The sequence below is a fragment of the Durio zibethinus genome, chromosome 12, assembly GCF_047325235.1.
Source record: "Durio zibethinus cultivar Kanyao isolate XHJ-2024 chromosome 12, ASM4732523v1, whole genome shotgun sequence".
In the NCBI taxonomy this organism is placed as follows: Eukaryota; Viridiplantae; Streptophyta; class Magnoliopsida; order Malvales; family Malvaceae; genus Durio; species Durio zibethinus.
In genome coordinates this window covers 19706067-19777115 of record NC_143173.1, presented here as the reverse complement: position 1 = coordinate 19777115, position 71049 = coordinate 19706067, and the positions used below count along the sequence as shown (strand labels likewise).

At 31.0% G+C, this 71049-nt stretch overlaps 8 protein-coding genes and 2 pseudogenes across 14 annotated transcripts; 4 read left to right on the top strand and 6 right to left on the bottom strand.

Annotated features, from left to right (window-relative positions):
• Positions 1–2708: 2708 nt before the first annotated feature.
• Positions 2709–4131, bottom strand: LOC111296199 (LOB domain-containing protein 15-like). The gene is made up of 3 exons (XM_022890358.2): positions 3762–4131; positions 3332–3587; positions 2709–3200 (listed from the first exon to the last, which is right to left on the bottom strand). Exons 1-3 carry the CDS (start codon positions 3773–3775, stop codon positions 2808–2810), a joined length of 663 nt encoding a protein of 220 aa, XP_022746093.1. The 5' UTR covers positions 3776–4131; the 3' UTR covers positions 2709–2807.
• A 4923-nt stretch (positions 4132–9054) lies between these two features.
• On the bottom strand, positions 9055–11228 carry LOC149515862 (uncharacterized). Its single transcript, XM_089741803.1, has 2 exons — positions 9871–11228; positions 9055–9840 (listed from the first exon to the last, which is right to left on the bottom strand). The coding sequence occupies exons 1-2, from the start codon at positions 11184–11186 to the stop codon at positions 9180–9182; spliced, it is 1977 nt and encodes a 658-aa protein (XP_089597929.1). The 5' UTR covers positions 11187–11228; the 3' UTR covers positions 9055–9179.
• Positions 11229–25826: 14598 nt separating this feature from the next.
• Positions 25827–26855, bottom strand: LOC149515861 (uncharacterized). Its single transcript, XM_089741683.1, has one exon. The coding sequence runs from the start codon at positions 26687–26689 to the stop codon at positions 26042–26044; it is 648 nt and encodes a 215-aa protein (XP_089597809.1). The 5' UTR covers positions 26690–26855; the 3' UTR covers positions 25827–26041.
• A 5457-nt stretch (positions 26856–32312) lies between these two features.
• LOC111297230 (WEB family protein At2g40480-like) lies at positions 32313–35074 on the top strand (annotated as a pseudogene).
• Positions 33821–38387, bottom strand: LOC111297229 (uncharacterized). Of its 4 annotated transcripts, XR_016326072.1 has the most exons (3): positions 36987–38387; positions 35777–36253; positions 33821–34874 (listed from the first exon to the last, which is right to left on the bottom strand). XR_016326072.1 is itself a non-coding variant. In XM_022891880.2 (2 exons), exon 1 carries the CDS (start codon positions 38196–38198, stop codon positions 37014–37016), a length of 1185 nt encoding a protein of 394 aa, XP_022747615.1. In that variant the 5' UTR covers positions 38199–38387; the 3' UTR covers positions 33821–34874; positions 36987–37013. The 4 variants fall into 4 exon arrangements, 1 of the variants encoding a protein (XP_022747615.1); XR_016326070.1 differs by having other exon boundaries at positions 35777–38386; XR_016326071.1 differs by having other exon boundaries at positions 35797–38386.
• A 133-nt stretch (positions 38388–38520) lies between these two features.
• On the top strand, positions 38521–42759 carry LOC111297881 (uroporphyrinogen decarboxylase-like). The gene is made up of 6 exons (XM_022892469.2): positions 38521–38792; positions 39766–39887; positions 40578–40688; positions 40949–41137; positions 41675–41800; positions 42098–42759. Exons 1-6 carry the CDS (start codon positions 38690–38692, stop codon positions 42611–42613), a joined length of 1167 nt encoding a protein of 388 aa, XP_022748204.1. The 5' UTR covers positions 38521–38689; the 3' UTR covers positions 42614–42759.
• A 622-nt stretch (positions 42760–43381) lies between these two features.
• LOC111297729 (CBL-interacting protein kinase 18-like) lies at positions 43382–45013 on the top strand (annotated as a pseudogene).
• Positions 45014–47866: 2853 nt separating this feature from the next.
• LOC111295942 (uncharacterized) lies at positions 47867–54930 on the top strand. Of its 2 annotated transcripts, XM_022889810.2 has the most exons (9): positions 47875–48137; positions 48371–48507; positions 48604–48661; positions 50363–50497; positions 50567–51169; positions 51247–51390; positions 51459–51581; positions 52598–52639; positions 53136–54930. In XM_022889810.2, the coding sequence occupies exons 1-9, from the start codon at positions 48084–48086 to the stop codon at positions 53757–53759; spliced, it is 1920 nt and encodes a 639-aa protein (XP_022745545.1). In that variant the 5' UTR covers positions 47875–48083; the 3' UTR covers positions 53760–54930. The 2 variants fall into 2 exon arrangements, with proteins under 2 accessions (XP_022745546.1, XP_022745545.1); XM_022889811.2 differs by lacking the exon at positions 48371–48507 and having other exon boundaries at positions 47867–48137.
• Positions 54931–55294: 364 nt separating this feature from the next.
• LOC111295943 (P-loop containing nucleoside triphosphate hydrolases superfamily protein) lies at positions 55295–61166 on the bottom strand. The gene is made up of 10 exons (XM_022889813.2): positions 60880–61166; positions 60707–60779; positions 60158–60267; positions 59717–59860; positions 59065–59173; positions 58625–58971; positions 58477–58550; positions 57592–57896; positions 56850–57096; positions 55295–55781 (listed from the first exon to the last, which is right to left on the bottom strand). Exons 1-10 carry the CDS (start codon positions 61028–61030, stop codon positions 55533–55535), a joined length of 1809 nt encoding a protein of 602 aa, XP_022745548.1. The 5' UTR covers positions 61031–61166; the 3' UTR covers positions 55295–55532.
• A 543-nt stretch (positions 61167–61709) lies between these two features.
• Positions 61710–70585, bottom strand: LOC111296648 (two-component response regulator ARR17-like). 3 transcript variants are annotated; one of them, XM_089740995.1, is made up of 7 exons: positions 70157–70585; positions 70009–70082; positions 69847–69924; positions 69670–69740; positions 68975–69054; positions 65343–65415; positions 61710–64969 (listed from the first exon to the last, which is right to left on the bottom strand). In XM_089740995.1, the coding sequence occupies exons 1-7, from the start codon at positions 70305–70307 to the stop codon at positions 64927–64929; spliced, it is 570 nt and encodes a 189-aa protein (XP_089597121.1). In that variant the 5' UTR covers positions 70308–70585; the 3' UTR covers positions 61710–64926. The 3 variants fall into 3 exon arrangements, 1 of the variants encoding a protein (XP_089597121.1); XR_016326069.1 differs by lacking the exons at positions 68975–69054; positions 69670–69740; positions 69847–69924; positions 70009–70082; positions 70157–70585 and adding exons at positions 65051–65086; positions 65536–65722 and having other exon boundaries at positions 65343–65430; XR_016326068.1 differs by lacking the exons at positions 68975–69054; positions 69670–69740; positions 69847–69924; positions 70009–70082; positions 70157–70585 and adding an exon at positions 65536–65722 and having other exon boundaries at positions 61710–65081; positions 65343–65430.
• Positions 70586–71049: the final 464 nt, after the last annotated feature.

Here is a 71049-nt window from a genome sequence, read left to right as displayed (position 1 = left end):
CCCTCATTTAATTTGAGCAAGACCATCTCTCATAATGCTGGATTCCATAGTTTTTCATAGTTGAAATGTGTGTTTTAACTCCTCAAATAAATGTGTTTATATATTTGATATATTATCAATGTATATATTGTCAGTGAATTAAATGATATTAACTTATTAACGAAAAATTTTTAAATTAAATATTTATGTATTTATCTTAAGAGCTAGTAAAAATTTTATATTTGTTCATTATTTAGATGGTATTATTTAATTTATTAACAGTGTATAAAAATTTATATACTGATAAAATATCAAATATAAACTCTTATTTGACTCAATCATAACTGTATGTATTCACTATTTATTTAAAAAGTGGGTTCAAATCTTCATCTCTCAAAATTAGATATCTTTTTTATTATTTTCTATTAATGAAGGAAATTAAAAAAAAATTAGAAAATGATCGTATAGGGACAAGGTGAGATGCCATTATTTCAAGCAAACGTGACATGAGACCAAATTCCATCACATCTCTTTGGCATTCTAGAGACTCAAGACTTCCATAAAATATAATACCCCATACATACAAACAGATATTAATTTACATATAATATATTATTAATTTATACATCTACATATATACATTATATTATATACATATACGCACATCGTACAAGGTATATATATTTATTTGTACTATCTTTTGGTGGTAACTATGAGAATAAGTTCAAATATAGACTATAAATTCAAATAAAATAAAGGTATATTTATATATACGTGCATTTACACATATATATACATAGAAAGAGAAGTATAAGTGAAAAAAAACAGAAGATTAATAGTAAATGGTGATGAATGGATAAAGTTTCCCATAGCTTGCTTACTTAAACAATCCACGTTTCCTAAATCCCTATTCCCACAGGCTGAAATCCACACGCCAAGGAAACCAATGAGTTGAGGAAAAATAATCTTAGCTGGAACCATCAACAAAATACATATCATACATCATTACATTGTAGCTTTGATAGGTTGCAAGATTTGGTTATTTCAATTAATTTCTTGACTAGATTATCACTAGATCCTGCTTAATTGCACCAGTATTTTCTCTAATTTTGTCCAATTAATTAAAAACGTACAACTTTGACAAGTTCCAACCAATAATTGAACCAAATTCAAAATCAATAAATTAATGGGGTTAGGAGGTGAAGCATACTCTTCGAGATCGAACAAATTCATATTTAAAGTTTGCAATTAATTATCAGGTCATGCGTCCCTAGTAAGTTCTAATTTGTCAAAGAAATTAATGGAAAATCTTTGAAATTTTTGGGTGGGTATCTGCATCAAGAGCATATTACCTACAATCATTATAATACAATTAACCAATCATAATTTAAAATCGTGAAATTCATTCAAATTTTATATAGAACTTGCAATTATGAGTGATAGACTCTTACATAATTTTTTATTGTGATTAGATAATAATATGATTATAATAAAAATAATTGTAAGTGAAATGCTCTTTTATAGAGCATTTAAACTTGGATTCTATATAGTATATATTGCTAGCTAGTTTCAACATTAATAATATGAATAAATTATCTACGTTTAAATTTCCATATCATTTGAAATTGTCAAACTCATCTTCTAGCAAATAATATGTGAAAGTCCTTCTTAGACAAAATTAAGCGCAATCAACAGATTAAAGTACCTAACAAAAAAACTAGAGGGTTGGCTATATTTAATTATTCATCACAAGGAACCACTATGCCAAACCTACATATGAATAATACGAAAATAAAAAGAAAGAAGAAATGAAAGCAAACAGGGAAAAAATAGATTGAAAAATACCATCTGCCACAAGAAACTTTCTTCAACCAGGAAATGGGAAAATATATATATATATATATATATATATATACACATATATATATGAGAATAATACAGTACCAAGAAATAAATTACAGAAAATTTAGAATTTTTTTATTTATTTGTTTGTACCAATTATCATTACAAGCCAAAAAGTAAGAAGTGACGTAAAAGGAGTTATAAATGAGAAAACAGATTTTATTTGCATATGCTTCAACAATCAACACACAAAAAAAAAATCCTTAGAAATTTCTAACCTGCATGGGGATGATCACAACAATACCTTTTGTCTCCCCTCCCAACTTTATGTAACATTAGATCATTCAATGGCACAGAATAGCATGTGCTCACAGTCTGTCCTTCATGTGCATTGAGTTCACCACTTGTTTCTTTTCCCAACACACACAATAAAAAATTCAACTAGTATCTGCCATTTACTTTACTTCTAGGGTTCATATCTCATTTCACTAATATTTATTTTCTTCACGAAAGAAGGAAATTAAAACAGAAGCTTAAAAAAGCCTAAACATTACTCCTAACAAAAAAAAAAAAAGAGAAGCTTAATACATGAGAAGTTGGTGTTATGGATGTACTTCACATGATGCCACTATGGAAAAAAGCAATTAATTCTTGTGGCTATAGATCCATTCCCTGTATGGTGGTGGCCGTATTATTCATTAAGGAAAGCAATAAAGAGAAGTGGAAACCAAGAAATTTAATAAATGATAAGAAAACAATGTAGAAGAAAGAAACACATCAACCTAACCAAACCAACAATTATAGGTAAAGGCATATATGGACTTCAATTGTGGAGCAAGGCAAGCTAGACAGTAATTAATTGAGTGACTAAATAAAACAAAGCAAAGAAACAAAAATACTCATATCTTCCTCTTTTTATTCCATGTTGCTTCATAATATAGAAAAATAAATGGGATATTTTAATTTCAGTCTAGGTAATACTTTTATCAAAAGTAGGAAACGTTGTGATCATTTGAAATCGTGCTATAGTCTGCAGCACTGGTAGGTTGGGTATACATGGAAGAAGTGGAAGTATGAGGAAGAGGAAGAGGTGGTGGCGGAGGCGGTGGCTGTGTTGGGGTTGATGGTGGTGGTGCAGCAACTGAAACAATCCCGGAAGAGAGCAAGGCTACATGGGAAGAGGGTACAAGGTTAGCTTCCCTACACTTGTATTTAAGTATCTCAGCCCTTACTGCATTTAGTTCAGCTTGTAAAGATTGAACTTGTTGCTGCAAAGCTGAAATTGCACCCATGCACCCGTAAACAGGATCTCTTAGCCTCACATTAGCCTCATAAACAAGACTATTAGCCGCGTCAGCTCTTTGGCTCTCTGGTACCTCCTGAGTTACATACAGCGTGAAAGGCATCATTAGAACACCCATGATTGTATTATAAAGAAATAATAAAAAACTAACTGAAGTTGATGTTCAAGACATCTAATAATATTCATAGGAATTAGGGTTTTAATTACCATAAGCATCTTTGAGACATTGCTAGCACCAAAGACTTTGTGAACAGAAGCAAACTTTTGGGGTTCATGGGGGGAGAAATATGGAGAAAAAGGGCATTCCTGAGCGCACCTACGCCTCAAGAGTTTGCAGGCTGCACATGGTGTAATAGTATTTAGGGTTCCAGGAGGACCCAACATGTGTCTTCTTCCCATCTGATGATGAGATGAAACATCTGCTTCTCTCTTGATCTTCTTGCCTATCTCCTCAAATCTCTCCCTAAATATATAACACAAAGAAATAAAAAGGAATTAAAAAAAAAATCGGTAATTACTGTATATATATACCAATAAACTAATTTGATTGAATATATCTATATATATATATATATATACAAGGAAAATACGGTCTAATCTCTAACAATATTATAGAGCTAAGATTTCTACTTCTTACCTTTCTCTGGACATTCAGGCATGCTCCCAAGTATGGAGAACAATTTTCTCAGTCTGAGAGAAAGAGAGAGATGAAGGGAGGGAGGAAATGAAGCAAAAGAAAAAGAAAAAGAAAAAGAGAGAATTATGGGGGAAAGGAGTACTTAAAAGGCAAGATATGCAGGGGAAAGGTGTGGTCCACTGTTTATTATTAAAATGGACTAGACAAAAAGGATGCAATAATAATAATAATATTAAGTTGATAATAGAAACAAAGAAGCTAACAATTTTGTTGGTCTGATGAATAAAAATTTTGGAACTCCCTTGTTAAAGTTTCTGTACGCACGAGGATTCCTGGAATTGTAATTTGCTGACAAAAAAGGAATACCAGTACTTGAGAGAGAGCTTCAATGGAAGATAAGGAGAGGGAGAGAGAGAGAGAGAGAGAGAGAGAGAGAGAGAGAGAAATTGAAGAGATGATCTTTGTTATTCGTAGTATAAAAATGCCAGCTCTATCACTGCTTGCTCACGTGCGACTCCTTAAATGTGTTAGACTTTTGGAAAATCATACTATTCAACTTGGGTTTGCCACTTGTGGTCTTTGCCCTTCCTCAAGAGAGACCAAAACCTAATTACATTTATAAACTACAATTGAAAACCGTTTTTTTAATATCACCACCTAATTTTTTAATACCTGAATTTTGAACCTCACCTTGCCAAATATAAGTACAATTTCCATATATGCTTTCAAAATGAAGAATATAATTTATTATCTCAAGAGAAAATTCTTATCTTTTGCGTAGATTTTAATTTTATAAAAAAATCCCAACTTGATGATAAAATAAATTAAATATTATTTTTTAAAAATAATTATATGAATCCGAATTAAACTCTCAAATCATCTCTTAAACCCATAAGTTTTCATGTATAACGAAAAGACTTGATTATGTCACTCCTTTTTTTTTACAAAATTTAATTATTCATGATATATATATATATATATATAATTCATGTATGTTTTAGTTGACAATATTACAACTAAAACAAGCTATCAAAGGTTAGGTTATGAAGTCGAAGATATATATCGATGACGATATAGAAAATGAGCTTTTCATAAGCCCAAGCATGTTAGTTTCTTGTCAATATCAAGAAGCCATCTCCACTATGCAGGGATCTAGTTCCGAAAATGAAATTTTAATTATGATAAGAATTGCCGTGTACTACCCGCAATTTGTTGTTTCAAGATGGCCAAGTGACCTTATATTGCAGACCTGGTGACAATGAGTGCAGCCTCATTTTGAAATGTTGAATTAAAAGCTACCTAAAAGCATAAACACATGCACATATGAATAAATAATAATATAAATTTCCCTAAATAATTTAATCATGACAGCTTTTGTTGACTAGGAGTAAAGGTTAAGAAGAAGCTAGAAATTGGAATTTCAAGAATGTTAAAGGTGGTTATATACGAGATACGAGAGAATTATTTTCTTTTGTGCAGTTCAAAGCTCAAACCAAATAAACTTTTTACACACACACATATATATATATTTATATTTATATTTATTTATTTATATAATGTTTATAGCTAGGTTTAGAAAAACGCATTATCATGTTTAAAAAGATTAATAAATTGATATTTTGTTTTTTTTTTTTGGCAAAACAAGCTTTTTAATTGATGGAGAAATGATAGAGTACATGGATTAACAAAAAATAATTGATACTTAGGTGAAAGTTATTTTTGTTAATAACATTCAAAGGAGTGAAGACCTCATGACTCTCCCTATCTTTCTTATTATCTTCTTGTTATGGGGAATTACATGCAATGAAGCAAAATATGGGAAATTAGATGCAATGTAGCTAAAGTTATAATAGCTATATATATTTATTATAAAAAAGCCTTAATTTTGGGAAAAAAAAGGAAGAAATTCAAATGTTGAGATTTAAACTATAAATATATTAAATATCACATTTTAAAAATGATTTCATAAATCAATTATGCTAAATTTTGATTCTATATTAACTCGTCTTCATTATTTTAGTACGTAATTAAATTTAGATTCAATCAAAGTTCTTAGGGTCATTTATTGCCCAACAATGAGACAAAGAGAATCTCAAAATACAAAATGAAATTAATCACTTTTATCCAGCTTGCAAAAGCTTACTCTTCAAAAATTTACACTAAGCTATCACTGATATTCACAGAAAAAGATTGGCCAACCTCAAGATTATAAAACTTTTTGTAGATAGCGAAACATGGATTCATAAGGATTGATCACATGCTTATATATAGAAAGACAGCCCACCTACATTTTCACAAATAGAAAGCGTTACAATTCAAGAACTTTACTCGATCATTCTTTTTAACCTCAATATTTGTCTCATTCATTTTACTTTTGAATTTAATTTATTGTGACATCGTATTCCCTTTTAAATAAATTTTTGATCATATATATATAATAAAAAACCGTACGTAATAAACCAATTAATTTTAGATTGAAAATTTAATGAGTTGTAACTTTATTTGTCAAAGTGGGTGGTGAAAAAGAGAGGGGAAAATAGTATATTTTAAAGATCATTAGTATGGTTGGCAATCCACTCTGAATCCGTCGGATTATGATTCAATTGGTTTTTTTTTTTATTTGAAAATCTAGTTTCAAGTAGGGTCGGGTTGAACTTTTTTTTGTTTTTTTTAAAGTTGAGATCAAGTTTTAGGCAAACTCATCTTAACCCGACCTAATTTATATATATATATATACAATATTTTTATTATTTATTTAATTTTATATTTATATATTTATTTAATTTTTTATTATATTTTAAAAATAATATTTTATTAATTTTAGATTGAATTGGATCAATTATAATTTTATACATATACAAGTCAAATAGAAAAATAATGTTTTAATATCAAGTCGGATCAAATTCAAATATTTATTATATAAAACTAGATTGAATTAGGGACGAACAAAAACTAATTTCGATTTGATTCAACCTGTTGTCATCTCTAATCATGAAAAAATCATACAAGTGGTAAATTTGCTTAGATTTTAAGGAAAACGGAACCATCCATTAATCTTGTTTGACCCGTATTTTCAGGCTAACAAATCGCCCCTTTGTCCTTTCATCCCCAGCCTCTCTCTCTTTGTCCCCGTTCCAACTCAAGGCCCAGAATTCACCCACTTTCACTATTTTCTCATGCAGTCAAAGTTCCCTAAACCCTAAAAAACCAGTTCAAGGTCTTCAAAAAACCATGTCTTAAATATTACCTAACGATCATTTGTTTTTCAACTTATAGTATACCGAACAAACATTCATTTCAAATCTCAATATATATAAATATAGGTCAAAATGCATGCATGCATGCTATTGCTATATATCTGGAAAAATTAAAATGTACAGTAATTTGTTACCTAACTGTCATTAATTTGTCACTTACAAGAGCCTTATATACATATAGGATCATGTCGAAAATCCTTTCAATTTTTTTTGGCCTAATTGAACTAGTCAAATCAGGGTTAGTAAAAGCAGATGATGACTTTTACTAGCTAGAAACCTTATGATTGGGTTAGTTTCTTTCATTTTCGTTTTTCATTTGTGGATGTTGTCCATAACTATAGAGCAGGCCGGTTGAATCCAATTAATTCTGGCCATTAGATCAGCTCAGGTTTGCCTAGTTGGGAACAAGTTACAAGAGGCATAGGGGGCAATGGAGATTCTATGTTTGAGCTATACTTTTCTCTAGTAATTAAAAGAAAAGTGTTACGCTAATCATGCATGGATTTTTCTTGATAAGCCCTAACTACATTAACCATGTATTTAACAATATATATATATATATATATATATAATAATCTAGATGGAGATAATGAAGGCTTTTCAACTTAAAAATATAATAATGAAGTGAGCATGATTCCTTTGAGTTTTGTTTTTTTACCTGTGACCCTCCTTTACGCGCACAAGCATTGAGAATACCTGTAAATAACAGGAAATAAATTAAATTTTGAGTTTAGCTTCATGTGAAGAGAGAGAGAGAAATTCATTTGAGAGTAACTTGAAGAGAAAAAAATGACTTTATTTTATCACAAACTCAAAATGCCAAGAAAATTTTCAATAAAAGATTTTGACCGAACCTCAAAATCAGAAGTATAGATAGTGGTAAAATTGTACTAATTGAAAGATTAACGATAGATTTAAGACAACCACATAGGTAGAATTGATAAATTTGCAGTTTATCTATATTTGTTTAACCTTTTTATTAATTAAGGTAGATGATTTAAACGTTAAAAAGAAGAAAACAGAAGAAGGCTTAAAAATTCAACCCAATTTAATTGAAAATTGGGTTCGGACTTTAATGCTCCTTCTTTACCAATTAGGAGTGAGAAAAAAAATCAAAAACTGATTCAAAATTGTAAGGTTTAATTTGGTTAAAATCGTATTTTTATTTGGTTGTGATTGGTTTGGATCAGATTTCAGAATAAGAAGTGAAAAATTGAAAAAACTCGAATCAAATTGAATTATATTTTTATTACCTTTTATATATTTTAAATTTTTATAAAATAAAATAATTATTTTATATATAAATATATTTAAATATATTAAAATAAAAAATAAATTTCACAAACTAATAAACCGAACCAAACCGATAGAATTCGATTCCAATTGAATCGGTTTCAAGAAAAAAAAACTTGTTCGAATTAAGATCAAAATTTAAAAATTCATAACAAATATATATTATAAAAAAATTAAACCCAATTTGATCTAATTTAAAACATTATCACCTCTAATCCCAATTAAATTGTTACATTTTGATATTTTTTTGTCAAATTTTAAAATTTTGACCTTATATTATTTTATATTTATTACTACAAAATATGAAAAATATATTGTAAACATTTTGAATCAAATAATTTTTAAATATATGTTTTATAAATTTAATTGAATAAAATATTTAAAATAATAACGATCAAAGTTAAAAAATTTGAAAATAAAACAGTTTACTTGGGATAGAAAGAGTTCCAAAAATTTTACCGAACCAAGAAGCCTGATATTTAAAAGGGCCTAAGCCCAAATCTTTCACTTGATAACTTTTGCCCACAATCACTTTCCCAACTCTCTTGCCTTCACTTTCAAGTTTTAACAATACAAAGGTACCATTTTCTGATAAACCCAACCACTTAAACTGGGTATAATTGGAACATTATCGCCAACAAATTGAAAACAATGATGCAAAATTCCAGAATTCTTAATAGAAACAATACTAGACAAGCCCAATCATCATAAACAAACATTAGATTACAATATGAGGATAAATATTACAAACCCAATCAAAGCAACTCGATTTTAGTACTAAATAGAAATTCATATAACAACGGTTTATAACAACATTATACAATAAAAAATAATCACTCATTTCAACTGCACCCCTATTTATAAGAAATTAAGCTACTGATTCAAAAATATAATAACAATGATCCAAGTGGATGACATAGTTGCATGTAGAATCAGGACATTGAAGAGCTACATCTTTGCAGGGCCTTCCACGGATAGAGCATGTGTCAGCAATCGTTTCGACAAAAATGAGAGAACGATAGTGTGGGTGATACGTATAGGGGAAGGTGGTCCCAATCTTGATCTTAAAAAATGGATATCTTCCAAGAGCACAACTTGGATGAGTAGAATTATCACAAATTGCACAATGATAAAACCAATGATTTGGGTCCCTTTTTCCTTCACATATATCACAGTAGTATTGTTCTGGATCATCATTCTCGTCATGAAACTTAAGTTTTAAGATGTGTTCATCACACTTATGCCAAGTTACTTGTGGCAGTGTAATGCACGCAAAATCCAAAGCAAAAGTGCAATCTTTACATTTGAATGCACCATATCTACACCAACGACCACAAGCATTGCAATTCTCCCGGAATTTAAAGTAAAAAAATAGAGACTGTTTGTGTCCTTCGCACCTGGGGGTATGAAAGACTTTAGCACACCTTAGGCAGAAATTGGTGTCAGGCCTTTCCTCACTCTTGTAAACGAAGCCACTGCAGAGGCGCTTACATTGGTAACATTGGAAAATGTCCGGTGAACTGATGAGGTTGGTGAGAGATTGATGAAACTAAAGAAGCATTTTTCTTGGTAATTCAGCACAAGCTTTGTGGAGAAGGAATTCACACAGAGAACAATAGTAAAACGAAGTTGATATGGATAACATGCACCCATCACAGCGTTTGATATCATCTACCTTGATCTTTTTGCTTAATGTTAAGTCATGTTCATGATTGAAATGTTTCACCTTCATTACTTCTCCATCTTCGTTCCTTTCAAAAACACAAGTGATGGAAGAATTTGTAGCTAAATTTTCAATAAACTCCTCATCTTGATCATTTACTTGATCAATTTCTTCATACATCTGCATTGCGCAATTCACATGGGCAGCAAAATCGCAATCTTGCTTCAAACAATTGTAACTCCCATGCTCTGCTTTCACTTCACTAAAACAAACTCCACAATCATGTTTTTCATATTCCTTTCTTTGAAAGAAATACTTGTGAATCATATAATGATGATGGCGTGTGATTTTGATGATGCGTGGCAATGAAATGCATTTTGCATGGATTATAATGTGGCATGAAGAACAAATATAGGAAACATAATTTCCCTCCACACAGCATGCATCACACACAAATGAGCCTTCTCTTACTAATGTAGTGAATTGGTGCTCATGTTGACTTTTATCTTCAATAGAAGTGTACCTTGCTGTTGATCGAACACATTCAATATCAACATCAAACTCACAAGGAAGACAACGATAAAACAAACTCCAATGAGTATTTCGGCATATCTGACAAGTAAAGAAACCATCTTGAATATAAACAGGGTGCTTCTGATGGCAAAAGTGATAAATTTGAGTGGGAAACTGAGTACATTTCTTATGGAGGTAAAATCTACAATTAAGACAAAGATAAATGGAGTCTGCCAGTGGTTTTTGACACCAATAACAATTGGCTTTTTTGAGTTCATCATTGGGATTTTCAATAAACGTTAATGGATGTTCATGGTCAACATATTTGAGCTCACGAAAATTTTCATCAAAGTTATGCAATAGAAAAGCACATTTGATGTCAAGGGAAGCAAAGCAATAAGAGCAACAATAATAAAACATGTCACGACTTTCCTTGCATAAATAATAAGGTAGTCCATGTGCCTCAAGAGTAAGAGTAGAATGCTCACGATGAAAAGGGGAGTGAGTAATTTGTGTGGGTGCTTGGGCACATTTTTTATGAAGGTGAAACTGGCATTCTCCACAACTAAGACTTGGGCCAAACAATTGCTCCAAACATCCCGAGCAGAATGCTTCTTTACTTATAACACTCAGCTCTTCATTGAACACCAATGGATGTAGATGGCTAAAGTGTTGAATTCTTTCTCTCTCCTTCTCCATAAGTGAATAATGAATTTGAGATAGTAAAGAACAGATGTTGAAAAACACATAGAAAGAAAGATTTGTTGATCGATATTTATAACCAAAGAAAAACCTTCCTTTATTGGTTGAGCTTTCTTAATTCTTTAATTCCTTGTATTTATTAACAACCCAAACTTTGAAATACCGACAGTAATTAATGCCGTTGCTCTTATAAACATTTATACTAATAATCATTTTGGGTTTATATTTATGCACCGTCAGCATATAGATTTTATATACTGTCAATAAATTGAATAATGTCATTCTATTAATAAAATGAATCAAATGATATCACTTCATTAAAAAATAATTTTTTTTTAAATATTAATCTTTTGTATGTTTATTTTAAAGACTAATATTTATTTATTAATAAAGTGACATCATCTAATTCATTGGTAATATATAAAATTTATACATAAACAATGTATCAAATATAAACTTAATGATTTTTTGGTTAAATTAATCTAATGATGCACATCATTAATGAGTAAGTTTTTAAAAAATATTAATTTTTTATATGTTTATTTTAAGGGTTGATAGTTGTTTATTAACGAGGTATTATTTAATTTAATGATAGTATATAGAATCTATATATTAACAATGCATCAAATATAAATTCAATGATTTTTTGGCTAAATTATATATAAATATTTAGATATGTTAATTTTAAATATGATACGATAATATGATATAAAGTAATAAAAAATAAAAAATGATATGATTTAAAATTTTAGTAAAAGATATATATGAATTTGACAAAAAAAAATGTATTTTATGTTTGGTATGTAAATATAAATTGTAACACAACAATATTTATATTTTACACATATTAAACATAAAATAGATAAATACAAATACACTAATTATTAAACTTATCAATATTACCTTGAACATGACAAAAGAAAAAAAATGAAGGAATATATATATTTTGCTTTGTTCTTTTTATATGCATTTACATCCAAAACAAGCAAAGGATAAATGATTGATACTGTACTTTTTTTTCTTTTTTGTTAAGGAAACAATAAGTACCAAAAATTGACAAATCTTCCATGAATGCAATGCATAAACCCTAAAAAGATGAAGCACACTTTCCAAACAACTGTGCAATAATGTTTAAATTACTACACCAAAACAATAAATGATGCAAAGACCATTGTTAAAGCAACTCATCGAGAGAGCCTTTAACAAAAGATAAAATATATTTATATATTAATGATTACTTTTTGAAAATATATCAAATATTTGGCAAAAATGCTCTTGGAACTTATTTCACTGCATTACAAACAAAATATTCATTGGAACCTTAAGGGGTCTTGTAAAAATCTTTTATGCCCACCGCAATCTCCTTTCACTTTTACTTTTACAAAATCTCCTTCCCCTTTTACCCTTATTCCTTTCTTTGCTTTTTTTTTTTTTTTTCATTTTGTTACCTTTTTAAAGATTTGCAGGTAAAAAATTTTAAATTGTTTGTTCTTGTTATAACTCTCCCATTATTATTTTTGTTTATTTCCATTTTTTTACTTTGCTTTTCAATTTTTTTGATTTAAAGTTTTTCAAATTATTTATTCAATTAATGTAATAAATAAATTTATATGATTATATAATTAATTAATAAATAAATAAATAGCTAGTTAAAATATTTGAATAAATACATATATAAACAAATAATTATATAATAAAAAAATTACTTTTTATTTGAGGAAAAAATTCAAAACCAACTCTTTGAAGAGTGGTACGTACACCTATAATAAGAAAATGCTTAGGTCATTATAGGAAAATGACGTATTAGCGACAGTTTTGTAGTGGTCGTTCACTACAAACGCTGCTAGCTTCCATGTTTTTATAAAACTTCAAGCGTTTATTATCAAAATGCTACTAAATTTTTAAATAGCGGTATTGGTACTTATAAACGTCACCCAAGACTAGATATCAGTAACGTTTTTGGATAAAAAAGCCTTGAATAATTTTTATTAGAAATTTCAGTGAATAGTAAAGACGTATTTTTGACAGATAATGACTTCAATAATTACGTCATAAAAAATTGTATGAGCTTATTGAAGGCGTTTTTTACAAGAAATACCTTTAATAATTTGACAAAAAAATTTCACGGGCTTATAAAAATGTTTGGATCATTCGGATGTTTATCATCAGGTTGTAGGTTCGATCCCTCTCTTTAGCATTTTTTTGGTTTTTTGCACATATTATTTGTAATTGATTATTCTAGGCATTTTCTTGGCAAAAACGCCTTCACCAATTGCTTTAAAAAAATTTTCAGAGAATATTGAAGGCGTTTTTCTAAAAAAGACGCCCTTAATAATCCATAGGCATTTTTGGCCTATGGATTCTTAAAAGCATTTTGGGTCGAACTTGCCTTCTATAATCCAATAAGTAAGTTTTTGTTGTGATTATTAAAGGTGACTTTTATCAAAAAAACATTCAATAAATTAAAGACAAAAGTTGGAAGGGATGCTTGAAGGCGTTTTTTGCTCAAAACACCTTTAATATTTCTAATGATAAATTTTAATGGGCGGATTATTGAAGGCAGTTATTTTTAAAAAACGCCTTTAAAAATATTTTAATTGGTATTATTGAAGGCGATTTTGATAAAAAAAAATGCCTTCAATGTTTTCTATTATGGATTATTAAAGGTATTTTTTTACTAAAAATGCCTTCATTAATCCTATCAAAATAACATATTTGATATTATATATGTATAGTCATTTGTAGTTTATGCTCAGAAAAATGTTTGTTGTCAGTTATATATTTATGCCCAGAAAACATTTAGTTTATATATCTGATATTATGAATTACATTTTGAAATTTACATAATGAACATTGTTGTATTTCAATATATTGACCACATATCTGAAATTAAAACTGATAACGTTGTCATATTAATAAACTTTTTTTGAAATAATTGTACTTAGTAATTTTTTAAGTACACATAGTGTCTTTCACTATTTATTGAAAGACGCCTTTAATAATTTCAAAAATATTTTTACGAAAAATATTGAAGGCGTTTTTTTTGAATAAACGCCTGTTATAACCATTGTGAAATATTAAAGCCGTTTTATAATAAAAAAAATGTCTTTAATAATCTCATCGAGGTATATTGAAGGCATTTTACAGTAGAAGACGCCTTTAATAATGCCCAAAATTTTTAGAGGAAAAATATGGAAGGCATATGTTATTAACAAATGCCTTCCATATGAATTTCTAAGTTTAAGGGTATATTAAAAGCGCATTTTTGAATAAACACCTTCTATAACAATTGTGGTATGTTAAATGTGATTTACTATAAAAGACATCATTAATAATTAATAACAGGGATGTTTAAAGGTATTTTTCTTTAATATACACTTTCAATTACCGTTTTTCAGTAGAAGACTTAAAATAAAAACACTTGGAAATTATTCAATGCGTTAGTACGTAATGACATTTTTCTACAATAAATGCCTTCAATATTCATCATAAAATTTGAAAATTGGATCACATGATTATGTTTTGCACTGGAACACGCCTTAAGTAAATTACAAGCGTTTTCAAAAGAAGACGCCTTTAATATACCCAACGGTGAAGGTATTTCTTGTATAAAACTACCTTCACTGATATGAGGGTGTTATTGAAGGTGTATTATATAAAAATCACCTTCCATAAACACATAAAATATTGACAACATTTTTTGTGTCCTAAATGCCTTTAATAATCCTAAACAATTCCACTATGACGTTGGTGAAAGCACATATAATATATTCAAAAAATATTTATGATGAAATTATTGTAGGTGTTTTTCTTAGTAAACACCTTCCATAATCCTGTCCAATAAAAATCTTTCCAAATTTAGCTCATCCAATCACCAACTTCAAGCTTCATATTCATTATTATACTATTTTTTTCTAGACCAAGTACAATTTATTTTTCCTTTCCTTCAGCTTTTAGTATTCGAGCATTGTCTGTTAGAACCTTAATTCGACTATTCATTGCTTATTTACTTTAGCTTTTACTTCATTAGACTATTTTTTTAGCTTTTTCAATTGGCGATTTTCTTTTTCGTGTAAACAATTTTCTCTAAAACTCATCTTATTTCACCTTATGTCAACCCTAACTATAAATACTCTTGGGTATTGTCAACATTAGCAGTAGAGTTTTAACATTCAAGGGCTCTGGTATTTGATAAATTACTTCACAACAATGAGTTCTCGTTTTGTGTAAGTACTGGTCTTGTTATTATCTTTTGTTTAAAACATAATAAACTTAAGTATTGTACATGTTTGTTTTCATATAAATTATTTATATACATTTTGTATGATAATGTACCAAGTACTAAATGGATAAGAGTTGGATGTAAAAGTTAAGAGTACAGAGATGGAGTGAAATTTTTTTTTTCATTTTGCATTTGAGAATACAAACGAAGATAATATGATATTATGCCCATGTGTGAAGTTTGCTAATATCGAGTGGTAAATATGTCAAGTTATTTTTGAACATTTAATTTGTATTAATTTCTATCGAGATATGTTAATTGGTATTTTCATAGAGAGTCTGTACCGTCAAGATTTTTCACTAAAGTTCTTTCAACTTCAAAGGCTTTCCAACAGTAACATGATCCTTTTATAGCAGATGACATTGAAGGCATGTTGCGATATACTTTTAATATTTATAACCAATATTTTCATAATTTTTCTCTCCAAAATGAAAGATTTAATTAGTCCAATGTTGAAATAGATGAATTTAGTAAAGCTGGGATAGGTGTACGTGACCAACAACCTAGAAGAGAAGCATAAAAGTTTTATAGGTTGCTTGAAGAGATGAATGAAGAACTTTTTGAGGGATCGAAGCATTCAAGGTTGTCTTTCTGTGTTTATCTTTTTCACTTGAAATGCTTATGTGGATGAACGAAAAACTCACTGACTTTATTATTGCAGTTTATGAAAGAAATGTTTCATTTTATAAAAATCATTGAATCTTGTAAGGAATAAAAAAAGATGATCAAAGATTTAGATCTCGGATATGAAAAAATTTATAGTTATCTCAATGATTGCATGTTATATTGGGGGATAGAAAAAATCAAGAATCTTGTCATTTGTGTGATATTTCTCGTTGGGTAGACAAAAATCTCGATGAAAGGTTGAATGATGATGGTGATGATGTATGTGTCAAAAAGAAGCCTGTTAAGATTTTACGTTATTTTTCATTAATACAAAGACTTCAACGACTCTTCATGTCTTTCAAAACTACAGATTCAATGATGTGGCATCATGAGAAACAGACGAACAATGGATCATTGCGACATCCTGCAGATTCTTTGGTATGGAAATCATTTCATTCTAGGTTTTCAGACTTTGCATCTGATTCTCGAAATGTTATACTTGGACTAGCATCTGATGGATTCAACCCATTCAAAATGATGAGTACTTTTTATAGTACTTGGCCAGTTGCATTGATTCTTTACAATTTACCATCATGAATTGCTATGAAGCAATAGTTATTTATATTGTCTATGATAATTTTTGAAGAAAAAGGTTCGAGTAATGATATAGACATCTACTTACAATCTCTTATTAAAGAGTTAAAGCAATTATGAGAAAAAATTGAAACCTATGATGCATCAAAAGAAGAGAACTTCAATATACGTGCTACTTTATTATGGACTATCAATAATTTTTTTTATTTATGTGAATTTATCTAGTTGGAGTACAAAAGGTTGTTATGCTTGTCCATGTTCTGCTGCACAAACACGTTCGACATGATTATCTAATGGTAGAAAGTTTTATTGTATGGGACATCATTGATGGTTAGATGATAATCATCGATTTAGATTCTAAAAACATCTTTTTGATGAAACTGAAGAGTTAAGGAGATCGCTTTTACCCATTAGTGGGTCTAATATCTTATTAAAGTTAAAAGATATCAATTTCACTTATGAAAAAATGACTCCATTAAGGAAAAGAGTGAGGGACATCTTTGAAGTTGGTGATAGTCATACAAAAGTTAGTGGTCTTGATGTTCAAAGTGATGAAGACGATGATGAAACAAATGATCCCAATGAGTCTGAGTTGTGAAAAAAAAGAAGTATATTTTTTAAGTTGTCTTATTGAAAATATAATTTATTATGTCATAACATTGATTTGATGCACATAGAGAAGAATATTTGCAAAAATTTTATTGGGACAATTCTAAATATGAATAGAAAATTCAAAAATGACTTAAAGAGTTGGCTTGACCTAGTTGATATGAGGATTTGCCCAGACTTTCATTTGAAATTACTTCATAATAGCAAATATCGATTGCTTACTGCTTGTTTTGGGATATCTAAAGTTGAAAAATATGTGTTTTGCAAGGTTTTAAAAAATGTCAAAGTTTCGAATGGCTATGTGTCAAATATATCAAGATGTGTGAATATAAAAGAGTGAAATTTTTTTTCATTGAAGTCACATGATTATCACATTTTGATGCAAGACTTACTTTTAATTGCTTTACGTTCATCAATGTCAAAGCAAGTTACTTCTATGATAATTAAATTGAGTAACATATTTAAATATTTATGTAAAAAATGTATGAATGTGAAAGAGCTTGACAAATTTCAAGATCAAACCGTGATTATTTTATACCATTTAAAGAAGATCTTCCCTTCAACTTTTTCACTACTATGATGCATTTGGTTATCCACCTTCCATATGAGGCAAAAATCGATGGGTCGGTTTATTATCGATGGATGTATCCTATTGAAATGTATTATTTATTAATAGATTGATTACGTTTTTATTGATGATCAAGCCACTCAACTTAAAATAACATACGACTAATATTTTATGCTATAGGTTTTTTGAGAGGTTAAAGTCTTATTGTCGCAACAAATGATATTCGAAAGGTTCTATTGCTGAAAGATATTTAATGAAAGAGTGTATGACATTTTGTTCTCGTTATTTAAAAGATGTTGAAACGAGATTTAATAGACCCTCGAGAAATGTTGGTATGCAACATACAGACTCTGCCTACAATTATCTTTTTTCAAACATGAATGAAGTTAATATAAATTAGATGTATATTTAAATATGAATGAAGTTAATATAAATTTCAATTTCTGAATTTAAACTCTTTAATGAAAATAAAATTTATTAAAAGAATTTAGAAAAAAAAATATATTTTTACATAATGATGGCGTTTGCATTCGTCATGGGTCACTAAATGAATAATTTAGTGACGTTTATAGCATTAAACGTCACTATAAGTAGCGGCACTCTTACCAGCAAATGCCGTTTGTTAAGTGACATTTTTCTCATAAAAATGCCACTAAAGCAACAGTATTTTTCTCATAAAAATGCTACTGAATTAGCGACGACTAAAAGATACAAACGTCGCTAATATAGAGGCATTTTCATATTCAAATGCCTCTAAAGTAGCGGCGTTTTTAGTTACAAAAGCCACCAAAGCAATGATGTTTTTTTTTCATAAAAACGTCACTAATTTAGCGACGTTTCAAAGATATAAATGTCGCTAAAATGATGATATTTCATATATAAACGCCGCTAATATTAAAGTATTTTTTTGAAAACGCCGCTATTTACCATGATGCGTGAATAACCGACACTCTACATAACGTTTTTTGCAAACGCCGTAAATCTTTTTGTGGCGTTTATAAACGTCGTTAAACGTTAAAAAAAAAAACATCACTAAAAACCAAAACCCATGTAGTGGGTACAGTCAAATAAACAAATAGTAAGTAAACAAAGTGATTACATTTATAATAAATTAAATAAATGGATAAAAATTAAATAGTTAAGTATTATGTTGTTCATATTAAATATTTGTAAATATATTACTATGTTTAACTTTTTAAAAATTTATTATTTTGATTGGAAAATATTTTTATTAAATTTAATAAGTTTTGTAAATATCAAATATATTATAACTAAATTTAATCTAATGTTTTTAAAAATTATTTTTCATTTTTGAATATCGAATAATAAAATATATTCAAATTAAATTATATTTTAAACTCTTAATTTCTCATATTTGAAACAAAATAAATAAAATCATCCAACAAAATATTCAAATACTAAAGTATTAAATTAAAAACTTTAACAACTTATAAAATGAAATGATCAATTTTATATATATTTTTAGTTTTATATTTGAGTTTTATTATATTTTGATTAAAATTTTAATTAATCCAGTTTTTAAATCAAATTAATTGAAAACTTAAATTCTTTTAAAATAATTTCAACAATATATCAAAATTAATTCGATAACTAATTAATTAATCGAATTAAATCAATTTATTCGATTAATTGAATTAAAATCGGATTTTGAATACTTTAAAAGAAACCTATTGAGAGAGCTTTTAATAAAAGACGAAATCTATTTACATATTGATGATTATTTTTTCAAAATATATCAAATATTACCTTATGGATTTGGAATTAGAAGGTCAAGGAGAAATAGGTTAAGGTCCGAACCACATTTGGCTTTGGTGATTTGCAATTGAAGGTCTCAAATTGACTAGTTGGTTATTTGGCAAACGGCCTTTAGTGGGATTGGAATTTATTTCTCTGCATTGCGTTACCTTTTTAAAGATTTCTAATTATTTAGTGATTTAAGTAATAAAATAAATAAATTTGTATTGTTGATTTTTTTTTCATTTTTTTTTTCATATTTTTACTTTAATTTATTAAAATTGTTTATTCTTGCTAACTCTCCCATTATTCTTTTTATTTCCCTTTTAATTGTTACTTTACTTTTCAATTTTTTGATATAAATTTTTTCAAGTTATTTATTCATTTAATGTAATTAATAAATTTATATGATTACATAATAAATAATTGACTAGTTAAAATATTGGAATAAATACATATATAATGAAATAATTATATAATAAGAAAATTACTTATTTTATTTGAGAAAAATATGAGAGGATTCTTCTTGAAATTATAAAGTTTTAAAGAAATTGTAAAGAAAAAGGAAGGAAAACTGAAGGAAGAAAACATTTTGTTGGATTGCCATATCATTAGACATGTCATTTTACTGGCACATGGAGTAACATGGCATTGAGTGCTATCCGTCCACATGGCAAATGACATGGTAGACCTAACGAAACTGTCAGTTATGTGATCACATGTGATTAACTCCCTTAAAATCTTATTAATTTGATGAAATAAAATAAAATAATAAGTGCCAAATTAATCAAAATAATTTTTGTTATATAATTCGAAGATCAAAATAGTAGGTATGCCTATTATTAGGGTAAAAAAAATTCAAAAAAATCGATTTGAAATCGTAGTATTTAGTTCATATCGATTTTTTTTATTCAATTTGAGTTAAATATGAATATTAAATATATATATATATTAAGTTCGGATTGAAAAATGAGAAATAAAAAAAAAAGAATCGAATTATATATTTTTATTTGTTTTTTATACATATTTTAAATTTTTATAAAATAAAAATAATTATTTTATACTTAAACCTATTTAAATATATAAATAATATATTAAAATAATATATTAAAAAAACAATAAATTTAAATGTTAAAAACAAATAAACAGAACTAATCGGATAGAATTTGGATAAGATTGTATGGAAGTTTGGTTTAGAATTAGATTGAATTTTATAATTTTATAATTTTATGCTATAATTGAAAAAATTAAATCAAATCTAATCAAATCCAAACCATTATCAATTTTACTATTCATCATTGTAGCTTTCTTCATTCTTTTACTCATAGAAAAGTGGAAGAGATAAGGTAAGAAAAAGATTGTTTGAAACATAAAATCTTAAAAGTCATTAAATTATTATAGTTTTGTAGTAGCTGTGGCCTGTAAGATTTGGTTGTTTCTCTTTCTTATATATCCTAAGCAATCAAAATACCATCAATGATTTGAACATGGCATTCAGAAAGGACTGGTTTTAGTATTCTCAAAACCCAGTTATTGGATTGTCTTGTATGATTGTTTGTGACTTTTAAAAGGAAAGATGATGCAGTTAAAGTTAAAAGAATAACAAATAAAATTTTATATGTTAAATTTATATTAAAAAAAATTTGTTAATATTATTAGTGCTGACGTCTCGTAAATAAGTTTGAATCAAATGAATAAGCAAAATTTTTAAAAAGATTTAGATGAGATAATGTGAGTCATACCAAATGAAAAAAAAGTTATTTATTGGAGGAGACATGAATGGTCATATAGATAAAGATTGTAGTGACTTTAAAATGATGTATGGAGGATATGGTTTTGGAGACATAAATGATACTGATAATAATATTTTAAAATTTGCTATTGCATTCAACCTAACTATATTAAACGTGAGTTTTAAAGAAAAAAAAAATCACATTTGGTGATTTTAAAAATGGGTCAAACGCTAATCAAATTGACTTTTTTACGGGAGAAGAGAATAAAAGTAGCTATAAATATTACAAAATTATACCGAATCAGAGTGCAGCAACACAACATAAAGTCTTAGTTTTAGATATCTTTCACCTCTAGAGATCAAAGACGATATGTCAAAGTCATGAACTGGTGGAACTTAAAAGAGAACAAAATGTTAGCTTTTAGGGATAAGTCAGTAAAAAAATTTGATTAGAAACTTGATGAAAATATAAAAGTAATATGAAAAAAACTTTTTATCAAAATTTAAAGAGTTGCTAAAGAGATACTTGACGAATCTAGGAATCGTAAACCATTATGAAGTGAATTTTGGAGCTAGAACGAGGGTGGAAAAGCATCAAATATAATTTTATTTTTCATTATTTGTTAGTGACTTTTGAAGAAACAAAAATAGTAAAAATATAAAATAGAAAATATACAACCAAAAACATAGAGAAAAAATAAAAACCGATTTGTAATTTCCTCCATAGCCATGCATATTTTGGAGATATAAATTTACTTTTATTTTTACTTAAATTTTAATCAGCAAAAATTGTTAATTAATTACTTTAATTCACACCTATATATATAAAAGTTTATTTGAATGATCAAATAATAAATATTTAGAATTGTATCAAGAAAAATGTGCAATTTTTTTTTCTTTATCACCAAACAAAGAAAAAGAAAACATCAAATATTTTTTTCACACTCTTTTTTTTTCTTCCTCTTTCTCACCTGTCAAACATATATAATGCTAAAGACGATAACCGAGCATGAAGCAGTTACTAAAAAGAAAAAAAAAAGGAGAAAACTCCATTAAATGGACGTGAGCTGTATAGGTTCATGATGATCACGTTTCTTCACACATTTAATGCTTTTTTTTTACAATAGCATTTAAAGCGTAACAATGACACCATATGAGCTTGTTTCATATTTCTGTGGCTACTGGGTGCTGCATGAATTTAATTGGTTCCTATTTAATATACCTATGAATTTAACAAAGTTCATTAATTACAATTTTTTTTTAAATATTTCTCAGTTAACAAATAACTTTTTATGAGTTCAATTAATGGATGTTTATGGATATCAATTAAGGATAGTTAATTAAAATACACTTTGAAAAATTTTTATTACGTAATTAAAAGTATATTACGGAATAAAACAGATTTTCATCACGTGTAAATGAATATAAAAAAAATTTATTACATAATAAATTTGAAAAAAAATAACAAAAAAAAATTTAATTTTGATATTATGTTAAGCATCTAACTTAAAATTAATTGATAGTAAATAAAGTAATTCAATCTGAATATAAAATTATAAAAAATTAAATATTTATTAGATATAGGATAACAAGACTTTAACATATCAACTATTAACTATTTTCATAAATTCAAAAAAAAAATATACTAATTATAATGAGATACAAATTTATCATTTTATTTATGTGAATGATCCAAATTTATCATCGTTTTTCAGCTAATGTAATTTTATCATTTTACTTTTAATTTTGAAGTAATTAAAGAATATTCAATAAAAATTCTATTAGTTAAAAGCATATCAAGACCGTGCAAGTCAATGTTACTAGGATACAAAAAATTATAAATAAAAAATAACAATTTAAGCCCCAAACCATACAAAAGTATATATTAATATGATATACCCTCTCTAGCAAGAGCTGAAAGCTTGCTTGGGGAACCTTATAATTATGAGCCCACGAGGCTCACATTTATTGTTAGTCCTTTGATGATCAATTTTGCGGGCCGAATTTGGATCGCAAAACATTTAAGGAGATAGGCGTAGGTTTCACTAAGGGTGTAATAAAATCGAGTCGAATCGATACAGTAAAAAATTTGAGTTTGAGTTTAATTCTTAATTCGTGATTCGATACTCGATTTGAATTCGGTCGAGTTTTATTTTTTTAGCTCAAATTCGATTCGTGATCGAAATCTAATTACTTGAGTTCACTTGATTAAACTCGATTAACATATAAAAATAAGCTCGATTCATATACTCAACAAGAGTTCGATTATTTGTGCTCGAGTTCGAACTCGAATTCGAGGTATTTTATTAATTAAAATAATAAAAATATATTTAAATATAAAAGCTCGATTAAGCTTGTGAACTACTCGAATCGGGTATAAAAATATTCGAACTCGACTCAATCGATGAATCGAACTACTCGAACTCGAGCTTGACTCGATAATAATCAAAGCGAATTCGAGTTTTATTCGAATCGAACCCGAGTAATTTACGAATACTAATGTATCATTTATACTCCTAGACTTAATTGTGTTCTTTTTTTTTTTCTTTCCGAAACATAGTTTATAAATACGAGTAAAATTCACGGCTAAACCACGATGATCGAACTCATTGGGGGTAAGTTTTTTCTATCAATCTTTTCATAATTTTTGCATAAAATGAAGTGAAATTCATTCGTACTTATGTTCTAATTATTCAATAATTTTTAATATATGAATACAATATTAATTATGATCATAATTTTTTTTTGTGCTTCTAATTTTATTAAAAGATATATATATATATATATATATGTATTTTTATCAATAGTATTTTAGGAAAAAAATCATATTGAAATCAAATTCTAAATTTTTGGGAATCTATGGAAATAAATATTAATCCTTATAATGGCTTTAGAAATATCATTATGAGGTTGGGTAAGTTAATTACTTTTTTAAAAAATGCTAAAGGGTAGGGTTTGAGAATCCGATAAATCATCTGCCTATTCCACCATTAATAAATATTAATGTCTTATATTTATTACTTCTATGCATTTTTTACCTAATTACCCAATTATAAAACAAAATAACATTACTCTTACTTTATACATACATACATACATACATATATACATATATACATACATATACATATATATATATAATACAAGCTCCTTTGAGAACTCTTGAATTTTTTTAATTTTAAATATCTGTAAAAAAATAAAAGTTTAACTCTATTTTTGGATGGTGTTCATGCACCAATCACCTTAAATCAAATGTTCAGATACTCAAAACATACAAAATCAACTTGTTAATTTATTTGTATTAATTAGCCGAGCACAAGTTTAAGCTTAAACTCAAGAATTAATTTCATAAATAAACAACTTTGAGTTCAAACTTTTGAACTTCATAAAATTTAAGTTTGATAAGAATTTAAATGAATGATAATTTAACTAGTTAGTACGTAATTAAGAGATGTCCATTGCATATTATCATTAATATAGCTCATTTAGCTGTTAAAGATATTAGAAAATTTGTACTCAATCTTCTATTAATAGAAAATTTACAACCATAATCAAAATCGACAAATATATTAGTAGAGAAATTTTTTTTAAGATTACATATTATAGAGAATTAGAATTCAAATAACATATATCTCAATAATTGAATTATACTATATAAAAAAGTTTGAATCCCCTCTTCCCTCCCTTTCTCTCACTCATATATACCAAAATTAAAAACTACATATATATATATATGATTTGTTAATAAATTTGTTTCTGCTTACTTGGAGTTTTTTATTTCTATGAAAGTTCAATTACCTATAAACCCTATTATTAATTTCCTATCATCATCATCATCTTAGGTTACGTTCAAGTCCAAGGGGACCACCCCCATCTCCCTCCACTCTCCCTCACCTAACCAAAGGGGCTAAAAAAAGAGAAACAATGATAAATTTGTATAAGAATTCTTACCACTCCTATATATATTTGTATTCATTTTTCATGCATGCTAGTGTGAAAAGAAGACACTGAAGGCAAAGGCTATAGTGAATTAATGCATCCCACAAGGTTATTTAATGCCATTTGCCAAGAGAAATAAAGTTTCACATTATTTAATGGCCTACCCCATACCCCCTTGTATGCCTTTATAATTTCTTTTCTTCCAAGCATCTTCTTGTGAACAGCCATGGAAGTATGGAGAAGGATAGGGGAAAATACTTTTTAAAGAAGAAGTTCCAAAAATATATAATATAGAAATAAGAGAAAATTATTTAAAAAATTATTAAACGTGTAAAGAGATAATGAGTTTTTTCTCTTTTTTTTTACAATTAAATGTTCTTAATTAGAGATTAATAGAGCCAAATTATCAGCCAAACTCTTGAATAGATAAAATTTTTGTTGGTAGCCATGCATTAATTGGTATTTCATTGAAATATGCTTATATATTACATAAACCTCATAATTTTTTTTTTCACAATAGCATGCATTGGATTAAGATGAGTTTGAACAAACTGTTCAATAATGAAAATTTCATAGCCCAAACACAACAATCAAACATCTGCAGGTTGGGCAAAGACTAGAACCTAATACAGCTGATCTCTACAATACACTAAAAAGGCAAAAAGATAAAGACCAAGGAAGGAAAATAGCAAATTAATAACATCTGAAAGTCATAGAAATTAATTAATTAATTAATCAATTCTCTAGGCAGTTGTACCTTGAACTTATCAGCCATGGCTAACAATTGATAGCAATGCCTTCTTCATGTTTACCATTGACTGGCATCCTCTAAACTCATTCAGATTCCTGCGTTTAGCCCCAAAACACAATGTCGAAGTCGGTGATCCCTGGCCTTCCTCATCATCATCATCCATGCACTTATGAATAGGCGATCTTGAACATGAAAAAGAGCTCCTTCTATGAAACTTTCGATTCATGGAATTAGCTGATGGGGAAGAAGAACAACCTTGCAATGATAACCATGATGATAAAGACGATGAAGATGATGTAGAAGACCGTGAAGAAGATGGAGAAGCATGGTTTTTCCTTGGAGTACTGATCAGCCTGCGAAAGATGGAACTGAAAATGGTTGGTTTCATGCTCTTTTTCTGCATTGATTTTGACTTGAACGAGGAATGATATGAAGGAGGGGGAGTTAGAGGAGGAAGAGCAATGTCACAAGAAGGATGTTTGGGGGTTCCAGGCTGTGACTCCCACATGAAAGGAACAGCACCTGAAGCTCTTCCATAGTAGACCCTGAAAGAAGAATTAGCCATGGAAGTTTCCTTGGACATCAGCCTGGAGAAGAACTTGTCATCTTGCTTGATTTGGAGACCTTTCTGAGGCTGCAGCTCATGGCTGCTGTCACTTAACATTTTGGAAACTGATGTGGGTGCTAATTGTTTCTTTGGGAGGGTGTCAGCTACACTTAGTAGATCTATAATTTCTATAGGGGCTCAAGATCCGAAGTTGAAGGCTGGTAAAGATCAGAATAGAATATTTCAAGGCCAAATAACTTGTTATGTCTAGTCTAGTGAATGTACAATTAAGGCTTATGCAAATTTATATAATATTGATATCATGAATGTATAAAATTAGATTACGCGATATTTAAGTTTGGATTCAAATTTCATTATTTAGAATTTTTTTATATATATTTGAATTACTACGTACAAAATTATATGGGTAATTAAGTTTTTAAGATCATCCAATATTATTAAGACAAAAAATTCCTAACTTCATTATAAAAAAAACAAAGATTTTAATGAAGTGGAGCTTGCTCAATTAATTAATAAAAATTGGGGATAAACTTTGACAATGACCTAATTGAGATGAAACTTATTAGGAAGATCAGATTTTTGGTGACTGACCGGAAATTTTAATATGGTAGCTGTACCTTATTAATAATTTTTTGGAAGAATCTGACTCATTGATGAGGCAAATTGATGTGGGTTATTGTGGACCTTCCTTTATATTATGAATGAGGAAAAACAGTTGAACAGTAAGCAAAGCCCTAATAAATGAGAACTTGTCATGGTCCATGATTCCATCAAAAAAGCTGTTGGCTGGAAAGGAAGATAGATAGTAATATGCTAGCCTAAAAAATGGTTTAGGACTGTTTAGTTTTTTTTTTTTTTTTTTTTTTTTTTTTTTTTTTTTTTTTTTATTACATAGGAATAGAAATATGGGATTCAAAGTCCGATTACATTTTTTTTAAGCCTTGTTTTTAGAAAGTCAAATTTTTTTTTTAATTTTTACTTTATAATTTTTACATTCACATAAACAAATTTAAATAATTAAAACACATTCATATCAATAAACTATTAATTTAACGGTATTGAAATTGATTTCAAAATTATAATAAGTATTGATTTAAAATCTTAATCATATTTCAAAAAATTTTTAAAAGAAATTAATTAACACACATTCATCTCATTAACTATGTATGATTTTCGTGTGCAAAATTTAAATTTTCAATTAGAATTAGAATTTGAACTCTCATAATTAAAAAAAAAAAAAAAAAAACCAATTAGGACGACTATGATTAACTAATGGACCACCTGATTTTGCCACTACAATTTGCCCTCAAATAATGCCAATGTAAATTTCAAATGCTAAGAGTTGAGGCTCATTAATTAAGAACCCAGCATCGGGGTCACAAACTGAACCAAAACCTGAATGAACACGAAACCTAAGAGGGACAAACATAGTCAAAATTCAAAGCCATGAAAGTCAAGGAGCATTGAAAATTTGTGGAGCTTGAGTTTGCACATTTCACTCTCTGTTTTATTTTTCCCTTTGGCCAATTGCTGTATAAATTCGTACATGGAGGGACGTATTTGTTTCTTATGAAATTCCCATTCAACCATTAATTTGTCGGTCAAAAACACGACATTTTTATAGTACAATCTAAGAATAAGTCAAAAAAGAAATTAAAAAAAAAACTAAATAATATTTAATAAATTTAAATTTTAAATCTTAATATTTATTTTTTATATTTTTTAAATTATATTTTTATAAAAAAATTCTCACAAACATTCGTTTTATTCAATATATATATATCACAAATATAAGCAATGTACCCACAATTCCATACATTTATACAATCGTGTATCTATCAATTATCATGTATTAATTGCTTCATAGAACCGTATCCAACTACCAATCTCTATCCAATGGAAGAGCCCTAAGTCCGTACCAATTAAAATACAAAAATAAATACGATTTTCAAATGATTAAGAGTTAAAATTGAGATTTTTACTAGAAACAGGTTGCATGGTTTAATTTATTTTTAAATTGAAAAATCATGAAATCTAGCCGACTGAGTATTAATTCGATGGCATGATTGCTGGAGTAACTTCTGAAGATTAAGAATTAATTAGAGTCTTAGGGCACGTAATGTCTTTTTTATATGAGTTAAATATATAGTTATTGGGGTTTGGAAGGTTAAGGATAGATTAAAATTTTATAAAAATAACTATGAAATATAAAGTTTAGCTTAAATGATTTGTTCATTTTTTTAAGAGGTTAATTTAATTTTTAACATTGGTAAATTTTTTTTTCCTTATTCTCTCTAGGCTTCAATTTTTCTTATAATAAAAAATTGAACAACTATGTTAAAATTGGTATTGAATTTTAATTATTTATTTTTTTACATTTTATCAATTACTAAAAAAAGGTAATAACCGCTAAATCTTAATTTGGCTAATTCAACCATTTGAATTCTAAGGTGAAGTTGTTTTTACATTTTAAGGACAAGCAAGAATAATACTTTAGCAGAAGTTAAATTTTTTACCGACAAGACACAAAAGAATCTAATATTTGAATATGGATATTATTCAATCAGTTTGATTAATTTAAAATTAAATTATTCAAAATCGAATTAATGAAATTAAATTATTTTATTTTTTTTAATTAAATCAAATTTTTTAATTTTAAAATTTAATTAACCGAAATTAATTCGGTTGGTTCAATTAATTTTTTTGAATAATTAAATAATAAAATACATTAAATTAAATTATATTTTAATTAAAATATTAAATTTTTATATGTGAAATAAATTAAATAAACTTATCCGATAAAAATATTTAAATACAAAAATATTAAATTTAAAACCCTAATAACTTGAAATAAATATCAAAATATTAAATTAAAAACTCTAATAACTTGAAATGAAATTTATAATTTCATATAGTTTTAATTTTATATATAAATTTTATTATATTTCAATTAAATTTTTGATTAATTCAATTTTTGAATCAAATTAATTAAAAATTAAAATTTTTTTAATATTAATTTCGATAACCAATAAAATTAATTTAATAATTAACTAATTAATTAAATTAAATCGATCAATTAATTCAATTAAAACCAAATTTTAATAACCGATAAATTTGAGAATGGATTAATCAAGTTACCATGTCTTACTGCAGATTCCACGGGAGAAGAAGGTAGACCGCAAATCACGTGCAGAACCTTGAACCACGTGCTTTTGTCCTTTGTCTGTTTTGTTAGTATTTTTGTTTTAGCTTTGTAATTTAATTGTGCAAAATGAGTAGTTATTTGTACAATGTTCTGTTTTCTTCTTGTTGTTGGAATTCAGACCAGATTTTATGGGAGTTGTCGATCATAGGAGACAAATCTAAAAGGCAATTGATTAACGTTTCGGTCTAAAGAATTAATTTTCTTGGTTTTTTACGAGGAGGTTTGACTGATTTTATCTAAAAAAAATAAAATCTATGCTCAAATTAGTATGCTAAATTATGTGTGACAAAAATTAAAGTAGTTTGAGAAAAGAACATGTTACATTGTTTATTTTTTTTAGATCTATTCCCGAAGAAATCAGACATGATAATTTTTTATAATTCAGTTCGAGTATAAATTAATCAAATTAGATAATTAAAAATGAATTCATATAAAACAAATTTTATATTATCGACACATATAAAAATTATTCCATATGTAAGGAAAATAATTACATTGTTTAGGTAGTAATATACTATGTTAGTGTGAGAACTAGGAAAACATGTTAAAACCAACAAAAAATGCTATTGACTAATGATTTATTCAATATTCACTTTTAACAATAGATCAATTTATATGGGTATAAATTTAAAAAAAAATTATATTTTTTTAAATATTGATTTTAATAAATTCAAAAAATTAAAGAGAAATTAATGGTTTGAATGAACATTGTTTTCAAAAATTAAAATTATTTTTTTGATAAATTTTAATTAATTTAAGATTTTATCAAAAAAAATAAATGTTTTAAATGATCAATCATACTTAATAAAAAATTGATAATGATTTTATATTTTAATTTTAAAATTTTATCTTTAATTGTCGAATTCTCGAACCAGCAACAATACATACATAGTAATTGTGGTGATGCCCTTTTTCACTATGGCTTGCATACATTTTTTTTTTTATATATCAGGAATGCAAAATTTTAATACAAGTAAAGAAAGATGGAAGATTTGATTCAAAATCAGGTATTTGGTATCTTTTCAAAGACTTTTAACCATTAAACTAAAGGTTTAAAGAGTGCATGTATGCATGCATTTGTTACACTTTAAAAGAGTGTTTTCCTTGCTTCGTAGTCTCATTAGGGTTGTAAACGAGTCGAGTCGAGTCGAATAGTGAAAAGCTCGAGCTCGACTCACAATTCGGGGCTCGATACTCGGTTCGAGCTCGATCGAATTTTATTTTTTAAGTTCGAGCTCGATTCGTGATCGAATTTGAGCTATTCGAGTTCGCTCGATTAAGCTCGATTAATATGTAAAAATAAGCTCGATTCGTATACTCGACAAGAGTTCGATTATTCATGCTCGAATTCGAACTCGAACTCGAAATATTTTATTAATTAAAATAATAAAAATATATTTAAATATAAAAGTTCGATTAGGCTCGCGAGCTACTCGAATCGGATATAAAAATACTCAAATTTAGCTCGATCGATAAGTCGAGCTATTCGAGCTCGAGCTCGACTCGACAATAATCGAACCGAATTCGAATTTTTTTCGAATCAAACTCAAATAATTTACGAGTACTAATGTATCATTTACACCCTTAAACCTCACCCGCTTCCCCTCTTTTATTCAGTGGTTGGTTGCTCATTTGCTTTTGTCCCTTTATGTTTGTTCTCTGCTAGTCAACAAAATTGTGAGAAACTGTATTAAAACCCTTTTTATTTATAGATTTATGTTTGGGAAAAGCTCAAATTCATCATTCTACTTTAGTTGATATATTAAATGTATTAAAAACTACATTGACTCGAATTCGGCTCTTACTGGATTCCTAATTTTCTAAAGCTATGGCAAGCTTGCAACAAAAAGATATTAATATTATCATTAAATAATATTTAGCTCCATTTAATCCATTAACACTTTATAAATAACATAACATAATTTAGGAAATTTATTTATTTATAACATCTTATCAATTCAAATGTCTACACAATTACCTTCAATTTTACATCAATTATTTTTATTAATTTTAATTAATTTCGATAAATTTTAGTGACTTAATCATTTTTTACGGTACATGACCTAGAAAAATATTGTGATTTTGTAACTTAATTATCTTGTGAGCTGCATCTCTGTATTTTGTAGAGCAACTCCTATTTTTGTGTTTTTTTTTTTCTAAATTTTGTTTTTCAAACTAGATGATCATATTTATTTTAATCTCTTTTGAAGAAGCAATTATGGTCCCTTTCTAATTTAAAAATACTAAATTGAAGGTTAATTTTTACGTAAAAATATGATCAAATTAAATGTTTAAAAATATATTATAAACTGATAATATTATTTTATACTTTTTATACCTATTTATTTGATATTTAAAGATATTGCATATTTATTTTGCATACTAACAATAGTATTATTATGTAAATATTTTAAGTATAGTTATAAATATATTTATATTAAATAAAAAAATTTAAAATAATATATTAAAACAACTTATACAACATACATATTTTTTTTCCAAAAAACCAATATGTTGTTAAATATTATATTCACAACCTTGCTATGGAGACAACCATAACAAGCTTACGCTAAAGAGTTCTTGATTTCTCATAGTATAGTTTTTTTTCTTCTTTTTCTACTTTAAAGCTCAAATTGCACACCCTTTAAAAAGAGACCTTCCTCTGTGCGTTACACTCACATTCACATTTACATTTTCAAATTGCCATTCACTTTATAAGCATATTTGTATGCATATGCAATGGCAACAGAACCTCAAGACTCCCCCAAAGAAGTGGTTCCGGGTACACCCGGTATCCGGAAGGTGAGGCCTAAGGCTAGTTCCGAGGATTTTGGGTTTTGCACCAAGACATGTTGTGGGTCCGGCCGGGACCCGAATCCAGGAATAAAGAGGGTGAGTTTGAGGGCTGAGATTGACATTTCACCGCCTTTCGGATCAGTTAAGGAGGCTGGACCCGGTTTGGTGGCAGCGGACCTTGGGGGCTATTATACAAGTTTGGAGAGGCATATATAGGTATTTTCTGCTTTTGGTTTGACTATGATGTAAGAAAGGTATGCTTTGTTTTGTTGTGTAGTTTGTCTTAGTGGAATATATACAGTCTCAAAAATAGTTTTAATATTTTCTTTTGTAGTTTTAACTTACGAAAAAAAAAAATTCTTGGTTTCTTCTATACAATTAGAGGAGACTGTAACTGTGCCACTAACATGGAATTTTTTAAAAACATTTGATTAAGAGAATTGTGTTTTTCTGTAATTCCGGTATAGTATTCTTGTCGTGATTTCTTTGATTTCTTAATTTTACCTATTTCTTTTTCATGTTTTGAATTCTGAAATTTTGTTTTATGATTATCCTAAATACTAAATGTAGTAGTTTTATATATTCTTCCCTTGATTTCTTATTTTAATTTATATATTTCTCTTTCATTTTGTCTGAAATATTTGTAGTGAAATAAATGGCTTCGAATGGTTTGAAAATGGCATAAACTACTAGACATGTCGACTCCTGTTAATTTTCAGATTCAGAAGCTATATTTCACAATGAAAAAGCAGGGGAAATCATGAAACTTCAACCTGTTTCATAATTTTAGTTTGCAATTTGCATGTATAATTTTTTTTTCCCAAATTTGCATATATTCCAGTTCTTGTTAATGTATTTTCTTATAGACGAGAATTTGTCTTGAGCAGCAAGGGATTGAAGAGTTGGACATAAAGAAAGTGGAGGAACAAGCAGAGAGTTGGAGGAGGATCTGATTGTGAAAGAATTGGAGACACTTGATGTGCTTGATGAATTGGGAACTTCAAAAAGGATTGTGGAGGAGTTAAAAAGCCAGCTCCAAAATGAAGCTTTGAAATGCATGACCACACCAGACTTGACTAATTCAGATGAACACATGCCAGCTCCTGCTATCAAGGAAATGAACAAGGAACACTATGAACAGATCAGATTGGGAGTTTAAGCCTGTGCCGGATTTCGTATACTGATTTGATCTTGATGGACTTGAAACAAGCAAAATTGAACCTTGGTAAAACTATCAATGACTCTGGAATGATTCAAACTTCTGTTGAGTCTCTAAATAAGAAAATGAAGAAAGAGAAAACTTTACTTGAAAAGACCCGTAAGAGGCTAACTTCTAAGTTTGCAGGGGTGGCATCTCTAGAAGAGGAGCCAAAACGAGTGAGGGTGAAGCCACAGATTGCCAACCATGTGGAAGCAAATCATGGGAATTTTGAGAATTCTTCAAACATTTTAAGGCCGCCTATTCACAACAATTCCAAGCCTGAGCAGTTTAAGAAAATGGTTGATCCTGCAAAAACTGCAGTTCCAAGAGCAATCCCACTGCCAGGGAATGAACAGAACAAGCCCTGTATAAAAACTGATGAAATGAGGTGGGTTGCAGCCAAGAAGATGGAAGAAGCTCTTGCTCCTATTGAAATGAATGCCCTTGCTGGAATGAAGGCTTTGTCAAGCAATGACAACTCATCGGGATTTTCCTTGCCAGAGCAGGAGCCATCTCTTCGAAACCCAAAAGTTCAAAGGGCAGAAGAAGTTTCTAACAGAAAAGTAATTCATGCCATGCACAAATTTGCTGAAGCAGATATTTCCAAACTTGCAATCCTGAGGAAGCTGGAGGAAGCTTCAGAAGATGTTAAACACGGTAAAGAAGCATTCGAAGATGCTCCTAATAAAGTGGAAATCGCAAACAGAAAGCAACTTGATGCTGAAGAGGCTCTCGGGAGATGGATTCCAGTGCATGAACAGAAAAAAACAGGTAGTCTACAATGCTAACAAGATCAACAATTTCCATCCACCTCATCCTCATCATCAGCATCAGCACCATCATCTTCCGCGGTCTCCATTACATGATTTGAACAAGTAAAACCCAACAATGGACAATGAACCAAAGCCTGTTTTAAGGCCAACAGTTTCAATGAGTGATATCTTGAGCACGAAACAAGTTACTCCTAAAGAATGTGTGGTGAGGAGGCCAAATGGAGGCCACTGTACTGAAAGGCAAAAGGGTAGTTTTGAACCAAATGCTTCATCTCCTAAGGGAATATGTAACATTTCCTCCACAACCTGATCAAAAAGATCATGGAGATGATCAAAAGCAGTACTTCACCCAGTGAAGAAAGTATGGGTTCATTCACATATCTCTTCCATTGGCAACAGAAAGCAAGAAGAAACCACAAGCTTTAAACACAATGTGATACAATAGGATAAATGGTACTACTAAACAGTACAGCAGTAATCTGTGGTCATATACTAACATTTTTCGTTCAGTTTGCTTCATTTGTTTGTGTTGGTTTTGGGTGATTAATTTGTTTTGAAATCTATCTCTGCTGTAAAGGTGTTCAGTGATTTGTATTCATGTATTCTGCAATCAGCCCTGAAATATTGATGGGGTAGAATCTCATGTTATCTATATCAAAAAGCATTGAAATGATGATGAATTCTTTTGCTTGGCAGTATGTTATTTTTTTTTTTAATATTTGACAGCTTAACATGATATATGCACATGAACCTTACACTGCATTTAAAAAACAAAAAAAAAAAAAAAGCTTTATTTGTTACATTTCAAATTCATCGTCTCTTTTGTTGCTTTTTGGGAGGCCAAAAAAATGGACACTAATTTGAGAGGCTCTTCTCCTTTACTTCAACTGAGACCTTTTTGTTTTTCTCACTCACTTTCTCCTTTAAAGCTAATATTATTGGATTTTTTTTAATAAAAATGGATACTAATTTGAAAGGTTATCACATGTTGACTTTGGATGTAAACAAGCATATAGTTTCAATAAACATGACTCAAGACGAAAATTCACTATAAGAGAAGATGGTCAGATTCAATTCCTGGCGGCCTTAAATACTAACAAAAACAAGAAAAAAGAACAAAAGAATGGTTTACTTACAAATTTACTTAGAATGGAAATCAGCTTTTGGTTCTGTACCAGAAACTATTCAAAGAGGCAGAAAGCACTTACAAAGCAAGACAAATGATAACCTTAGGAATCTGCATTGGCTTGAGTAGACTACCACAAGCATTAGTTTTTCATTTGCATCATGCTAAATTACCAACCTCGCCATGAACTCCATCCACTTTACATCCTCTTCAGGTGGCCTCTTTGCCTTTGCCATTACGTTACTCAGCAGCTTCTTATCACACATTCTATATGAACATCTTTCAAAATAACAGTTAACCTTGTCCTACCTGCTAGACTTTGCTGAAGCCCTGTATTATCCAATGCTTTGCCTCTCAAATTGTATCATTTCCCCATATTAATTTCCTGTAATTTCCAATTCTTCTCGTTCTGTTCTCGCTCCAATTTTCTTCTAATCATAAACTTATTTCTCCATTGTGCAGCATTGTAGTAAGTGAAAACACTAAAACTCATAGAGAATATCATCCCCATATGCACACGTGTTCACACATATAAAAAAAGCACTTTTAGACAATGAAACTACAAACATGATCAAACATAAGAAAAAGAAATGTATGAGGAAAAATAAACACTGAAACCAAAGAAAGATAAAGCAAGAAGTAGCATGTAGAATGCATTGTCTTAAAAGAAACAGTGAAAAGCTGTGTAGTAAAGAAGACAACTCAAAAACTGTTAATTAAAGTGTGAAGCCTGGGCTGGCTTTGGAAATTTGATCTCACCATTCTTAAATTACTAGACCTACCATTTCAGAACACATAACATTACAAATGCCTCGTTTAGAATGCTTAAACTGAGGCAAGTTCTCTCATTGTTTTAAATAGCACCATAGTAACTCAAAGCTGTGACACAAACTCATAGACATCGAAGTTATTTTGAATTAAAACTGGATTGTGCAAATGAAATAAAACAGCACATTTCCTGCTCAATTTCGTTTTTATTCAACAGGGAACTTACCAGTTCCAGTAACAAAGAATTAGCCAAGAAACATGAAAGTGTCTTATTCAAGCAAGAGTCCTCACAATAAATAAACTTATAAAGGATTAAGGCATAAAGCAAACATGAGTAAACAAATAAGTATAATTATGCCCATTATGCATCATAGGTTCTAATAAGTAAAAGAAATTAATCAGGAACCTTAAGTTAAAAATGTCAAAAAGATTATTAATTGAAACATTAGAAGAGGAAAAGAATATGACATTCCAAAGCTATCGTACAAACATACAAACTTTTATTTGGGCTCCAGCAACATTACCATCCACAGAAGTGATTGAATTATAGTCTAGATGAATTCAGAAGGAGAACTGGAATCAGGCTTCCCATTGTCACCTAATCCTCCAGGATGCTGCAAATTTTGTAAAACTTGAGGAGGCAAACCCCCCAAACCAGCTGCTAACCCATCATTTGCTGAACCATAAAACTGACAAAAGAGCCTAGCCATAACCCCAAGGATCTGCATTTGGTTCTGGCATGCCTCCATATGCATTTGCATCATTGCTTTTTCATGTTCAATCTGCAATCCCACCATCCTTTCCTTCATTTCCATCTCCTCCTCTTGGCGCTCCTCCTCCATTCTCCTCCTCCTCCTCCTCTCCTCATCCAATTCCTTCTCTAACCTCGATCTTCTGTCACTCTCCCTCCTAGCCCAAACCAACTCCCTTTCCTCGAACTCCATTTCCCAATCCTCCATCCTCTCCTCCCTCTCACTCCACCGCTTTTCCTTCCCAAACTCCAATTCCCTCCTCTTTTGCTCCCTCTCCATCTCATCTTTCTCTCTTACAAACTCTCTTTCCCTCCTTTTCTCTTCCCTCCTCACCACCACATCTCTCAACTCCAAAACCTTTGTTCCAAGCAATCCAAACCCCTTACTTCCTCCTACACCCTTCCTCGATTTTTGAACACGAGAAGTACCAATATCACCAAATTCCCTCTCTCCTCCAAACTCACCCTCACTCCCTACCTTCTCCTCACCACCATCATCTCCTTCCCCATCCCCATCAACACCATCTTCTTCCTCTTCCTCCTCAAAATCCTCACTATCAATTTCGAACCCCAAGTCACAACAATCCTTAAAGAAATCACTCCCATTACCATTACTTTCACTTGCTTTCTTCCCTTTAACTTCAAGTTCCACGTCACCAAAAACCTCTTTATACTTCAAAAAATTTTCCCAATGATTCTCACCATCTTTCCAATTAAACTCATCATTTGAAATTCTAATCTTCTGCTTCACCCCCAAATACTGGTGCCTCATGTTTTGAACCTTAATAGATACATCACGCCAAGACCATTCGAAAGGAAAAGTAATGGGATCTTTATGATGATGAACTGAGTTAACATGGTTAGCTATGGGCTTGAACTTTTTCTCTCTGGTTTTGAGTTTGGATAAAGTTCCTGAATTGAAAAGATCGGAGTATTTGGACAAAAGGGTTTGTTCTTCAAGCTCTGACCACTTCTTACGTTTCATTTTTGTAGGAAAGGTCTTCTGGCAGGGCCTTGGTTTGTTTTTAAGGATTGTTTGAACAAAAGACTTGAGCTTCGCAGTTGTCTGAAAATGCCAAAGGACAGAACTCAGAACTCAGAACTCAGAAGTTGCTTTGACAGATTCAGGGATTGATAGTTGGGTTTTTTTTTTTTTTTTAATAAGTGTTTGTGTAAAATGAAAAAAGAAAAAAAGAAAAAAAAAAAACCAAGTAAATAAGCCGGTAAAAGAATAAAAAAAAGCGCTCGTGGTATTGGCAACCATTACCAAAGTAAAGCTGAGGTGGCAAAAATCGACAGGACAACTTTTGGGACATCTGTTAAGATTACAATTTTTCGATTTTCCTTATCTTCCTTTCTATCTTAACCCCGTCGAGGACCCGGCAGGAATGGAGCAAGCTCTTAATTGATGCCAGCTTCAAAAACAAACTCAAAGACTGAAACTTTTCAGACAGTTCCAATTGAAACCCAAAAACAATGTGTTGTATTTCAGTTTCTTCTTTTACTACTTTCTTTGTCCCTCCAAAAATAACATCTTTGTCCAATTACAAGCCCAGATTCATCCACTGTTCTCTTGAGGGTATTCTTTTTGTTTTTTTTTTTCATTTTCAATTTTTGGTTCCAATGTTAAGATTATTTATTACTTTATCGTTTGATGTTTTCTGGTTTGTTTTTTCTTTCTGTTGTCGGAATGGCAAGGGACCAAGTCAAAATTTTGGAATCTTAGAAAATTAGGAGCCTAAGCCTGAACTTCGCTGTCTAAGCTGAATTGTGTTATTTAATATGTTTTTAGTTATGGGTTTGTGGGATCTAATTGACATGCAATTATGATTTTAGTGAATGAAGCTCATTTGATAGAAGCCACTGTCAGATGTCGTGGTGATTAGTTGATAATGTATAAGTTTTAGCTGAAGCATTGGGAATGGTTATTTTGAGTAAGAATGCTGAAGGGCAGAACTAGGAATATGTTGAAATCACCATTAGCTATGCTTTATGGGTCCATGACACTATTACAGGACAATGACCCTCTTGCAAATGAGAACAACCATAGCATAGAAAGGCATTGAGACTTCTTTTGTTTTTGTATTTTTCTTGGGGAAAATTAAAGAAAAAAGCAGGAAAGAATTTTCTTCTATGTTCTTTGTTCATGTCTGTCATCATTTTCAATTTATTGATTTTTACTTGTTATATAACAAAATTTGAGTAGCATGCTCATTACTAATGCATGATCATAATCACACAATTCTGTGCTATTGTGGCATGTCTGATGTTAATAATTGATTGAGAAAGTGTGAATAGCATTGGTCTGGTTGAAATTACCTTCTTTTTGTCTAATTTCAGCTTGACATATCCTGATAGCTTCCTTACTTTTGCATCTACTTGTATGTGAGCATAGCATGTTCCTTTTTACAAAATCATATGTACTTATGATTCTCTACCTTTCTTATTCTTCAATTATTGTCTTTTATCAGGCCTGATTTCATTATTGAACCATATCTACTTTTTTTCTGATAACTTTTGATTTATAAGGTTTATCTTGAACATTATCATAGGGAGTGGAGTAGAACCAAAAGCTGCAGTGGCTGCTGAACCCTTGTTGCTCAGTGCTGTTCGAGGGCAAGATGTTGAAAGACCACCAGTTTGGCTAATGAGGCAAGCAGGGAGGTATATGAAGGCAGGTTTTTAAATCTCCGTGGTTTCAAAAGAAAATAATTTTTTTTCATGTGCTACATTTACTTTGGGGATTGCATTACTCAATTTTTTTTTCTATTGGCAAAAAAGAATTGTCACTTCTAAATGTTTGCTTCATGTTTCTGGTATCAAACCCTTTTGGAAAAAAATGGATTTATCAATTATTTAATATTTTCTTTGATAATCTAAGAGAAGGATCACAGTAGGCTATATGATAATGAGGATTGTATGGTGGACAAACTTTAATGTAATCCCTAGCCACAGTGTTATTTTATAAGGAGGCTCCACCTTTCAAGTTTTAATCATTAAAAAATAAAAATGAAAGAAAAGAATGGAGAGAGTAGAACACCTGATGATTTGGAAGAAAACTTCCTAAAAAGGCTAACAACTTAGAACCTGCCAGGTTTTAGTAAGTTATCAGAAGACCCTTCTTTTTATGCTTCCGTGAGAGTAATCAGAAATGAAAAGTAGATATTTTCCAACATTGTTGTTTTATTGTTTGTGTTGCAATTTGAAATGCTAGTTTTGCAGGCATTTTTGCAAATCTTATGCTTTGATGCCATCTTTTATATGACTTTTTTTATTTCTTATAAAGAGAGGAGGTCATTGCTGTTTGGTTTCATGTTGCATCTTCTTTTCAATTATGCCTTACTTTGAGTTTTTCATAGTGTAGAGCTACCAAATTATCTGTGAAAGATATCCTTCATTTCGTGAAAGATCAGAAAATGTTGATCTTGTTGTTGAGATTTCACTGCAGCCATGGAATGTTTTCAAGCCTGATGGGGTAAGAAATTTATTTTGTAATCCTTCTGATAATTTTTCTTGAATAAGCATTTATGATATAAGGTTCTGTTCTATATATTGCTGTTTTCTTATTCTTGGTTAAAACCCCATTCTTCCACATTTTGGATATCAAGAAGCTTCAGTTGACTTTTACATTCTTTTGTCAAGAAAACCGAACCTCCTCACTCTTCTTATCATAGTCTTGTTGCTCTTTGCAGATTGCAAGTTAATATCTTTTTGAATCATCGTGTATTATGACAGGTCATTTTATTCTCTGATATTCTTACTCCTCTCTCTGGGATGAACATTCCTTTTGACATTGTGAAAGGTAAAGGTCCGGTTATCTTCGACCCTCTAGCCACTGCTGCTGATGTTGATCAAGTGAGAGAATTCTATCCTGAGCAGTCTGTGCCATATGTCGGCAAAGCATTGACAATCTTGCAGAGAGAGGTTTGTATTGACATTTCCTGTAGCATCCTAAGTTGAATTTCTTATTTCTCCCCTTATTTTCAATTCATTTTTACGTAACTAATCATCCACGTCTGGCCATTTGTATGAAGTTGTATTTTCCACATACAATTGGTTGTGCATTTGGAATGTTCTTAGGCAGGAACAATAAACAAATATAATGGAGTTAAACAACCAATGTTAATTAAATTAGAGAAGGCTAAACGTGATGTTCCTTAACGGAAAAGTTAGTCATTGGGCCTCTCTGCAGTAGATTTTTGCCTCAATGATACCTACTTTTGAATTCAAAATAAACATTCCCTAAGCCCTTCTTAATGCCTTGCATCACCCCTCTATGGTCTGATGTATGCAATTGTGTAACTTTTACTTTTATTTTGAACTGTCATATTATTTGCGGATGTTGTTTGATTCTTTGAGAACTCAAGGAATCATTGACAATGCCCCGCCTATTTAATGTTACTTGTGATTCAGTGAATTTAAAGGCCGGTGTAGACTCATCCCTTCTCTTTCGTTTGCCAGGTAGACAACAAAGCTGCAGTTCTGGGTTTTGTTGGTGCTCCATTCACTCTAGCATCATATGTAGTTGAAGGTGGCTCATCAAAGCACTTCACCAAAATAAAAAGATTAGCCTTCTCTCAACCAAAGGTAGTTTTAGTTCTCTTTCTCTAGCATCTAAGAGCAACTGGAGTGACGTTTGTCTTCATTGTTTTTTTTTCCCTTTTTTTCTGGTCCTTGTCTTAATTAGCGTCCATAACTGAAACAACAAACTTCAAGCTACTGACATAAAAGTGTTCTGTCTGTACTTACAAAGTTAATTGCTAGAAATGAATTGCTTTTCCTTTTTCTTATCTTTTATCTGTTTCTCAAAACACGTGTCAACTACCTTTGTTTGTGAAAAATATTATCAACTGGATTCCTATTGACCTCATTTTCCGCCTACAGGTACTTCATTCTTTGCTTCAGAAATTTGCAACCTCCATGGCCAAGTACATTCAGTACCAAGCTGACAATGGAGCTCAAGCTGTTCAAATTTTTGACTCTTGGGCAACAGAGCTCAGTCCAGTGGATTTTGAGGAGTTCAGCCTGCACTATTTGAAGCAAATTGTAGATGCGGTAAAACAAACTCATCCAAATCTTCCTTTAATCCTTTATGCAAGTGGATCTGGGGGCTTGGTAGAAAGGCTAGCTTTAACAGGTGTGGATGTAGTTAGCTTAGATTGGACAGTTGACATGGCTGAAGGTAGAAGGCGACTTGGACATGATATTGCCATCCAGGGAAATGTTGATCCCGGTGTTCTTTTTGGTTCAAAGGAGTTCATCACCAATCGGATACATGACACCGTGAGAAAAGCTGGTAAAGGAAAACATATATTGAATCTAGGTCATGGGATTAAAGTAGGTACACCTGAGGAAAATGTTGCCCATTTCTTTGAGGTTGCTAAAGCAATCAGATACTAAAAGTGATACGGGATTAACTAATTTCCTACTGAAAAGAGTTTAATGTCTCTTTAGGTTCTTTTTCCCAGCCCTTGATTCTTCATTTGTTCCATGGTGGAGAAACATAATAGAGTAATAAAATTTTGTTGACAGCTTCCAGTCCTCAAGTCTAGGAGTGAAGATAAAATTTGACATTCACTCCTTACTGCACAGGGTTCTGCCTTGCTGTCTCCTCTCCCTTCACTGTCCCTTGCCATTCTTATTCTAGCTTCGATTCAATTTGTTAAGCCATACTTGGCTGGGCATTCAAGCTATTCATTTCAAAATGAACTGAGAATCTACAATTAGTTTTTGGAAGTTTCTTTCTACCATCTGACAAGCGTTAGCCTTTGGTTTTGGTTTTGGTTTTTTTTTTTTTTTTTTTTTTTCTCATTTTTTAGGCTGTCAGGATTTAAACTCAAATTATCGGAAGAAACCAACACTGCTGCTTGTGGCTGATTTTGTTTCATTGTAATACTTGGACAAGTTAAATGTAGAGTTAATGGCTTGAGCTCATTTAAAACAAGAAAAAGAAAGAGGTTTGGTTTATGAAAAGAAAAAAAGAATTGCCATTTCTCAAATCCTTTCTTTTGTTTTCCCCACTCCCCTTTTAGGGTGACCTTTTGTTTTCCTTCTTAAATGAATTTGAGATCAAGTTGTTTCTTTTCCTTTTATATTAAGCATTATTTTCGTTGAAACAAAAGCAGAAGATTTGAAGGTTACTTTAATAAAAATTTGTCATGTTGACACATGACCTGGTCGAAGACGGTTGAGTTCTGTTATAGACACTCGTGCTGTTTAGAGTATCCTATATATAATTACTGTAGGAGATAATACTCAATCCTGATTTTTGCCACAGCAGAGGTGTTTATCATCGGGATTTGAAGCCAGAAAACTTAGTCCTGAATGAAAATGGAACTGCCCTTGCTGAGTCTAAGCATCAAGATAGGTTTCTCCACACAACTTGTGGAACCCTTGCATTTGTGGCTTCTGAAGTTATAAACAGAAAGGGTTATGATGGACCCACAGCTGACATTTGATCTTGTGGGGTGATCCTCTATGTTCTACCGGACGGTTGTCTGCCATTTCACGATTCAAATGTAATAGCAATGTACAGGAAAATGAGCAAGGCCGGCAGACATCAAATTTCCTGATTGGTTTTCACCTGAAGTGAGCAAGCTGCTTTCAAGAATCCTCAATCCTAACCCCAAAGCTAGAATTTCAATTGCAAAAATAATGTCAAATCCTTGGTTCAAAAACGGATTTAACTCCAAACTTGTTCAGAGAAAAGCTGAAATGGAATTGGCTCCTGTTGACATTGATGCCGTTGTTTTTGGTTCTGAGACTAAACAACACTGCATTTGAAGCAAAGAAAAACATGGCTAAGCTCACTAATTTGAATGCCTTGGATATCATTCCTTATCAAGTGGGTTCCATTTTCCATTTGTCGGGATTATTTGCAGAAAATGATGAAAAGAAGGAAGTACAATTCACTTTCATGCATAATGCATCTGCCATCACATCTAAACCAGAGGACATTGCTCAGAATTTGAAGTTAAAAGTTGAGAAGGTAGGAGGGCTGATGAAAATGGGATGAAATGGAGATAGAAAAGCCGCATTGGCTATTGATGCAGATTTGAGTTTATCCCATGTTTCCATTTAGTAGAGATGACGAAGATGCTGAAACAGGATGTTAGATCAGCTCTCAAAGATATTGTTCGTTTGGGCTTGGCAAGGTGAGCAGCTTCACTCATCCTAATCTAAGTCGAGATCCTGTGCCAACTTATATTGCTTCTAACGAGGCTGTTCAAGAATTTCTAAAGGATTCGAGTCATTCGACTGCTGTTCGGAGCCAAGATCCTGTGCCCGGTTGATATTGCCATAACAAGGCTGTTCAAGAAATTGAGAAACATGCTACTGCTCGACGCAAAAATAACTTCTCTAACCATTGTGAATGCATTGAATGAGAATAATGCAAGGCATCCGGGTGAGGAAATCTGCTTCAACAACAATTAAAGAGCCTATAGGGAAAGTCAATATTTGTTGGGAACTTAGCCATGGACGTAAATAAAAGTTAAAGGACTTCACCAGGCGTCAATGAAATTTGGACCTATTATGCCGAATGGGGTTAAAACTACATCTGATCATTGATTTTTTTATTTAATTTTAACTATTTTTCTAAAGGAATACTCAAATTGTCTGATTGAAATTAAATACCTTGTAATAAGATGTGACATAATAAATTTGAACTTGAAAATTCATTTAAAATAATTCCAATTTGAATCAAATTTGATTAAAAGATAAAAATTTTAAATAATTTCAATTCAAAAAGTTTAAATTAAAAAAAAAAAACCTCTGTGACGTAAAATGCATGTTAAAATATTACATTTTATATAAAATCTAAAATTGAATTAAATTAATTGGAATTGAAAAAAAATTAAATTTAAAATAATGCAAAAAAAAAAATTTAAACCAGTATAGAATGTATCATACTCATGGTGAGTGCAGTTAGAAGTGGCAAAATGAGCCAAATGAGTTGATATGACACAGTCTTATGTTCGACACGGCATTTTAATGAGCAGGATTGATTGAACATAAAAAAAAATATGGATCATACCATGCACGATTTTTATTAAAAAAAAAATTATTTGGCCCAATACGGTTCATGAGCCAATAACGATATGGGTTTTGCAGAACTAGCCCATGAGCCATTACATCGATTTTTAAAAATGTTTTTTACGTTAACTTTTTTAAAGATTTTGTGAGTTTTTTCTTATATATTTTTTATTTTAGTGACATTATGAAAAAATAGGAAACATGATTTACGTACTTCGACTTGAAATGCTTGCATCCATGGGACAAGAGAAAGCTTTTCACTGTAAATAAATAAATTTTACAAAAATTAATTAACTAAAAAATAATAAATTTTACAAATTTTTCTTTTGATGATATCATTAATTATTATATTTTTTCAATGATACAACTTTTTTTTAATAGATTTTCTTACCTTATTCATGTTAATGTCAATTTGCATATTAGAATAATAAGATTCAAATATAATTTCTACACCATGTAATTTTAGTCTAGAATCCACAATCGCAGCTAAACAATTTTAAAATGGAATATTTTTCCAATATTTTTAAAATTTTATTTCCATAAGCTCACAAACATTTTTGAAAATCTCATATTTTCTATATTTTGCAAAACAAACACTAATTTCATATATATTGTTTAGAAAAATAGAAGAAGTTAGTTAGTAAACACCCGAAAAATTTTTTGGTAGATTCAAAAAATTATTCCAAAAAGTTAGTAACGTTATTGGCAACATCCCAACCTGTTATTATTAAAGGACAATTTTTCATAAATATTTTCATGAATAGAAAACATTGTAATAATATCATTGTAAGGTAAAGAAGTTTTTAATACCAAATAGGTCGAATTCCACCTATGAATAACATGTAGAGGAATTTTATAAAATTTTTTCCATGTGACACACATAAATTTTTAAATTTTTTACTTTTTGAACTGGAATCGTTAATAAATTTAAAGTAATATTTAATTTTTTTCAATACGAGACTCAATTAATTTCAAACATTTTTTAATACATAAATTTAAAATACGACATGAAATGAATATGAAGAATATTATCATTTAAAATTGGTTTTAATGTCATTTTCAAATAATGAATTACTATAATATTATTGCTATCATTATCAAAGGATATAGAAAGAATTCTATTTTGAAGATCCTACATGTTTATTGTTTGAAAAATTACATTTTAAATAGCATTTCCATTATGTGGCTAATCAATGCTTTTAAAACTTAAAATTCTTTTTTGGTAAATTCTAGTCATTATTAATCCAATATCCCGTCACACATAAGTATCCATTTCCTTCATTAGTTGGCCAAATGTCATTTGTAAGTGATACTTCACAAACAAGATTAGATAAAATCAAAACTAAATTTTCCTTGTAATTGAAAATAATTTTAGAGGCATCCGATTTAATAGTATTTTCTTGAAAAACTTTTATATTGAGGATTTAAAGTTTTATGAACAAAATTGGTAAATCTTCTATCTTCCCCCTATTAAAAAAGGTTGTTGGGCACCTATTCTATATTTGGCTAATTCCACCCTACATGCATTAATGGAGTAACAAAAAATACCTAAGCTTGACCCAAAATTACGGGAAAGAGTAGTTTGTGTGCCATCACTAGAGGTGTCCTTTTCATCACGTTTACTCTTATGTTCAAAGGTAGGTTTGGATTTTATTACACTTTTAGTGTGATGAGATTGAGCTAATCGTATCATCGATTAAATTTAAATATAAATTTTAATAAAATTTATTTGGTATAAATTTTTTTATTGAATTTTGATATAAAGGAACATTACTATTTTCATATTGTGATTCCATGGTTTCATTGAAAGAAAAATCAATAGGAGTATGATGAGGTGATGTTGCCATTGGTAAGCTATATTTAAACAAATACAAAATTCAATATAAAGAAATAAACAAATAAATTCAATGTATAAAATAATATTAGTAGTTATATATGAAATTAAAGCACAAGATTTATATATAAAAAAATAAAAACATAAATAAATAACTTTGATAATTAAAAGAGAAAGGATAGAAAATCAAACATTTGAATTGAAGATGGAAGACTTTAAGCTTTTAAACACTTGAATGCTTGAAGATGGCTATTGTAATTGATGTTTCTAGGTATAGATATGGTGAAATGATGTTGGGAGAACCCTTTATATAGGTAGTAAAGTTTTGGAGCCATTAGATTGAATTAAATGAGAAAGTTTTAAGAAAATGTTTTCAGATTTTATTTTTTATTTATATTTTTTAGAAAATAGTTTTTATTTTTTGTTTTTTAAAAAATGTATTTGATAAACGACAATAAAAATTGTTTTCTAAAATTGTAAAAGCAAGAAAATAAATAAAATATTCAATGATATTGCTATTAATAGCATTTAATTATAAATATAAACAATATTTTTAATTAATGATATTAAAATGTGTTTAAATATGGCAACTTATAAAATATAAAGAAAAAAATTAATGTACATCCTTTTTTTATTATCTAAAATAAATATGGTAATTTTGTTATTTTAATATAAAATAAATTTTATTATTATCTAATAAATTAATTAATAAATAAATTTTATTAGGTAATAAACTAATAAAATTATCATAATTTAAACACTGATTATTGAAAAAAAAAAATACAACAGTGCTACCGACCATGCAGTCGTTGGCTCTTTACTATTTTATTTCAGATGCAAAAGCCAAAAAAATATATATTGTAAATGAAAGTTGAAGGGAAGTGTTAGGATTTATTAAGGAGAGAAGAAAAGTTACAAACTTTGTTCATTAGAAATTCTTACAAAGGAGGACAAAGGTGAAGAAGAATAAGAGGAAAGTGGAGGTGCAAAGGGTTCAAAACCATGAGCGTAACTGATCCAAAAGTTGTGGATTGTTCTATCATCCCAGTATTTCAGGTTGGCTTTTATCATTTTCTCTTTAAAGTTTATATTTTTTAGGTGAATAATTGAAGGATTATTACTTGTTTCTGAAAAAGCCTTTAAATTTTGATTTGGGTTTTTGATTATACAAATGGGTTTTCATTTATATTGATTAAAAGAACAAATTTGTATAGCTTTTTTTTTTTTTTTTTTTTGTCCTTTTGGGGTTTATTTGCTACAATTTCCTTTGAACGCAAACTTTTTTTTAGGCCCCAAATGAGGGAGATGCATCAATGGTAAGTGTTAATGATGAAGAGAATGTTGCGTCAGAAGGGAAGAGGAAAAAGAAGAAAAAGAAGCAGAAAGTTTCTGCTCCTCGTCCCGCGTGTTCTTGGGTATATTTTAGGTAGAATTTGGTGCATTTCAATGCAAAATTTTCCTAAAACATTTTTTGTTTTCTGCTTATTGGGAATGTACTAACATGTAAATTTGAATGTTTTAGCCGGGAGTTTATCAAGGATTATAGTGCTTCTCATCCTGAATCCTCAGGCCTTAAAGCTGTGAGTATTTTTGTTCTCCTTTAATCAGTAGACAATGCCTTTGTTTTTATGTAATGATTTGTGACAATGATAAGTAGATTTAATCATGGTTTTAAATAAAGCGGATGCTAGTTAGCGGTAGTGGCGCCTTTCACCACCACTATTTACCGCAATGGAGGTGAGAATTGTGATTCGCATGTTTAGCGGCTCTTGACGGTCGCAATTAGCGGTGTAGTGGAAAATAACGACTGTAACGGGGCATTTGGATGTTTATGAAATCAAAAGAAAATTCCATACCAAAACAAAGAAAAATTCATTCAAAATCCAGTCAATTAAATCAAAATTGAACAGATGTAAGTCTTAATCAGAATTGAATGATAGAATTTATTCCAGATAAGAAACATATATTCACTAAAAATTACTGTGCTTCTTCACATTTGATTTGTGGATGGAGTGAAGAGAGAGCAGAGAGCTCTCTTATGGCTTCCATGGGTGTTGGCTTCAAGTTGTGTTGCCATTTCCAATCTTGACTTATGAGCGAGCTGAGACTTTATAATCTCAAATCTTTGAGGGAGAGACTGTGAGGATTTGTGTGAGGCATGAGGGTGGTGTAGTTGGGTTAGGTTGAGTCATGGTGGCTCTGCTGTGATATGGTAAGAAAAGTCGACTGTGAGATGGGAAGAAAAGTCGACAAAGCTAGAGGCAAGCAGAGAAGTAGAGAGGGAAGAAGGGCCGTGTCATGTGCCTTGTTGTTTTTTGTTGTTTAGTTGAAAATTTAAGAGGTGAAGGGAAGATAAATGATGGGTGATTTTAATAAATTTTTTGATAATTTAGATGAAAATTTAAGAGGTAATTGGATTGTTAATTAATTAATATTTTATAAGTTCATGGAAGGAAATTTACGAGAATGGAGGAAATTTGGGAGGCTGTCACTTGTGGGTTAAAATTAGTTTTTTATTTTCTCTTTTTTAGATGAAAATTTGGGAAATGGAAGTCAAATGATTTTTGAGAAATGAAAACTTGAGTTTTTCTTTTTGGATGATTTAAAAAGGAACTAGATATGATAAATAATGAATTTTATTTTCATGAGTTTTTAGTATATGTATTAGTATCATTTAACAAATTAATCTTAAATGATTAAAATTTGATATTACTTTAGTTATTTTTAATTATTTTATATTTTTGGTGTTTGATTTAAGTTAGATTGTCAAGTATTTTTTTACTTTTTTTTACTTCAAATATTGAAACTTTCCGCTGTTATTTTTCTATTCAAATTAAAATAAATGAGCTTAATTTTGTGTACTTGGAAAAAAAGTTAATTTCATATATGATACTATTTTGGTAATCTTATGTATTTATAAAAGTCATCTTCATAAAATTTATAAATATGCATATTGAACACTTTTAAATATGCATATTACCAATTTAGGTAATTAATAATTTATTTTGTCATATAAGTAAAGGAATTAAAATATTATAAACTATTTTAAATATCATCAAATAAAAGTTTTCATGAATAAAAATATTTGTACTTCATTTTTGGTGAGTTGTGCAAAAAATAAAAAAATTTACGACTGCGATGAGTGCGATGAGTGCAATGAGCGCTATCTTATCCGTTATGTCCATGACCGTTATAAACATAACGCAACAAAAAACGTGACTGCGACCATTTAAATCCTTAGATTTAATTGTTCTTTTTTGCTTTTTATTTTCTACTGCTAGGCTACAAAGGCTGCATCAGATGCTTGGAAGTTAATGAGCATTGAGGAGAAAGCAAAATATACTCGGCATGCTCGTGAAGTGTGGGATGATTACTTGAGCACAGCTCCTGCCCGTATCCCTAAGCCCCGGAAGCAGGTGGCTTTTACTTTTTGTGACTTATGTTTTGTCTTACCATCCAACAAATCTTATGATTATGTAATGCAGACTAAACTAGTCACGAGATGCTCTCCTGGCCGCTTATTCAATGTGCTACAGCGCCTCACATCTGAGCAAAAGGCTGCAGTGAAGAGCATGGGATTTGGTAGTTTACTTGGCTTGAGATGTCGCACTCTACGCCGCAGTTTGTGTCTTTGGTTGTTGGAGAGGTTTAACACTGCACGGCGCAGCTTGGAGATATGTGGGGAGCGCATTCCTTTATCCCCAAGAGATGTAGAGCGTGTGATGGGACTAGCAGCTTCTGGGAAGGATGTGGTGAATTCAGGGCCTGATGACTTGATTGCTGACTTGCGTCACAGTTATAATGCCACTAACCGTGGGATTTCAGTGCGACTTCTAGAGGAACGGTTGGCAGCTCCAGAAGCAGGAGAGGATTTTAAGAGATCATTTATCCTTTACACATTGGGTACACTTTTATCTCCGACAGCAAGACTGGATGTTAGCCCATCATTCCTCCACTTTTTAATTAATATGGATGTTGTGCATCAGTATAATTGGGGAAAGTTCTTGCTTGACCGGTTAGTTCGGGAGGTATCTCGCTTTCGCCAAGGGAAGCAGCGTGCAGTTGGTGGATGCCTTCTTTTTCTCCAGGTTGATACATAAATGCTTTGGCTTTAGTTTTTTACAGATTAATCCAAAATTATCACTAAATTTCTATTGCTTCTCAGCTGTTCTATTATGAGAGCATCTCAATCGAGGGAGCTGGGTCTTCTGCACCAGTTGTTGTTCCATGCCTATCTTCATGGGGGGAGGAAGAGATCACTGAAAGAGAAAAGCGAGAAAGAGAACTTGGTGGTTATGGGTGTGGAGAGGTATAATTACATTCACTATGCATGATACATGCAATCTCTATGAACTAATCAGGTGTCCTGCTCTGCAGGTGATTAGCAAGGAGGGTTGTCTGGAATCTCTAGAATATAGAGTCCAAGTGGAAGTCCTATCTGGGGGCAAAATGAGCACTGGAGTTGAGCACAATCACATCTTTGAGCAGGAGGGGACCCAGGTATTATGCTTTGATTATTTAATGTGACTTATAAGTTTCATAAATAATTTTAAAAACTTTCGCCAAGTTTCTGTTAGAAAAGTAGCCTTTGCATATAATTAGGATGCGATATGAGTTAATTCTAATTGGATAACACTGTGAATTATGCTTAATGAAAAACAAATGGAAAAATATGGTGATAGATATCAAACTGTATCATAAGCCCTTTGCTTTATGTTATATGTTATTTTATAATGATGGGCTCCTTTATCATGAACTTTATGAGGTTATACATATGTTATACTTTATATGGTCATATAACCATCGGCTATCTGTTTTTAGCTTGCAAAGTTCTTAGGTTTGAAGTCTTGGAAATATTTGCAAATAGATGAGTTATTTTAAGATTTGCTAAGTCTTTATTCATTTTACAACTTCTGGTGAAATCATTGTTCATGCTGTTTTGAAACTAAAAAAATTCAGCTTTCTATTTTATTGTATTAAGGAATTTTTTATAGTTCCTATTCAAGTTTCTAGTTTCCAGGTCTGCATGGGCAACTCATATTGTACTCCACCACAAATGGAAATTTCAACTAATAGATATTTTCTTGTGATTTCCTTGTGTGGCTTTAGCTGTAAAATGTATTTTTGAACCCTTCATGATCTCTGTTTTTGACTGGTTACAAACAGCATGAGTCTCAAGAATCTATGGTAAAAGGGAATTTTTCAAACACATCTTCAAAGATGTCATGAGATTACAGATTCTCTTGTTTGTTAGCCTCTTGAAGCTAAAGCTTGGACCTTTCTCAAGCTTGGCTTATGGTGAGATGACCTTTGTAATAGAATCTTGGATAGTTTGTCTGCAAGCCCCTCAATTAGCTAAGACAACTGGCTTAAAGCAATTCTTAGCATAAGTAAACACTTGAAGTAATCGAGGACTTAAATGTGATGCTTAGCATGCATTGAGATGAAAGGTCTAATCTATTTATGAGTAAATTATTCTTGTCTCGCAAAGCTTCTTTCTGCTTGTCTGTTTGTAGGCTGATGAAGAACAAATGGACAGAGATTTTAGCATGGAGGAGGTAATAGTTCTTCCTACAAAGCTGCTGCACTTTGTTGATTCCTTGATTTCTTAGCTGATTAACCTTTGCTGCTTTTGGTATTCTTTGTTCATCATTGATTTTGTAGTCCCACGGCATGCCTCGAAAATATCCTGCTATCAAAATTTATAAAATTCTAAAATGGCATAGCATTCATGATGACAATAAGTTTGCTTCTCTCTCTCTCTCTCTCTCTCTCTCTCATCGAAAATGGTAAAATGATTTCGTGTCCTTACAAGTGGTGGATATGATAAAAGTGGAAGCATCGGGTCAATTTTAGTCTTCCAGCAAAAGTTAAACTTGTTCAAATGGTCCATTTATATCTAAAAGGTAATAAAATTTACTTTTAATAAACAGAAACCTTCTATCAAATGAAGTTATGAGCTATCCAGTTTCATAAAACTATGACCATTTGGACATGTTTGGAACTTTTTCTTTATCATGTTATACCTGAATACCTGTTGGCATGTTTCTGCAGGTAAATGTGACAAATTTTCCAAAGAGTAAGGGCATGGTGTGTAGAGACATGGAGATGATTGTTGAACCGGATAGAACAGCATGCCGTAACAAAGAATATGGATGTAATGAAATTGTGGATTACATGAGGAACAATGATCGTGAAGAGAATTGCATTTATGCGCCATGTGTATGCCCACTTCCAAATTGCAAATTTGTTGGCTCATCTGAACAATTGTCACTACACTTCAGTAGCAAACATTGGGATTCTGGAAGGCGTTTCAGGTACAACATCCCATTGCCTGTCTCATTGGGGATGAATGAACACTATCTTGTTCTCCAAGCTGAAGAGGATGGTGTTCTGTTTATCCTCAACAAGGGTGTTGAAAGCATCGGGAATGTAGTGATGATAACTTGCATTGCTCCAAGCTCATCAAAGGAAAACTTCTTGTATGATATTGTATCAGGAAAAGGAATTAGCTGTCTTAGACTAAAATCATTGACTGAGAATTTTCCAGGGCGAGTTGAAGGTTTTCCTCCTATGGACTTTCTTCTAATCCCTTTTCGATTCCTGGGTCCTTCTGGAGAGCTCAATTTAGAAGTTTGTATATGGAACTCTACAGAACTTGGATCAGATTGCCCTTGATTACTTGTTTGTTATAGTGCATAGTATATAAGTCATCAATAGATTGTCATCAATGGAGATGGGCTATAGCCAGTAAGCATCTGGCAATTCTGATCATCCAGTCAATCATACTTTTTTTTTTCATTGAAAAAGAGATGATGGTCCAATTTTCTGTCAAATAATTGAAGACAGAAAAATCTAAACAATAATAGAAACTATTCCTGACAAATGCAATTCTTTGCAACTTGAGTTGAAAGGCTAATATCTGCTATTTTTACAGTGCCTGAGCAAAAGCTAGCATAATTCTGGCTCTTCACAATGGAAAAGTATACTGGTAGCTGCGCTTTCAGATGGGAAGCTGTCATGCCATCAGCTTTTCAACGCTTTGAAACTTGAAATGGAATTGCTAGTTTCAGGATTCCCGTCGGGAATTTAAAGATAACTTCATCCAACTGGCTCTCAACAATTGCATTTCAAATGCACTAGAACTGAAGAACACTGTACAATATATGTAAACCTCTTGTAGACAATCTCAACCAAACTACTAGTCTTAACATTTTGCTAAAACTAGGAAAGAAAGTTATGGGTGAATGAAGGAAAGCCACTGCACCCAAGGAAAAGCAGCATGGTACACAAAACCAGCAACCTCTTACTGCAAATGAAGATGCCAAACTGTCTAAAACTTGAAAGCCGACTATGGGACGGGCTGACACCACCATACGGTATTTAAACAGTGTGGAAGAACCTTCTTACCTCAACAAAAGGAGAATATCAAGAAACTTCAAACAAGTCATACTACATAGTCTGCCTGCAAAAGCACTGCTCTTCTGCTAATGCCATCATCAAAGCTGCTCACAGAACGTGTTACTTCTCAAACATTTTGATAGATGTGAAGGATCTTGATCTGTGCATCTTCAATTCCCAAAGAAAAGTAAACTGAATCATCTTTCAGAAAATTTCAGGAGGAAAAATGCTGTGACTATCCAAAATAAACAGACCCGGAAAGAAAAGACCCAGAATAAAAAATGACATTTAATTAAAATTAAATTGAATTATGGCATAATTTTATGTAATTATAACTTACAAAGAAGCAACAGGAAGAAGAGGAGCAGAGCAGAGATCTCATGAGGGTGCACTGTAACGAATATGGAGATAAATGCATCTAAACGCCGCCTACTGATTGATTCTATCATTTTTATTTGTTATATTTTTATGGTTTTTTTTTTTTTGTTGGTTGCGTTATTTAGTTGAACCATGAAATATCATTTCAATATCGACAGAAACAAAAGAGGAGTTCAAGGGGGTGTTCAGAGCAGAGGAACTTTTTCGGTTTTTAATGTTAATAATTGCATGAAAGCCCCTTTAGTTTAGATGATTTTGTTTTTGCCACAACATAATTTACTATTATCAAATGAACCCCGGAAATTTTCACATACATTGACCAAATAGTCCTAATTTGAGTCAATCCTATAAATTTTGGCAAAACTGTACAAATAAGTTATGCATTTTCTTAAATTTCTCCCATAAAAAAGGAGAAAAGAGAACACTAGAGAGAATTGAATAAAAAGTCTCAAAACTACAACTTAACATGATTTTTTTTTTCTTTTCATACAACCGACTCCATTATAAAATTATGAGATACAAAGCTTAGTTTTTTGTTGTTGTTGACTGTGAATATATGAATAATAGTTTAAAAAATAATAATACAAGCACTTCATTAGTTTCATACATGGTGTGAAGGTGAGAAACCAGGAATGTGCTCAAATTATGATGCTTTGAATTCTCATCTTAGATTCATGTTTTACGGGCAACTTTCCTCTTTTTGAATAGCCCTTTCTGCTTCTGATCCCTCTTCCTCTTTTTCCACTGATTTTGGAATGATTTTCCTACCAATGATGGCTGCTCCTTCAATGCAAAACTTTTTGCAACATGCCCTAAATGAAGTTTCTTCACCATGAAAATTCCTTTCAGATCTCCACGGTGGGCTGTGTATGCGCGCACCCAAGAGCAAAACGCATCCTTTGCTAGTTTCTTAATCTTTGGCTGCAAAATGGTACACCAGGGAAAACTTTATTTGGAAGCACAATAAGTAAATCTCAGAATCATTAAAAAGGTAAATATTGTTATGTCTGCCACACATGGAAATTAAGGAGAAGGGAATAGAAAGAATCGCCTCAAAAGTTAAAGGCAATGATATATCTCAAGTAACAACTAAAACATACCTCATTCACTGAACTTCACTACGAAAAAACCAAACATCATGTCTAATCAAACAAGGCTATATCTCACATGCTAGGCCAACACAACCCGAAAATTTTTCCAAGACCATTCGCTATTTGTTCAAAACTAGCTTAAACTTACCTAGATGAATAAAACAGAAAGCTAGAATCACCTAATCAAGCTTACTCTCATGATAGCCTAGTCAACTAAATGATGTATATATCCCGACATGAAATTTTTTAAGTTATTTGTCCTGAAATATAGCATGATATGCTATGAATGAAAAGAGCATCTTCATTTCTGAATGGATATAACGGATAGATTCAAAATCTCTTTCTAAATGGTGGTGCAGGATGCTATTGTTCTTAATGAAGAACCATCTTTCAGAAAAGTTTGTTCGAATTTCCAAATATGAATCTGAATTCAAAGCATCTTTCATTCATAGCATACCATTTGGAACTCAACACCATACTTTAGGTAAACCAACTTGACATGCACTTTTTTGTTTCAGAGAAGCAAAGTGTTTGACCAGATACTTTTGTTTTCAAACAACTGTGTACATCCCTCTCAATTTGCCAGCAAAAGAAAAACTAATCAATTGAAGTCATTTCATTTCCTTCTTTCCCTATACTAAATCAAAGAAAAAAACTGTAACACAGTTTAAAACGGAAAATGAGCAAAATCAAATAATCATGTATGCAGAGGCAGTCAAAATGGGCACAAAGGAGACAAGAAGTGTGGATCTAAAAACATTTTTCTTCAAAAACAAACAAATTCAAAGGTTGTTAGGAAGACAAATTCAATAACACTAGAGACTAAGTCATGGAAAAAAAGATGCGAAAAAGTTCAAAAATGTAAGGGCTAAAGAAGATCAACATGCATAAGTCATACCTCAGCCAAAACATATGATTCAAGCTCCTTCTGAAGAGATACCACCCAGGGATGTGATTCTAATGAAACATACTTCTTGACATGGTGTGTTTGACCATGCAAAGGGAAAGAATCTAATATTTTGAGGAGTGGATACTCTGTCAGTGACACACCATGTTTCTCAAGGTCTTGCAAGTAATCCACTTCTATTGGTTGTAGAAATAGTAAGGATTCTCCTCTTTCACCCAGTCGAGCAGTCCTACCTACTCTGCATCAAAGATTAATATGTAGGATCAAGCACTGATGGACCGTATATATCAGTTCAAAAGAAATTTACATATGGGCTCTGTCTGCTCGAACTAGACATGCTTAAAAGCTAGCTCCATAGTAATGAACTACATATGCTAAGTTAAACCATTCATTAAAGAACACAATGAGACAGATAACCAAAAATATCTAGTACAGAGTTTTTTACAATTAAACTAATAAAAAACAGACATTTACAAATAAGCACTGAGAAATCTGTTCAACCACAAGCATCCAGAGCAAGAATCTCATTATAATCCTCTTTTTCTGAAAAAAAAGGCATAACACTTAGAAGCTGTTCAAACAGTGAGTAAAGATTTGTGTTTAGGCAATTGTGCATCAGAAAGCAAGTGCCAGTCAAAGTTTATCAGAATTCACCAAAAACAGTTGCCAAGTAGATATTATTGATAACTCTGGAACAGATAAATATTTCCAAGAGAAATAAGTCCCTAAATACCTATGCACATATTCAGTGGCCTCCCCTGGAGAATCATACTGTACGATACATCTAACTTTTGGAAAATCTAGGCCCCTAGCAGCAACATCTGTAGACACAAGAAGAGCCGATTTTTCTGTTTTAAAGGCACTAAAGGTGGTTCTTCTGTCTTCCTGCTTCATATTCCCATGTAACCGGAAAGTTTTGCACTTCAGAAAGATCTGCTTAAGTTCTTCTTCAAATTGTGAGTAGGGTGACCACTGGAATTCACTCAACAATGTATAGTGAAAATCTACCGCATCACATGTTGAAAAGAATAGCACAATCTGCAGAATGATTAATTGAGTAAAGAAATTGAACCAGTATAGAACAGTAGATATATGTTACAAAAACTTTCTGTAAACAAACTAAGGGACAACAGAGGAAATGAACGAATCCCTTAGGTTTGAACAAGGTAAACTCACAAATAATTTTATATACTATGAATATTATAGCCAGTAATCACCCAAAGTTCCAATCTCTATTTGCAATTATTCTGGAAAAATACAAATTAAATGAAGCAGAACATTGTTGTTGACATCTGTTATAGCCATAAAAAAGAATCCCTTGATGTGAGCTGCACATATAATTCATACTAACAAACAAAAGGGTAAAATGACAAAAAATAACAAGATGCTTAAACAAACAGGAATCATTTTACATGGTCACTGTGAATCAGCTCATACTAGCAAATTAGAATGAGATAAATATAACACATTAACCTTCTCATCAGATTCAACAAAGTATTTCTCAGAGAACAAATGCATGGGAACTGATATCCTCCACTTCCAATTTGAAGTCGTTAAGAACATCCTAAAGATGTTCCAGAAAACAACAAGAAATTCCAATACTATAGTACGCCCTTACCTTTTGGGAAGCTTCTCTCTCAAAAAGATGCTTTAGTATGGAAAGAAGTACAGCGAGCCGTGAACCACATGGTACTGCATAAGGTTTGAACCAAGCTCAGAAAGGTCAACAACAAGAGAGAGAGAGAAAGCTTTCAGTAAATGTATACCCTTGACATATCTCTGAACCAACTGAGCTGGCAGCTTATAGTCTCCACTTGAAGAACTTACTAACTTGCTTGAGTTATCAAGGTCCTCATCCACATCAGATCCCAAAGGTCCAGTTTGGTTAATTGATGAATCTGGTTGCACCTTCATGCTGTCAAGACCAATCATAATGGGATTTTCTAAACTAATTTTGGCAAGATGATTTACTTTTTCATTTAATGTAGCTGATAATAGCAAATTCTGTCTTGGAAATTCAGAGGATTTTCCTTTTTCAGCATATGCATTTGGCCTAGAACCCAAAAGATCCAATATCTCTTCAATATCTTTGCCAAATCCTAATTCCAGAATTCTGTCAAGATACACAGCCAGATGCAGTTAAGATTTATAAGAAACAGAAACAGATAGATCCACTCATAATGAAACCTTAGACAGTACAGTACACCTGTCTGCTTCATCAAAAATTATCCAACGCAAATTTGTGTGTGTGAAAGACGATGTATTTTTTAAGTGATCCAACAGCCGTCCAGGAGTTGCAATAAGAATAGAAATGCCTGAAATGAATCATATGAAACATTCGTGAACATAATTCAGAGAGGAAAATACATCAATATTGATCATAAAGGAGATTACATACTTCAATCTCAAACTTGCAAATGCATGATTGTAACGTATGAAGCTGATTTTTAAGTTTTCTTTATTTTTCTTTCAAGAAGCTAAGCAGCAATAATTTAAAAACAGGAAATGTATAAAAATCAATTCAATAACTAGAATCACTGAACCAGCTTTAAATAAGCTGCAAGCCATAACAGCAAGAAGCGAAACCAAATAAAGGATCATTGGTAATTTATCACAAAGAAAACCATAGTACCTGTATCAATACACGAGAAAATATATTCATCAATTTGTTTAATGCTTTTATATTGGTATAAATGCTGTCCTTTAAACAAAAAAAAAAAAAAAACATTGTTTTATATAGCCAATCAAAATATTGACACTTGACACACTTTCATAGGTCTACCAACTTGAATTGGTGGGATCCTGCAATTACATGCTTTATGTGATTGAGAACTTCACCAAAAAAACAAAAATTTTACCTTTTCGCAGCCTGGCTTTCTCTTTATTCCTGTTTTCGCCACCCATTACATAACCAGGGACAATCCAATGGAAACGATGCAATAACTTCTGCAGAATCTCATACACCTGCATGCATAACTCACGCGTTGGTACAAGGACCAACGCTATCACAAACATATCAAATTTAAATTTATTCGTGATTAAACAAAAAGAGCAGAAATGTTTGACTTATTCATCCTTAAGCACATGGAAGAAACATATGCCATAGATAACAAACATCTAGATAGGACTGATTCCCATTACAACCCCCTCTGGCCTCCCTCAACCCTTAAGGCCTAATTTCAGTTCACTATAACTGGACAATAAAATTATACATAGCAATAGAAACAAAAAACAAAATTCTGAACTTTCAAAAAGAATAAACATAGCTACACATCCCACTAAAAGCATAAAACACATACCAAAAGTACCCTGATTGCGCTCAACTCGGGGACTGTAATCCTGCAAGTGATGAATGATAGGAGCCAAATAAGCTATTGTTTTTCCAGACCCCGTTTCTGCGTTAACAAGTCTAGTACAATCTCCAATCAAGGATCCCAAAACCCAATTATAAAAAAATACAAAACTTGCACTTAAAAAGTGCTTAAACAAAAACCTAATTATGCAAAAAAGAAAATTAAAATGCTACAAACAACAACCAACAAGAAAAATAAAACTTGCATTAAAAAGACTAAAAACAACAACCCAATTGTGCAAAAAGGATACCTTTTATTGGAAAAAGGTTAAAAAACAACAACCCAATTATGCAAAAAAGCAAACTTGCTCCAAAAACTGCTAACAAGAAACAGCCCAATTAAGAAAATAAAAGAAAATTTGCACTTAAAATTGCTAAATACAACAATCTAATGATGAAAAGAAAAAGAGGGATTATGTGTATTAAAAATGCTAGAAAAAAAACCCATTATGCAAAAAAAAATTGCTAAAATAGAGTGGTAAAGTACAAAGGATACATATGACGACCAGAGAGTATAACAGGAATAGCTTGAGCTTGAACGAGAGTTGGAGCTTCAAAACCCAACCTTTCTGTTAAGAAGAAATAAAATTCATTACATGGGAATAGATTATCATTATCTATGTCTGTAAAAATAAAATAATTATATAAAAAACAACAACAACAACCGACCTCGGAGTTGGTCACACAAAGAGGAGTGGAGGCCAAGGCTGGAGAAGGAACATGAAGCAAATATCTCTGACTCGTTCGTCTTGGTTATGGTGTTTGAGGTATTACTCATTATTTCCTCTTTTTCTTTGTTTGGTTTTTGGGTTTTCTTCATCTTCTGGCCTGGTTGCTGGCTGAGGTTTAAGGTTTTTGAGTTTGTTTTATTTTTATTTTATTTAAAGGTTTTTCTTGCTTCTTTTCCACTAGGGTTTTTCATCAATAACAGTAACCAAAAAAATTGTATCCTAAAAGTGCGGGGAAATTGCACTATCACCCCTAAATTTTAACCTTAATAGCATTTCATCCTCGACTGTTGAATATATCAAAAGAGTCCCTAAAATTTTAGTCAATTTAATTTTTTGCGAGTTATTACAATAAATTTCAACTCTTGCCCTTAAATTTTGTTTGATTGGCATATAAAATTTCAAGTTAGAACTCGGTTAACTATTATCTATGAGCATTTCAGACTAATTAAAATTTTATTTTAAGTAATGTTTTTTCGTTTAATAATACACTATCATCTTTAAATTTAAAAATAAATAATACATGAATTACAAAAAATTTCTATAAATATAACCTTAATAATTAAAGATTTGCCTTCAATTTATATCAACAATCCATTTAACCTTTTTTGCCAAAAAAGAGATAGAAATCCACGTAAAAGTTTAGTCTCTCAAAGAAACTACCATTGAAATTGTAGCTCTAAGATTAATTTAGTTAATTTTTATAATTATCTTTAAAAGATGATATTTAAATTTTAATACTTATAATTTTTTGTTTTATTTCCTTGTGACGACATTTAAAAAAAAAAAAAACTTGGGAGTGATTAAAAGTTAAAAAAACATCCGAGATTGTAAAGTTTAAACCCTTTGTTTCCTCGTACTTCTTGAACTTGAACCATTTCAAGGATGACTCTGAGCTCTTGTTCCCTGATATCTCTTACTTGAGATAGCACTCAATGGGTGGCTAAGACAATATTGTTGGGCTAAAAGCCTCAAATCTAATTACACTACTAGAAACGAAATCAAATAATAAATCAAACATATAAGAGACAATAATTTAACGTGATTCGGTCCAACTGACCTACATCTACGGATGAGAAATAAGATCCACTAGTTGTAGAGAATTACAAACATACATCATATCATCAACCTCACTCAATAATCAATACTCATAAGACACTCTCAATCTCATCTAGTCTTATGGAGTATTCTTAACCCAAACAAACACAAACACAAACCCAAACCCTTGTGCACCCTTTCAATATAACCAAACACATACCCATATGCTCCTATACATCATACCTATGTGAACCCTCTCAGTCTCCTCTAGTCCACTCACAAACAAACATACACACCCATAAGACGTAGAGCCCCTATACTTCTATGGGGTGTCTATCCCACAAAACCCTACAACTCTCTTACATCTTTTTCTCATACCTAACCCTGTAGAGACTTCACCTATTTATAACCATACAAACTTGCCCATTAAGAATCCCTTTTCTCTTAGAATTCTTCTCTTGTAAGTCAAACTTGCCTATTAAGAATCCCTTTCCTTTTAGAATTCTTCTCTTGCAAGTCAAACTTACCTATTAAGAATCCTCTTTCTCTTAGAATTTTTCTTTTGCAAGTCTTCTTGTCCATCAAGCAATATCTGACAAATCTCAAACAAATCTCTAACAAATCTCAAACAAATCTCTTATGGGATTTGAGTCAATATTCCCAACAATCTTCACCTTGACTCAAATTCCATCAATCATCTGTCTTCATGCTAGACATGCTTGGTTCTACCTGCAATGGAAGTCTTATAATCATCTTCTCTTCTCTTGTGTCTTCACGCTTCATACAAACTAATCTTCAATCTTCAAAACTTAAACTCGAACTCTTCTCTTGAATCGAGCTTCTCTAAGCTTACTTCTTCCTATGTCTCAAACTAAGCTCTTTTCATATCTCGAACTGTCAACTCTTCTCATGTCTCGAACCATCGGCTCTTCCCACATCTTGAATCTTCAACTCTTCTCACGTTTTGAACTTTCAGCTATGATACCACTTGTTGGGGAACACCACAGCTCTGATACCATTTGTTGGGCACATCACAGCTCTGATATCATTTGTTGGGCTAAAAGCCTCAAATCCAATCACACCAGCGGAAGCGAAATCAAACAATAAATCAAACACACAAGAGACAACAATTTAACGTGGTTCGATCCAACTGACCTACATCCATGGATGAGAAACAAGATCCACTAGTTGTAGAGAATTACAAACATACATCATATCATCAACCCCACTCAACAATCAATACTCATAAGACACTTTCAATCTCCTCTAGTCCTATGAAGTATTCTCTACCCAAACAAACACAAACCCAAACTTTTGTGCACCTTTTCAACACAACCAAACACATACCCATATGTTCCCATACATCATACCTATGTGGACCCTCTCAATCTCCTCTAGTCCACCCACAAACAAACATACACACCCATAAGACGTAGAGCCCCAATACTCCTATGGGGTGTCTATCCCACAAAATCCTACAACTCTCTTTCATCTTTTTCTCATATCTAACCCTGTAGAGACTTCACCTATTTATAACCATACAAACTTGCCCATTAAGAATCCCACTCCTCTTAGAATTCTTCTCTTGTAAGTCAAACTTGCCTATTAAGAATCCCTTTCTTTTTAGAACTCTTCTCTTGCAAGTCAAACTTACCTATTAAGAATCCTCTTTCTCTTAGAATTCTTCTTTTGCAAGTCTTCTTGTTCATCAAGCAATATCTGACAAATCTCTAACAAATCTCAAACAAATTTCTTATGGGATTTGAGTCAATAGGCATTGATACCAGGGACTTGGTTTGAAGATTGAGGCGTGATATGGTTGCAAGTTTAGGTACTAGAATGTTTTATTTATGCAGGACATGATGGGTTCTGCATATTCGATAGATCAAGTTCAACATTGACATTAACAGAGTGAAGCTGCAAAAATTAAAGCGTCTCCTAGTAACAACCTGGACCGTCAAAAAAAATAGTCTAGCACCACTCGCCTGGTCCTACACGAAAGTTCAATATGTCTAGAGTTTGAATCTCAATACTTATACCCTTTTGTCCTATCCCAGATTATGACCACCTTGGTAAAAAAAAAAACAACTTAAGGTTAAATATATGTACATCGTATTAGTTATTCTATCTTCTAACTGTATTTTTTGGAGAAGGTATTTTATTTCCCATTCCTAAAGCATAATAAAATTTATTTAAAAGAAAAAAAAAGAATTTACCGTTTAATATTATCTGCACTTTTTTTTTTCTTGGAATGACCAGATGCAGCTCTGCAGCTGAGTTAAATGACAATCAGGTTCTTAATGGTAGAGCTCCATCCATCCCCTGGCAAATTTTAATATCTGTAATCCTTTCTCCTGTCCCAGATTATGACCTCTTTGGTAAAAAAAATCAACAGCTTTATACCACCATTAAAGCCCACACAGAAAAGACATGTACATGATAGTCATAAAAGGTTCCTTCTTTATCAAGATTAAGGAGTTTGAATGACCTGAGGGAGGCTCATTAATTCAAGAACAGCTTTCTTAGGGGTTAGCTCACTTTCTATAATCCGAGCAACTGCTGTAAGGAGGACCGCATCTTAAAATTGTATTTCTGGGCCAATGCAATCACAGCTCCAGCGGTTGACACACCTTCGGCTATCTACACAGCACTTACTAATCATATTAGTAGCAAGATTTTAAGCATCAACAGCCAGTATAGAACTTACAAGCACCTGATCCAAAATCAACTCCAACTCTTCTATTTCTTGAAAGATTTACAAAACATGTAATTAAGCATAATGTCTCCAGTTCCAGATAGACTAGTAATTGTTGTCGGCTTTGCATCCAGACATGCACTCTGCTCAATAGGCCAGCAAATGAGAAAAAAGAAAGCGGCGGGGGGGGGGGGGGGGGGGGGGGGTTTGTGCAACAAGAGCTGCCTTATGGAGTTGTTACCAAGATTCATCCCTTCAATAATCCCAGCAGCTATTGCAAGTACATTCTCCAGTGCCCCTGCAATTTCGATCCCTTTAACATCACTGAGGTTATAAGAGGTTACAAGCTGAGGCTGAGCACATGCACATCAATGCTTACTTATACTTAACCATGTAAAAACTGCATTATGCTGACCTACATAAGCGATCAGGAACACATGAGATTCTTAAGCAGTTAGGGACAAATTTGGTATATGTGATTTGGATGTTATATTAGAACATCATCACAGACACGAATAGGGATAAATTTAGTACATGTGATTTGGATGTTAAATTAGAACCTCATCACAGACAAGAATAATAACTGAAATGCAGCAGTAATGGAGATATTTGATGGAAAGAGAGAACCACAAACAATGTTTATTTAGTTTGATATGATGAAGATCCTCGACCTTGAAGTGCTGATTCTTAAAAAACTAGAAGCCAATAGCTGCTGAACACCATTTGCCAATTTTATGTCTTTTGATGCCACCACCATTGCTGCAAAGCAGATGACAATAGCAAGGAAAAATGTTAAGTAACCCAAGATAAATGATTTGGTTCAGGTATTACAAGAATACAGTTTATTGAATGCAAGTCAGTCACCTGTTGGTAATTTGTTCGTTAATTCCAACGCAAAGGAAGGCCCTGATAGTGCAATTAAAGGTTGGCTAGGGTTCATTAATGCTTGAGCCTTGGGGAATGATTTGAGACATCATCCTCAATGTATTGAGCTCATGTAAGAGGTTTACTTATACATGATGTTACTCATGGAGTTTTACGTGCCAATGGTTCTCATTAATGGATTGGCAAATTGCAGGATCAGTGGATCACGTACAAGCATGCTAACTTCCATTTGAGCCTTTCTATTGGCAACTTGTGCAGCCATTGCAGTGGCAAAAAGGTTATGCCATAGCCTAGTTGGACTTGAAGCCTCAAGGCCAAGCAGGCCGAACCTTTCTATCATGATAACAAAGCCGTTATCAACACTTGTCCCATCTAAACAAATGTAGAAGTCCTGCCCCAGGCTGAGTTTTCAATTTCGAACCTATTCCATTCCCTAAGCCCAATTTTTTTATGTTATTCTTATTTACTTTATATAAAATAACATAAGATATAGAAAATGCCAACAACGAATATTCTCTTTCATTTTTCCTACCTTAACGAACAACTATATCTTGATGAATTTTGTTGCTATTTGGTAGGTGTAACCTTTCTTTCCAGCTTTTTCTGCATATTCTTGCTTGGTCTAGTGGGGTTTTAGGCAATCAAATTTTCAAGGAAGAAAGAGCCGAAAAAAGGGTTCATCCAAGCTTATTGCTATTGCCCTTATGTTAGAGTTTTGCCTTGGCATTCAGAGGACTAGGGAAATGCTTGTTTGTAAGTTGTTACTCTATCACGCAATTTTTGGCTTGGATGACTCAAGCATTTCCATTGATCCGCCCCACCTTTAATTTTGTCTGTCACTTTGAATTGTATGAAAAGAATATATATTTGATTTTTAAAGTCTTTCATAGGATCAGAATTGTGATTTGGTCCTGACTCAGCAGAAGAGAATAACTTTGTTCAGTGTTTTACAGGATCAAAAACAGCCTAGTTTTGTCAGGTTTTTAAGATGAACAAATTTTTGTTGCTCCTTTTTTTAAGGAAAAAAATGGGGGGAAAGAACAAAGGAATCCAATCATGTCTTGGGTCTGAATGAATCCAAATTTGAAGGTTTCTTCAATATGCTTTAGTTGGGTAGGAATCTGCATTTGGCTGATGTGAAGGCTTATCATGTAATAACTTTCAAGTTATATCATTATCTGCTACGTTTTCCTTGACGATTAAGACCTGTCTATTTACTAATAAATTTAAATTTATCCTGTGTTTGACAAGATGACTTGAAAAGGCATTGGGATGCTTGTTTTAAGTAAGACAAAGAATATGCTTATGATCTGTAATTATGATTCCAGTTTTAGCTGCTCCTATAATTTTTCAGATGGACCTGCCTGTATTAAGGGAAAAAAAAAAGACTACTTGGGTCGCTAATTCATGTATGAAACAAGTAAAAAGATTAAACAAAGAAATTTTTTTTTTTTTGTACAAGAAGAATTGCAATTCGAAAATAAAATAAAAAATTTATAAATGTTAAAATTTAAATATCAAAATTATTAAATATCATTTTTTAAAGATAAATATACGAATTAATTGAATTAAGCATGGAGTTCTAATTAAGAAACGTTGAATAACTAACAAATTCAAAATGATGTATAGCACACAAAATGGGAAGCATAATTAGAGGAGGGGATTACTCCAGGAATTAGGAGTTTCCTGCAATAATGAAAAGGATGAGTATTGGCGTCAAGCAGATATTAGTTATTACAAATCAAAATTTCAGATTGTCTGTATAATGAAAAATCATTCTCGTTGATAGCATCATGTGCCATGCGTTGGAAGATGTGACTGATTGGATTGGAGTCATAAAAATTTATTTATACATTCATATATATATATATATATGTATATATATATAGAGAGAGAGAGAGAGATATTTATATAATATAAGATTAAAATAATTTTATATATTTTTAACTATTAATTTTAATATATATATATATACAAAAAATAAAAGAGATAAATAAAATTGATTTCAATATCTTGCAAGGAAGGATGAGATCTTGAAACTATTAGAATTTAAATTTAAATTTCGCATATTAACGTATTGTATGATGTCTATCAAATATTATTCGATTGTAATTATAATTTTTATTTAATATTGTTCAAATAATAAATAGACTGAAATATGCTATGAATCGAAAATGATCCAAATCTGATAAATTGTTCAATTTTTTTCGAAGTTCCTAAATTTGATTATTAACTTTTTCTATTAATGATGCTTGCATTGAAGAAGAAGGTGAAAATTAATGTGGAGGTAGAGAAGGAGCAAAACAAGTGAAAGATTGAAATGTATGATGATATTGATATGTACTTGCATTTTACTATCAGGTCAAAAGGAATCCAATGATTATTTTCTTCCATTGCTTCAAAATTAAAGATATGCTTTTGAAAATATGAAAAATTAAAATCCATAAAAGTTCATATATACTAACTAAATGAGAGGGCTCAAATTTATTAGCAAAGATGGTGAATTTCACCATTTACGTTTTCTATCCATGCATGGTGTTTGCATATGGTGCAAAAGGAATCCGATGCTTCTTTTCATTTCCATGTTTCAAAGAAGAACCATGGCTGCCTTCTACTTGTTGAACTATTAGCTAAGATACTTTTGAGGCAGGCATGTGGACAAGGATTTTAATTTCATCAATTTTCATTTTACGAATTAAAAAAAAGTTATAATTTAGAAAATGTGACTAATTAGAGTTAAAAATTCATACTTATAATTAATAGATAAAATAATAAATAAAATGTGTACTACAAATTCATTATCCAATTTTTTTTTTATTTGAGAAAAGGGGATTTGATCTCTATTCTTTTAAGATATCATGCATGAACACTAAGAATTCTAAAACTTCAGGATTAAAATTTTTTAGTTAATGATATTTGCATTTAATAAAAAAGTGACCAATAATCGTATAATTTATTGATAAAATATTAAATTTTTAATTTCATTAATTAAAATTAAATCTTTGATAATTTCAAGTATAAAAAAAAATCATAGTGGAATTTAATTTAATAGTTGTTTTTATTTTGATTAAAAGAGCCATTCTATTCATAAAAATTAGACATTAAAACTTTTAATTCTTATACAAAATGTGGAGATGAAGCAAAACAGGAGTAATTAGCATTTGAAAGGTTGAAATGCAATATTCAAAACTTAAAAATGATGCTTGCATTCTACAATAAGGTCAGAACGAATCCAATGATTTTTCTCACCAAAAAAAAAAAAAAAGAAATATTTAACTGAAACTGTTTTTCTGATACAAAATGTGGAGAGGGAACAGAACCAATTGGCATCAGAAAGTAATTGTCTTACACATCTTACCCATACAATAATCTTGGTCATGGCTACTTTTGTCCTCAAAAGCTCAGCTACTTCATCTCATCAAATGGCATTTCAGTTGCTTAACATCTGACTGTTTCAGGGGCTTCAGCATGAACATCTGAGCACCTTCCTCTAAGCATCTGTTCACGTATATACAAAATCTTAACATTAGAATCTAACAGTGAAAATTAATTTTTCTTTTATTCGAGGAAAGGAATTTCAACTTGACTCTTTTAAAAGAAAGATACATGCACTTATCATTGATCAATAAGAAAGGGATTGGGGAATGTGGGGTTGGCGAAAGAGAAAAAGGGGAAAATAAGAAATGGATTTTAGGATTTTAAGTTTATATTAGCTATCAATAGATTAATGATGAAAATTTCGTTGTTAAAATTATTTTTTTTTGCAAATTAATGTATTTTTATCAAAATTTAATATATACGGAATAATCCATCGTTAAGAAGTCGGTAAAATATTTACTAACAAATTATTATGTCCATGATTTCTGCGTCTATTTTTCTCAATTCTGTCAAATATTTATTTACAAAATATCGATGAAATTATCTCCATCGATATGATAATTATCGAATTCTTTTATAATTATGATCTATCGGTAATCTATCGATAAACCGTTGATAATTACTAACGGAATACTTTCATCATTAAAAATCCGTCTATGTTATCTTAATTTCTGGTGCCAAATGCTTGGTTGAAAAAAAAAATTGTAAAGAATACATCTTCAGGAAATTACTTACTGGCTAATGCGAGTGGGACTATTTTCAGATGACAGGATTACAACAGGAACCTCCTTCAGAACTGATGATTCCTGTTGTTAATTTCCAAAACATAAAACATAATTGCAATGGTGAGAAATAATCCTAAAAAATGGTACTAAAAAAGTAATAACTCTTCATTCTAGAAATTTTGAATACCTTAATTTTCTTAAGCAGCTCATAGCCTGTCATTCCAGGCATGCAATAATCTGTTATTATTAGATTTACCTTTGAAATCTGCAGATACATATAAACGACAACATGAATTTTATTTTTTCAGCTTGCAAACTTTGCAAAGGGAATGGTATAAGTTAAAGTTACCTCCAAGGTATTCCTCTGATCACTTCCCAATCCCAAATATTCCAATGCCCTCAGCCCATTCTCTGCAGTTGTTACTGCAGCAAGACACAAGAAAATATTTAACTACTCTAAACAAAATCCTTTGCAAAAGGGTCCAGTTATAATGTACCTTTGCAGGAGGAGTTCTTGAGTAACTTCTCCACTAGTTTTCTATCAATGAGGTTATCATCCACTGCTAAAACATGGGGTTCATCTCCAAACTCCACCGCTATGTCGTCCTTGGAACAGCCACCGCAGCCGCCGCCACAGCCACCATCCATACTTTGATATAACTTTTTGCTAATAAATAAGAGAGTAGTAGTATCCCAGACTATTACCAAATATCAACATTAATGAACAAAAGAAGCAGACTGTTGCATGTATTATATAATGTAACATAAAAAAAAATGGTAGCACTAAAATTGGTCATCAATTAATAGAAGAGACCAATAAACAAGTTCACAAGAGATGTATGAATGTAATGAGAGATTGTATTTATAGAGAAAACAACAATAAAATGAAGGTTGGTGGGGCTGTTTGGAGGGAGAGAAAGTGGAGCCCCTGAAGGAATATCAGAGAAAAAATTCATACAAGTAAAAATCATTAAAATCAAAGTATATCACAGATATTTCGTGATCCTTTTTGGGGTTCTCTTTGATTTGATTCAGTCCCCCACATTTCATATTTATCATTTAAAAATAAAAAAAAAATGGCAATTTGCTTTATTTCTTTATTAATTTCAGTACAGAATCATAATCAATATCAGTATCTTCGATCTTTTTCTGCAGGATCCTTTGCTAGGCTGAATGCCAATACCCCCAGTTATGATTTGGACCACATAACATTTATGAACCAACTTAAATGCATTTACACTTTTTTTTTATTTGTTTTGCAGTTTCTTTTTTTTTTTTTTTCATTGCATGGTAAAAAATTACAGATTTGTAGAGATATAGTTCTAATTTGAAGTTTTCTCTCTTTTTTCTTTATTTTTTGAGGAAATATTTGAATAATTAGGAGATTACT

Coding starts and splice junctions, on each gene's coding strand:
- LOC111296199 (XM_022890358.2), bottom strand. Junction 3,201..3,331: donor ATGTCTCAAAGATGCTTATG/GTAATTAAAACC, acceptor TATGTAACTCAG/GAGGTACCAGAGAGCCAAAG.
- LOC149515862 (XM_089741803.1), bottom strand. CDS start 11,186: ATGGAGAAGGAGAGAGAAAGAATTCAACACTTTAGCCATCTACATCCA. Junction 9,841..9,870: donor GCTGAATTACCAAGAAAAAT/GCTTCTTTAGTT, acceptor ATCTCTCACCAA/CCTCATCAGTTCACCGGACA.
- LOC149515861 (XM_089741683.1), bottom strand. CDS start 26,689: ATGTTAAGTGACAGCAGCCATGAGCTGCAGCCTCAGAAAGGTCTCCAA.
- LOC111297229 (XM_022891880.2), bottom strand. CDS start 38,198: ATGAAACGTAAGAAGTGGTCAGAGCTTGAAGAACAAACCCTTTTGTCC.
- LOC111297881 (XM_022892469.2), top strand. CDS start 38,690: ATGTGTTGTATTTCAGTTTCTTCTTTTACTACTTTCTTTGTCCCTCCA. Junction 38,793..39,765: donor CATCCACTGTTCTCTTGAGG/GTATTCTTTTTG, acceptor ACATTATCATAG/GGAGTGGAGTAGAACCAAAA. Junction 41,138..41,674: donor TGACAATCTTGCAGAGAGAG/GTTTGTATTGAC, acceptor TTCGTTTGCCAG/GTAGACAACAAAGCTGCAGT.
- LOC111295942 (XM_022889810.2), top strand. CDS start 48,084: ATGAGCGTAACTGATCCAAAAGTTGTGGATTGTTCTATCATCCCAGTA. Junction 48,662..50,362: donor AATCCTCAGGCCTTAAAGCT/GTGAGTATTTTT, acceptor TTCTACTGCTAG/GCTACAAAGGCTGCATCAGA. Junction 51,170..51,246: donor GATGCCTTCTTTTTCTCCAG/GTTGATACATAA, acceptor ATTGCTTCTCAG/CTGTTCTATTATGAGAGCAT.
- LOC111295943 (XM_022889813.2), bottom strand. CDS start 61,030: ATGAAGAAAACCCAAAAACCAAACAAAGAAAAAGAGGAAATAATGAGT. Junction 60,780..60,879: donor TTTGTGTGACCAACTCCGAG/GTCGGTTGTTGT, acceptor TCTTCTTAACAG/AAAGGTTGGGTTTTGAAGCT. Junction 55,782..56,849: donor AATCATATGTTTTGGCTGAG/GTATGACTTATG, acceptor ACCATTTTGCAG/CCAAAGATTAAGAAACTAGC.
- LOC111296648 (XM_089740995.1), bottom strand. CDS start 70,307: ATGGATGGTGGCTGTGGCGGCGGCTGCGGTGGCTGTTCCAAGGACGAC. Junction 69,925..70,008: donor ATCAGAGGAATACCTTGGAG/GTAACTTTAACT, acceptor ATGTATCTGCAG/ATTTCAAAGGTAAATCTAAT. Junction 65,416..68,974: donor GCAACTGAAATGCCATTTGA/TGAGATGAAGTA, acceptor TGGTGGTGGCAT/CAAAAGACATAAAATTGGCA.